This window comes from Pyrus communis, chromosome 13, assembly GCF_963583255.1.
Source record: "Pyrus communis chromosome 13, drPyrComm1.1, whole genome shotgun sequence".
Taxonomy (NCBI): Eukaryota; Viridiplantae; Streptophyta; class Magnoliopsida; order Rosales; family Rosaceae; genus Pyrus; species Pyrus communis.
The window spans coordinates 4,402,793-4,474,881 of record NC_084815.1 but is presented as its reverse complement, the minus strand read 5'-3'; the positions used below and the strand labels follow the sequence as shown (position 1 = coordinate 4,474,881).

Here is a 72,089-nt window from a genome sequence, read left to right as displayed (position 1 = left end):
TGTGATTGGCCTCCTAGTTGAAGGAAAAGTCTTGTGGGTCCTTGACGGTATGCTGTTGACCGGTGCTTAGTAGTTTCAGGATTGGTCAAGTATGGTACAAACTGTGCTCCTCTAAGTTCCTGAGTAAGGGAAGTTCCTCGGTTGGGGACTTGCAAGATCCAAGCCATTGAGTAATCACGAAACTTCCAAGTACCGAAGTATGGTGTCGCCTTCACTTGTCTTCTATGTCCTATAAGTAGATGTGGCATCTTCTCTTGGAAGTACTTTTCCTTTGTCCAGGAGTGGTATCTTTAGTTGGCGTTGACGCACAAGGTAATGTATCATTTTCATTTGAAGCTTACTTGTAGTTTCGGGTTTGGTCAAGTGCGATACAAACCATATAGTAGGAGTCCCCCAAGTCTCGAAGCGAGGAGATCTGCCGAAGGAGGTGACAAGCAAGGTAAGCAATCAGGGTTCCAAGCAATCAGTCTCAGATCGGTAAGTTGATCTTGGGTTCCGGCTGATTGTACTCATTCTCCCTGTCTCTCATTCAGCAACAAGGATAAAGAAAAGAAACAGGAAGAAGAGATGATATGAGGTATTCTTGTTTTTGGAGAAGACGGACGAATCGGCACGTGCTGTGTTGTACTTGACTTTCCACAGGTGTTTTCTTGAACTGGGCTGGAAGGTTTTCTGGTTTCTTCCAAAGGAGCGAGCTGACTCCAGAATTTGAGGGTCAAAACAAGTTCGTTAAACCTGGAATATGTTTGATCCTGATGATATGAGATACTTTTGCTGTTTGACAAAGTAGTAGATGTGGTATGGCGAAGCTTTGTTCTTCGACAATGGTGTTGGCAAATGGCTGTTGAGGCTTCTCGATCTCTTCAATTAGAGCAATGATGCCGAGCCTGGATTTTTTATTTTGTTGAAGTTTGCATGTTGAAACTTCGTGTGTGGACCCTGTAGATTGAAGTAGTGCTCCCTTAATTTCTTGAGTGAGGAAAACTTCTCGGTTTGGGACTTGAAAAATCCAAGGCAGTGAGTAGTCGCGAAATTTTTGAGTACCAAGGTGTAGTGGTATATGGTAGGAGTCTCCCAAGTCTCCGGTCGAGAGAGTTGAGGAGGGAGGTGTCTTGCTAGTTGGCAATTTTCCAAACAAAACTTCACCATTTTCCTTTCTAAGTGGTTGCCCAAAATTCCTCCTTCATATATAATTGGTATGAAAGTTGTTAGGCCCAAAGAAGGGGAGGCTTAGGCTCATTTCTTTCTGTCTTTTTTTTTTTTTTTTTTTGAATTTTTGAATTTTCGAATTTTTTATTTTTTTGATATTTTTTATTTTTTTTTAATGGGTGAAGCTTTTGTGTTGAAGCTTTTGTATTGAAGTTTTGTGGGTGAAGCTTTGGTGTTGAAGCTTTTGTGTTGAAGCTTGTAGGTGAAGCTTTTGTGTTGAGGCTTTGTAGGTGAAGTTTTTGTGTTGAAGCTTTGTAGGTGAAGCTTTTGTGTTGAAGCTTTTGTATTGAAGCTTTGTTGGGCACCATAACTTGATTTTGCTTCACACTATCTTGATCAAGAGTGTGTGAATCTTTTGAGAATTGTAGTTGCTCTCCATTAATGAAGCTTTGTAGGTGAAGCTTTTGTGTTGAAGCTTTGGTGTTGAAGGTTTGTAAGTGAAGCTTTGAGGTTGAAGCTTTGTTGGGCACCATGAATTGATTTTGTTTCACACTATCTTGATCAAGAGTGTGTGAGGCTTTTGACATTTGTTGTTGCCCTCCATTTGTTAAAGCTCTTGTGGTGAAGCTTTTGTGTTGATGTTTTGTATGTGAAGCTTTGAGGTTGAAGCTTTGTTGGGCACCATGAATTGATTTTGCTTCACACTATCTTGATCAAGAGTGTGTGAAGCTTTTGAAAATATGGGAGAGGCAACTTATACAAATTTTGCTTCCACACTGTTAAGCAAGAGATTGTTATGCAAGCCACACCTTGTAGTAGTCGAAGATTTGGATGAACCATATAAATTGAATTTGCTTCGAACAGTCTTGATCAAAAGTGTGTGAAGCTTTCTACGAGCTATAATGTTTACATTGTTACAAAGGAGAAATGTCTGAAGCAGATGTAAGAGGGCTGAAGAGCTTAATCTTTGTATACCATGCACTGAAGCTGTTGTTGGCTTGCAATAAGACTTTGTTGGTGACTATAACTCTTGTTAGGCATAAGTGCTCCCCTAGTTGAGTTGTAAAACTTGAGGGTTTTTGATTATTTATGAATGCTAGGAGTTCACATGTACAAGTTGTACCACTCGTCTTCTGGTTGGTGGAATGAATGGTAAGTTGCTTTCATCACTTGGTTAGTGGTACGAATGTGAATTCCTTTATCACCTTTCATCACATTTCACCACCTGGTTAGTGGCACAAAGATGAGTTCCTTCTTCACTTGGTTGGTGGCATGAGTGGCAAGTTGCCAAATGATGTTAGAGTACGGGTTGTACATTTCATCACCTGGTTGGTGGCACGAAGATGAGTTCCTTCTTCACTTGGTTGGTGGCATGAGTGGCAAGTTGCCAAATGATATTAGAGTACGGGTTTTACATTTCATCACCTGATTGGTGGCATGAATGAAAGTACGAGTTGTACATTTCATCACCTGTTTGGTGGCATGAAAATAAGTTCCTTCTTCACCTGGTTGGTGGCATGAGTGGCAAGTTGCCAAATGATATTATAGTACAGGTTGTACATTTCATCACTTGGTTGGTGGCATGAAGGAGAGTACAGGCTGTACATTTCATCACTTTGTTGGTGACATGAAAATGAGTTCTTTCTTCACATTTGATCACTTGGTTGGTGAGAATAAGGGCGAGGTGTCGAGGCACATTGTAGCAAGTGTCGAATGACACAAAGTATGTTGAACCCTTTCGAAGCACAATTGGCTTATGTATAGATGTGTTGGAATGTATGATGTTTATGTATGAATGTGTTGGAATGTATGATGTTCATGTTTATTGACATGAGTGATGCTTATGAATGTTTTGCTATGCATGAAGGGATCCATGCTTTCGATATGTGAACCATGTTGGTCGTAACACTTAGTATCACATACTTTGTGTCAAAGTACGCATGTTGAAGCTCTGTGTTAGAGTATAGAGGTAGGTCAGCGTAGACCAAGTGTTCTAGTGCTAGGAATGCAAAAGACTCAGAATAAGTTGTTTGAATTCTCTCTTCTTTAAATATTTGCCGAATGTCTTGTGTGACAAAAAATCTCAAGTGGTTGAGAGTCAAAACATTTGTAATGTGTATGCCTTCTTATAATAGCATTTCCTTCAGTACCCAGTCCTCCACTTTGAAAAAGTGAAGCTTGGCCTCATAGTCATAATAGTCAACAGTATGTTCACCCCTACTTGTCTTGATACGAACTTTTATCCCTCTTGTTGTCATAGGCTTGCTGAGAGTAAAAATTCTTCCTCTTACCAAGAGACAAATACGTTTGGTGACTTAGCGCGTAGCTAAATGAGGCAGGAGATGATGCAATAGGTGTCTGAATGGCCAAGATCTCCTCACTTGGTAGAATTTGACTTCCACTTCCTACTTGTTGATAGGGGTTAACCATATGGAGGTTCCCTTAGTATGTCCTTGCTTCGACGGAGACGTAGCTGTAAGCCTGTGTCATCACCCCAGAGTAAGTCATCCAAGTGTTGGCATTGATCATGTACTTGAAGAAACAATCACGTAGGCCTGCCGTGAAGGCTTTGAGGGCAGTCTCATCATCTGCCTCAGCGCAGCGAGAATACTCATGGCTGAAGTGGCCGGCATACTTTCGTAATGACTCATCCAGCTTCTGGCGAATAGTGTACAAGTCATCTGAGAAATGCAAGCGATCTGTCTGGAAGATATGTTGAGAGACAAACGGTTTCCTCAGTTCCTCAAATGAGTCTACTGTTTCAGGTGGAAGATGGCAATACCAATTCAGAGCTCCGCCAGAAAGGGTAGAGGGGAAGAGAAGACATCGTTCTTCGTCAGTGTGCATCCGGTATGCCATGGTGGACTCAAAGAGGTTAAAGTGTTCAATTGGGTCCTCCCTTCCAGTGTAGAGTTGTAAGCCAAGCTTTTACTTTGTCTTTGCTTAGAGGGGGGTGTCCAGGATCCTCCTTATAAGAGGGTCAGGCCTAGGTTGGTTCCAGTCAGGTATTTCGACCTTCAACTTGTTTACTTCCTCAAGGAGTTGTAGGACAAGGGGGTCCTGAGTAGAGTCAGGTACTACTGGATCCTTCTTCCGTAAGTCTCCATCTCCTCTTGGAAGTAGGAAAGCTTGGTCAAGGGCATGGGATTTTTCTTTGGACTCACCGTACTAACTTCTAGGGCGAGCCTGTCAAAACACCCCCGAGTCCTCTGTACCTTCATATTCCTCTATGACATGTCACTCATTCCCTAGATTGGCAATTGGCTTGGGGCATGGAAGAAGACCGAACCTTTCAGAAACCCTTGGATCATTGACCTTCGAGCTTATGTGGATGGGGTTCTCTCGACGTTGTCTCAGAAAGTCCCGACAGTCGCGATAAACGGCTTTTGATCCTTCTACTCCTTCTACAAGAAGGTAACTTCCTCCACTTCTCCTGCTTCGGGTCGAAGCAGCTGGGTCGAGAGAGGTCTCATGTTGATCAACACCTTGATGAGTAACTCGTTCCCCATTAGGGATATCTATGTTGAAGGCAGGTGATCCCTCGTGTTGGGGGGCACCTAGGTGATGGTTGACTTCCCCGGGGCGATGAGTTCGTGTGTTTGAGTATGCCTAGCTTCATGGAGCATTTCGAAGAGCTTCTCATACTGCTCCTAGAGGATCTCATTCTTTATCGCTATCTTCTTGTTCTGAGCCTCTAGCTCATTGACTTTAGCCTGAAGAGCAAACCTCTTTCGTTCCTTCTTTCGTTGCTTTGCACTAAGTGTGAGGGGGGTGTCGTTCTACGTGATGTGGCTCCCTTCACTCCCCATGTTGGAGAGGGGTGCTTGGTCGAAAGAAACTGTGCGAATGGTGGAAACCAGCTTGACAAAGCTGGAAAGAGTAGGAATAAGTTTGATTCCCACAGACGGTGCCACATGTTGATGCACAAAATCGGCGAAGACTTTGGTACAACAGAAAGTGTCAAGTTTGTGACCTTCACTAGGTTGCTCTGGTCATTAGTGTGGATAAGTATGAAAATGAATAGAGACAGGGAAGCAAATAATACAAGATGTACGTGGTTCACACAGATTAGCTACGTCCACGGAGTAGAGGAGTTCTCATTAGTTGTGAAGGGTTTACACAAATACATAGGTTCAAGCTCTCTTTTAGTGAGTTCTAGTGAATAGTTTAGTACCAATGACATTAGAGATTATTGTGGGAGAATGATCCCCCTTTTATAGAAGAGAGTTTCTAGCTTTGTTCTGACATTAACATGTGTCGTGTTGTGATTGGCCTCCTGGTTGGAGGAAAAGTCTTGTGGGTCCTTGACGGTATACTGTTGACCGGTGCTTAGTAGTTTCGGGATTGGTCAAGTATGGTACAAACAAATGATATTGTGGATGATGAAGAGAATGAAGGAGGTAATTATATATTGTTCTATGGTGAGCACGAAGGATTTTTGAGACTTCCTGGCAGGAAATGAGCTTCTTGACTTGGGTTTTGAGGGGTACCCTTTTACTTGGAGAAACAAACGTGATGATAGGTTGATTCAACAGTGACTTGATAGAGGTGTGGCGACCTCAGGATAGATGGACATATTTCTTCATGCAAAGATTAGTCATGTGGTGAGGATGGAGACAGGGAGATCCAATGTCCCTATTTTTATTCCCCCTATGTGCGAAAGCTCTTTCGACATATATTCGACAACAGAAGATGAATGGTCTGATTAGTGGGGTGTGGGTGGCGTCAAATGTTGTGCCAATCACTCATCTATTTTTTGCAGATGATTCAGTGGTGTTCTATAAAGCGGATGAGGCGGAGGCCGGAAATGTGATTCAAATTTTGGAGGATTATGGTATGGTTTCTGGTCAGATTATTAATTTCGAGAAAAGCTATATTTTCTTTAGGAAGTGTTGTCCGAAGAAGCAAAAAAAAGCGTATTGTTACAAAAATGAACATTCAAGGTCGTGATGGATTAGGCAAATAGTTGGGAATACAGGCACACTTTGGGCACCCGAAGAAGGCAGTGTTTGAAGTGGTGCGTCGAGGAATTGAAAATCGTATTGATGGTTGGGCGGAGCAATTTCTTTCTCCAACTGGGAATGAAATCTTGATTAAATCAGTTGCAATGGCGATGCCGAATCATGCTATGGCGTGCTTTAAATTGCCGACATGTACTTGTGAGGAAATGGAACGAGTTATTGCTCAATTTTGGTGAAGATGACAGTCTAAGAATAAAGGATGTCATTGGGTGGTGTGGGATAAGATGAAATTTGGCAAGAAGCTTGGCGGATTGGGTTTCCAAGATCTCATTGGATTTAATTTGTCAAAGTTGGCCAAAATTAGTTAGAAGGTGTTAAATAATCCAGAGTCTATGCTTGGTATGGTGCTTAGGAATAAATATTTTGCCAATTCTTCCTTCATGGAGGCAAACAAACAAAATAAATCGTTGTGGGGGGTGGAAAGGTGTTTTATTGGGGAGGCAAGTAATAAACCGAGGTCTTCGGTGGTGGGTGGGCAACGGTGAATCGATTAGGATGGCTAGTGATCCATGGCTTCCTAAGCCTCATTCGTTTAAACCGGCGATGCGGAATGGAACTACTAATTTAAAGGTACGTGATTTAATTACCTCCGATAGGCAGGGGTGGAAAACGAAGGCGATAGCAGCATTGGTGGAACTGGAGGATTTGGAGTTGATTCAAACTGTTCTAATTAGTAGAAGTGGGTGCAATGATAAAAGAATTTGGCACTACACAAAGAATGGGAAGTATTCAGTGAGGTCGAGTAAATCCTAAAATGTGTTATACTTGATAACAACAATCAACAAGTTAAGAGTTCGTCTGATAGTTATCAGAATTTAGTTTCATTTATAATTTTCAGAAAATTAAAAACAGAAAACTTGTTCGGTAATTATTATCAAAAAAAAAAACCTTAAATCTACCCATAGACGCTATTATAGGTGCAACAGGACAAATGTCCCCACTCATTTTCTTTATAGGAAAAACAAATATGTACTACATGTCTAGGTACCCCGTTAATAACCACTTATATGAAATAACATAATCTTGTTAAATTGACAATACCCCACCCAGGTTTAGTTAGAGGCAGCTGTATTTGATAATATAGTGAGTTGTCTTTAGTAGTTTAAATTATTGAGTGGTCAGACTTTTTATTCATGCTCTTTAAATTTATTTTTTGTTACTTTATTGTTTGAGGATGCCAACAAAACTTTTGGAAACTTTTGGAAATACCCAAATGTCCTCATACTATCGCTCTTCATGAATCAGTAATCATTCTTTGCTTGTCTTGTAATTTAACCTCATGGTCTAGGTGTTTGACTTGTAATATAACCCTTGAATTTAGTCCATACCGACTATCATATAGTTCTTGCTAGCATTTTGTAGGGGGCTTTGCTGAGCACATAATTTACAGCTAGCTATCGGTTTTCCATCACTCACATCAATTTTAGTCACCCATCCAACAGCTGTTGGTCCAAATTTCACACAAAATAGGTTTGTTTAACTTGCTTTTCAAGCATTATTATGTATGGTTTATGTGGTCCGATTTCGATTGATTTCACCATGTCCTTTGTTTAATTATTCAATCATTTATGGGTTCAATGCATATTTACACGATTTATGTGTTTTATTGATCACCATTATATTTTAAACCTCTCCATCAATCTTTATCCTTATATGTTTCACACGTTTGTTCTTAATGCCACAAAGTCGGGATAAAGTTTCGGTGCAACATTACATTACTATAAAATGTTATTAATATAATCGTCTTAATTATAACAAGTGTATTGATTCATTAGTACTATATATTATTAGTTTTATGAAATATCAATTATGTCCCTCGTTTATATTATTAAGTATGTATTAATAGCACCATATAGTGTGATGAATATCGACAACCAAAATTCCATAAAGTTTTTTTCACTCAGGCCTCAATGTGATGAGGGAGGTGCTTATTTTTTTCTACTCACAACAAAGTTAGGATTTTCGCGTAGTGGCTCCATCATTATCCCCAATATATCGACCAAGAAAATAAATCTTTATCCTCCAATAACTCATCAATGACAAAAAGGTGTTGATTGATAACATAAAAATAGAATTAGAGAACGAGAGAGCATGAATCTTCTAAAAAAGAAAGTAAATAAATAGAAAATGCTAGGAAAATTACATTTTTGTACTATATTGATGTACTATTTGATATAACAAATTATGTGTACATATTACGTTAATTAATGAATTAATATCATTAAATGTTGGTTGTATATATCTTTTTGACTAATTGGTTGTATATATCACTTGTCACATGTGACAATACATTAATGTGGTAAAAATATGCGGTCTTCCTAACATTATTCATAGAATGAGAGAGCAAGAATAGAGTTACCCAAAGTTTTTTTTTTTTTTTATAAACAAAATTACTATATTAAAGGGAAAGGGAACAATTCGAAATTATTACAAATATTTAAAAAAGTTATTAGTTTTGAATCCGGAACGCATAAGTAAAAACTAAATACTCTATACACTATGATATTGGACCACCAAAATCGTTATCTAAGTTCCAAAATAAACTAAGAATGTGGATAACATCAACACATCAAATTTACTATACGTAATCATAAATAATGATAAGATGATAAACAAAAGGATGACACACAAAACTTAATCGTGAAGAAAAACAAAATTCCTTTAAACATGTAGAAATTATGGGTGATATTGGTGTCTGGAATAATGGTCTTGTCAACGTCGTTCTATATTAAAATAAGTTCCTTCATCGCAATGGCATCTAATCAACAAATAATGATAAGACAAACCACAAGATAGGGTTTAGGATGACATTAAATTGACTAGTTGTAGTTGAACGATCATTATGGTTGACAAAGAATCTCTCACAGATAAAATTAAATACAATTAAGCTAACAAAAAATATACAAATTTGAAGTTTGCATCTTAACTTGGAATCGCTTGAATTTTCCATGCAACGAGATGAAGATGTAGATGGTATATTTTGTATCTTAACATGCAAGTTACGGCACATCTGTCTGGCATGCTTTTACACATAGGAGGCTATTCTCATTCGCGTCCAGTGAAACAACGACTTATCGTCTCCATCTTCAAGATCAGATGAAGATCCACCTCTCATCCAAAACACGCAAGTACCAAAATACAAAAGAGTATTATGAAGACTAGATCTTCATCGAATCGACCAGATATGCTAAGTGAAAATTTTGGGAGACGTTCTGAACTCCAAAACGATGATGAAAAGTTGCTTGAGACTATTGTTCTTGGTTTGAAAAACCTTCCACTTTGACTGGAGGAGTTCGACATGACCATTTAATCTAAGAAAAACTAATGAAAAAATTTAAAAACTTTTAAATTTTAACGATAAAAATAAAATAAATAATACCAAAATTGATTTCTTAATGTAAATATATAATTTTTTGTTAAAATAAACAATACTAAAAATTTTTCGTTAAAATTCTCTTTAGTCTAATTGGATGGTAATTTTGACATTCATCATTCTTTTCTTCTAGATTCATTGATCTTTGTGTTTGCCTACTTATAGATTTTCATTTGATTAATTCAATTTTGATCTGTTAAAAAATATAAATAAATAAATAAAGCAAATGCCTAAACTACATTTAACTGTTGTCTCCAATAACAAAACTCGAAGGACAGGCCAAGCCAAAGATCAGATCTTCCACAAACATGAAAGTATTTGTCCGCGTAGAGTCTATCATCATAGGATATCTCAAATCAGGGACTTCCATAAATATACCAGTTAACTGTCTGGCAAAGGAAATCTTTGGTTATTTATTTATCTCATGCAAAAGATCAATAATTTTTCAGTCCAATCAGAACACGAAAAGCATCTAGTATTCGAAAAAAGTTATAATTTTCGATAATTTTTCAGTCCATTCAGAACACGAAAAGAATCTAGTATTGGAGAAAAGTTATATTTTTCAAATGTCCGACCACTTGCATAATAGCATGTGATGTATCATATCGTGTGCTGAACACAATGAAAATTTTCTGGATGATAGTAAATAAACTAAATTTGTTAATAAAATTTAACCACATTTATTGACGCTTAACTAATAATTTAATCATCAACTTTCATAATATTTTATTTACAAATTTTAGCTACAAACTTAATCTCCCTTGCATTTCCCAAAATTTCTAGCAAAAGATCGATCGGCAACCAAACATTAAGAGCCATAAACGTAGCATATGTGGGAAAATGATCATAAAAAATAAGTAACTATGTTTGAATTCCCTCTCAAAACACAAAAACCCCAACAAAACCATTTTAAAGGGCAGTTCTAGCAAAAATCATTTCTAACTTCCTCATCAATAATAAAAATATATCATATCACCCTTTCCGTCCATGGTTTCTAAAACTTATAAGGAGAAACCACAGAGATAAAGATTGGGAAAAACAAACCTAAAAATAAATAAAATAATTAAGAGAACAAAAGAGAAAATAAAACCCACTCCAAGCCAAAATATATACAAATGGAATGGAGAGTGCAGGATACCAGATTCTATGTTGACATCTCATGCAGCTGCACCTTGATGCTGCTGCATGTGGACCTCAGCAGCAAATGGATTTAACCTTGGCTGCTTCTTCTGAACAGACTTTATGTGGTTGTTGGTGGTGGTGGTGGTGGTGGTGGTGGTGGAGGTGTTGGCTGAGGCAGTTGTGACCACGCGCTCACATGAGGGGCACATGGTGAGTGTGGTGGCAGGCAGCTGCATGTAGAAAGGCTGAGAGGTCTTCAAAGCTCTTAATTCTTGCAGTTCTTTTTGTAACCTCCTATTCTCTTCTGTCAGTGTCTCACAGCATCTCTTTAAGTACTCGCAATCTACTTCTGTCTGCTTCAGCTTGGTCCTGTATAATTATTTCATCATTTTTCCAAACAAAAATTAGTAGCTTAAAGAAGGCCAACTAATTTAAAACATAGGAACAAAATGTCAATAGTTCGTTATTTTTATTTTTCAAAGAAAAAACCAAAATATTCAGTGTCTGTATTTTTATTTGATTTATTTCATTTAGAAGTAAAAAAAAGAGAAGGATTTGCAGAACGAGAGATGTGCCAAATAGTGATTTATGAGATAATATATAAATTTCGGTTTATACTAATTTCATGGTGTGATCACAAGTGATTGTATGAAATGAAATAATTATATTAAAGAGAAAGAAATAAAACAGTAGTATACCTTGCTCTTCGATTCTGAAACCACACTTCCACTTGGCGAGGACGAAGATTCAACTGTTTAGCCAGAGCAAGTTTTTGCTTCTGCAAATATTAAAAAATAGAACAACAAACAATTAGTCAAAATTAAAACAGGCGAATTGTTTACTCTCTGAAGTTATAAACAAAAAACTTTTGAAGTATTCTTTCCCCCCCCCCTGACTTACAGGATTGAGAGTGCTGTGCTCTTTGAAGCTCTCCTCAAGAAAAGCCGATTGATCTTTAGAGAGCCTGAGTTTCTTTCGAGTCGACCCGTTCTCGTCATCACTCGCTCTGTCGGCATCAACCTCCAAATCTCTTTTACTCGATCTTCCTCCACTTCTTATTCCAAAATCCATCTGAAACGATGAAACTGTGCTGTTCGGAGATGATAGCGGCGCCGCCGTATCTTCTGCCTCCTCAGCCGAGGCCACCACTCCAGGCATCCGGTTCACATCGAACCCTATTCCCGGTCCATCTGATGAACCGGCCGGTTCAGACACAGCAACTGTAACAAAATCAACCCAATATGAGAATAATTTGGGTCGTGCTCGGATTCTAAGAAAATTAACCGGATGAAAAGAAAAATGAAAATTTTGCGAAGTGGTTTTTAATTGGAAAATACAAATTTTCCATTCACTTTCTTAAGTTTGGGTGCTTAATTAGGAAATCAACCCAATAAACAAAGAAGGAAATTCTACCAAGTCGGTTTTATCAGAGAGTGCTCAGTTTAGAGATTTTCCTTTTCAGTTTGTTGAGTTTCCCAGCAACCAAACACAAAATAACATTGGAAAATGATTTGTGAAAATGATTTTTCTTTTCATGCACGGTTTATTTATGGCCTAGATCGAGTAAATCAAACAAGAATCAATGGACAAAAATAAACAGATGCACGGACGAAAAAGAATGTAATCATTCCCAAAACATATAACAAAATAACAAAACCTAAGATCTCATGGTGAAGTTGGTCTTACGATTATCAGTAAGCCATGGGAAGCGAAGCTGAGAAGAAGCATGGCTACGAGGAACTGGAGCAGAAGGTAAGAGATTAAGCTGAAGAGGTGGATCTGATGAAACCCTACTTCTTCTTCTTCCTTCCTCTTGATCGTAAACTTCATGGGTGCTCTCTCTGCTACTCTCATCCGATCTTGCAGCACTCCCCAAGCCCATGCAAAACCCTAGATCCTTGTTGCTACCAATCTTTGGAGCTTTGTCAAGGAACAGAAACGGCTTTGAAGCATCCCCCAAGCTCAGAGCTAACTCCATTTTTTGCTGTTGAATAATTTTTGGTGGGAAGGGAAGCGATGAGAGGAGTTTAAAAAGAAGCCAAAGCGAACAAGTCTAAAATACTAGTAGTCTTCCTATCCAGAATCTTCTGTTTTTATTGTGTAAACACAAACACAGGGAGAGACTCTCTCTCTCTAAAACACTCTTTTTCTCCCTTTTTATTTGTTTTTTGGCTTGAGAAAAAGAGTAATTGACCGACAAATCCAGGTTGACAAACGCACGTGAATGTATTTAATTATACCAACGGTTCATGCACGAGACTAGAGAAAAGAGAGGAGTCGGACGGCTCGGACCAAAATAAAGCACACATTTTATCCTCGGTATAGTCAAATATTCGTTACGTGTACTATATGTATGAAATGTTCTTCCAATCCAAACTGCATTTTCTTGTTAGTCTGTGGGAATCACACTAAAAAATTGTTTTTGATGGTTGTTATCCTAATTCTGAAATAGTTCTCTCACGTTGCTCTTAACCAATTCAAATTGAAGATGAAATGATATATAAAGACTGTTTCGTAATACTGATAACTGTAAACGTGAGTTATTAAAATAAGTATGTAAATATATTGTAAATACTCGGAGTCCTTTATTAGGAAAGAGTTATTGTTGTGTCCTTTATTGTTTAGTATTTCCTTATAGAACAAAGATTGTATATGTATATTTCAAGGAAGTAATACAATGGAAAATTACCCTGTAAAATTCTATTTGATATTAGAGCCTAGGTTACCGTAACCCTAGAATATTTTTTCTTCCGTTGCTGTGCACGGTATCGTGGTATGTAGTTCCACAAAATCTGCAAAGTGGACGTTATGCAGCAGATGTGTTTCCTTATTTAAGTTGTATTTTTTCTCATTCAAGTAAATGAATTTCAGAGCTTCTTAACCATCTCTTTAGCAGCAAGCTTGCATTTACAGTTTCAAAAGTTTAATCAACATTTGGTATCAGAGCCCCCACTGGGCCTGTGTCGAGAGTTTCTTAATAGAAGCAGCAGCTTTTGTCCTTGCAGTAGCAAGCATTCATGGCGTCTGACAAACCAGCAGAAAACTTTGTTCAGCCAGCGATTCCACGCTTCGACGGTCACTACGATCATTGGAGCATGTTGATGGAGAATTTCCTAAGGTCCAAAGAATACTGGGATCTTGTGGAAACGGGTTATACTATACCCGAAGAAAGTACGCTTACGACTGCGCAACAACGTAAGCTTGAAGAACTGAAGTTGAAGGATTTGAAGGTAAAGAATTACCTATTCCAATCAATTGATCGTGCTATTTTGAAGACTATTCTCTAGAAGGATACTTCCAAGCACATTTGGGACTCCATGAAGAGAAAGTACCAAGGGTCAGCAAGAGTGAAGCGTGCACAGCTTCAGGCCCTGAGACGAGACTTTGAGACTCTCCAAATGAAGAATGGAGAGTCTGTCACCGAGTATTTTGCAAGGACCATGGGGATTGCAAACAAAATGTGAATCCATGGTGACAAGCTTGATGATGGCTCCATTGTAGAGAAGATCCTGAGATCTATGGCTCCAAAGTTCAACTACATCGTTTGCTCTATTGAAGAGTCAAATGACACTGCAGAGATGTCGATTGATGAGCTTCAAAGCTCATTGTTGGTCCATGAGCAACAGCTGAACCGTGGGATCACAGAACGTGTCAACTTAGAAGAACAAGCTCTGAAAGCTTCTACCTTTTTTGAATCCTTAAGCTCAAGAGGAAGAGGCCGAGGTTGAGGTAGAGGAAGAGGTTAAGGTGGTCGAGGCAACCGAGATGGAGACAGACAACACCAAAGTTCCAAGAGACATGATGATCACTATTTTTTTTTTTTTTGCAAATTTCCTTGGCAGAACGTCAAGTTGTGTGCGTGTGTGAGTAGGAGTATTAATGTTGTGCTAAAGTATTCATGTGGGTGTGCTGCTGTCTCGACATATTTCTACGTTACCGTGTGTGATTTGATCTTGCTATACCAGAACCGTGTGGACTGTTGCTTCAAGAGTTGTGCACCGTAAGATAGTATGGCGTCTTTGGAAGATAGTGCGACTTTGAAATTGGAGGGTAGTTCTCGTACATCAACCCATAATCCAGTATTGAATTCTGTTGTTATTCAGAATGATGCATCTGTTGTACCAAACACTGTGAAGCTGAATGGCTCAAATTATCCTCTTTGGTCCAAAGTTTTAGAAATGCACATCGCTGGACGTGGTAGGAAGGGCTTTATGACAGGGAGTACCAAGGAACCTGCTGAGGATATTGCTGAGTATGAGACGTGGGAGACAGGGAATGCAATCGTAAAAGGGTGGTTGATCAATTCCATGGAACCTACTATCATGGGATTTTTTATTCACCTACGTACTGCTAAAGTTTGGGAAGACGTGGCTCAGACCTATTATGATGGTTCGGATATTTCTCAAATTTATGAATTGAAGGTTAAATCTTTCAGACTTCGTCAAGAGGATCGGTTGGTTGGTGTGTATTACGATGACCTCAAGTTCGTTTGGTAAGAGTTAGATCAAAGGAGACCAATCAAAATAGAGTATGCTGTATATCTCAAGACCCTTCGAGAAGAGATTCAAATTGATCGTGTGTACATTTTTTTGGCAGGTTTGGATGATATCTTTGATAAAGTACGTTGTGATATTCTACGTACTCAACCTTTACCATCTGTTGAGGAAGTGTTTTCTGTTGTTCGGCGTGAAGCACAAAGACATGCCACCATGATGAGAGGGACTAACAACCAAGGAGGGCTGCCGCCCATGGCCATGGTCTCTCGGCCAGCTGCTGCCCCTCGTCTTAGTAATCCTTCTAATCAATCTTTAAATCCTCGTCCCTTTACCAAAGAAAATAAAGATGATTTGAAGTGTATTTTCTGTGGACAGACCCGTCATACAAAGGATACGTGTTTTGCCAAGCATGGGGTGTCTGATTGGTTTCCAGAATTGAAAAGAAGCTACGTGTAAATGAGTGTGGGAGTGGGGGGAAATAATGGAGGCCATGCCTCCCTAGCTACTACTTTACCGAGAGCTAAGGAGGCCGAAACTACCTCTAATGACCCAAGTCACACTTTGTTAACTCGTTCTACCCATGGTGATTCGTCCTCCACTACAGGTACTGCAGGGCATGTTCTTTTGGCCTCCGATACTGAGCATCATACAGGTTGGATTCTGGACTTTGGTGCAACGGATCATATGACATACGATAAGAATATGTTTCCATATATGACAACATCACACAGGGAATACATTGCGACTGCCAATGGTACATGTGCACCTATTATTAGTGATGGTACCGTGTATCTCACGGCCTCTCTCTCTTTACACCGATGTTTACTTATTCCATCTTTATCACATTATTTACTTTCCATTCCACAGATTACTGAACAATTGGATTGTGTTGATCTAATGTATTCGTATTTTTGTCTACTTCATGATATTCAGACCAAAGAGATAATTGGGTGTGGCACTTTACCAAAGGGGAATGGAATGGTGGGAACCGAAATTGCACATATCCCCAACCATTCCAGTGTTTACCAAACCATCAGGAATTAAAATAATTGTGGGACTCGCATAAAATCAGGAATTCAACTCCTGAAATAGCCGAAGTCCGATTCTCAAGTAAGAGGAGGTATTTGAATTCTGGGAAATGGTTTTCATCAAGAATCCAAATTTTATATTGGTAATACCCTCAAACTCCAAAGATGAGAATAGTGTCAATGTTTGCAGCCCTTGCGATGGTGATGGTTGGCCATAGGTGGTACCTTCAAGCCCTTGCTTAATAAGGCTCGCGTTCCTGACCAAGACCAAAGAACAGGGAAAATGGTGGTCTCGCGATCAGGGGTGGGTCAACAGCAGAGAAAGATGAGAAAGAGACGAGGATGAGAGAGATGCCTGCAGAATTATAAAAAGAGGTAGGTCACCAGAGAGATGAGGAAGACAGAGGAAGAGAGAAAGGTGACTGGAAAATTTTAGAAATGGATGGGTCGACATGGTAGCAGAAAGATGGGAGAGATAGGACATGAAGTGATTTTTTTTTTTTTTTTGGTGGGGGGGGGGTTGTTTTATGTTGGTAATTGGTAAGGAGTAATGAAAGAATAAAAATTTTACTATAAATAATTAGATATAAAATAAATTAGTTACAATAAGGGAATTTTAGTAACACATTAATTTTCATTCCGATTCATGTGAATTAGTAAATAGTTTATATAAATCAATATCATTCATACTCTAATTCCAGCTAATTTTAGTAAACATGTTTAACAGGAATTTGATTCTGATTCCACCTCAATCCAATTCCTCTTCAATTCAATTCATCTCAATCTGATTACGGATTAGTAAACAAGCCCTAAGAGAGAGGGGTTGTACTATGTGGATGATGTTGTTCCTGGCAAAGCTCATGCAGTCTAAGTGCTCCATGATAGTAATTTACAAGAAGTATGGTTATTGAATCGTCAATTAGGCCATGCATTCTTTAGCTATTTAAGGCGTATGTTGCGTAGTTTATTAGTGGAATAAATGAATTAGACTTACATTGTGAAGTATGTATTCTTGCTAAAAGCCATCGTGCTTCGTTTCCTCCTAGTATGAATAAAAGAACTTTTCCATTTGACCTTGTGCATTCCGATGTTTGGGGGCTTTCTCCAGTTATTACTTCTTCTAGAATTAGGTGGTTTGTTACTGATGATTGCACCCGTATGACATGGCTTTATGTGTTGAAAAATAAAAGTGATGTTGGTGCCATATTTCGGTCTTTTGCTCAAATGATTTAAACGCAATATTCTTTCGTTATTAAAGTTCTACATTCTAATAATGGAGGAGAGTACATTAATTTTGAGTTGTCGGGGTTTCTCCATGGTCAAGGAATTCTCCATGAAACCACATGTCCATATACCCTACAACAAAATGGGATTGCAGAGCGTAAAAATAGCCACATTTTGGAGACAGCTCGTGCCTTGCTCTATGGGGCTTCGGTTCCTCAACGTTTTTTGCCTGAAGCTGTTACCTATGTCGTGTATGTCATTAATCGTATGCCCTCTCGAGTTGTTGGATTTCAAACACCTTTTCAAGTCTTCACTCAACATGCTTCAGTGGTGTCAAGTAATACTCTCACTCCTCGAGTGTTTGGTTGTGTGGCTTATGTTCATATTCAGAAAATACATCGTAGTAAATTGGATCTATGTGCCCTCTGGTGTGTCTTTGTGGGCTTCTTGTCTCACCAAAAAGGGTATAAATGTTACCATCCTAAGACCCGGCATATGTGTGCAACCATGGATGTGACCTTTTCTGAAACGGAATATTTCTACACTACCGTACCTTCAACTTCAGATCACTAGGGGGAACACTGTTGGTAATCGAAGTTGGCTGGATCTAGGCGGATATGTGATTGTCGAACAGCGTGTAGAACTTAGAACTATTGATGTCATGGATGATACTGATGATGGAACTGTTTGTGCTGTGGCTGATGTTGATGATGTTCGACAGATTCTGACCGAACCCATAGGAGAGTCTCGGCCAGCTACTGCCGAGGAGAACACTGCTGTTGAACAGCCTTGTGCCGAACCCAGTACACCTATCCTTGCCGAGACTTGTACACCTTTTATCTCTAATTCTGAAAAGCCACCCAATACATCATCTCTAAATATCCCTGAGGTAAGTATCGTAAATGATTGTGTAATTAATCTGAGTAATAATGTGAGTACTTATAAATTGCCACCAAGAAAAAATCGAGATGTGCCTCCTGATAGGTTTTCTCCTGAAGGGAATGTGAAGTATCTGATAGCCAACTATGTATCATATAATAGGCTTGCACCAGAGCATCAGACGTTGGTGAGTAATATGAAGTCTATGCAGGTACCAACTCGAGTAGATGAAGCTCTAAAAGATCCAAAGTGGGCAAACGCAATGGATGAGGAAATGTTGGCATTGCATAAAAATAATACTTGGGAGGTGATGATGCTACCTGCAGGAAAGAAGATAGTGGAATGCTAGTGGGTATTACAGTTAAATGTAAAGTTGATGGAACAGTAGACAGACACAAAGCAAGGTTGGTGGCTAAAGGGTATACCCAAACATATGGGGTGGATTACTAGGAGACTTTCTCCCCTGTTACCAAGATGAATACGGTACATGTCCTTATCTCTTTAGCTATAAACATGGATTGGCCTTTAAAACAGTTTGATGTGAAGAATGCGTTTCTCCATGGGAATTTGGAGGAAGAAGTGTATATGGATAGTCCTCCCGGTATAGCAATGGTGGAAACACCGGAGTATGTCGGTTGCGTAAGTCACTCTATGGACTTAAGCAATCGCCTTGTGCATGGTTTGGTAGATTTACTCAAGTCATGAGAAAAAATGGATATTGTCAGAGTCATTCTGATCACACTTTATTTGTGAAACGTAGACAAAATAAAGTAACAGCCTTGATTATCTATGTAGATGACATGATTATAACAGAAGACGACGTTGACGAGATGTCCAAGTTGCAAGAAAATCTCGCGGTCGAATTCAAAATGAAAGACTTAAGGGATTGAAGTATTTTCTGGGAGTTGAAGTTGTTCGCTCGTCTAAAGGTATCTTCTTCAATGTAAGTATGTACTGGATTTATTAAAAGAAACTGGTATGTTGAGATGTAAGCCAGAAGAGACTCCTATTATCGAAAAGCACCATTTATGTTTGGATCCAAAATAAAAACCAGTTGATAAAGGTAGATATCAAAGACTTGTAGGGAGACTGATTTATTTGGCTCATACCCATCCTGATATTGCCTATGTTATGAGTGTTGTAAGTCAATTCATGCATTCACCAAGTACGGATCATATGGCTGTTGTTATGCATATCTTAGCATACTTGAAGTCAGCACCTGGAAAATGAGTCTTGTATGGAAAAAACAGGCATTGAGGATTGAAGGGTTTACTAATGCAGATTGGGCAGGTGATGTAACTGATAGAGAGTCTACTTTTGGGTATTTTACCTTCGTTGGAGGAAATTTGGTGACATGGCAAAGTAAAAAACAGAAGGTGGTGTCGCGGTATTCAGTTGAGGTCGAATATAGAGGTGTGGCTCAAGGAATTTGTGAAATCCTTTGGCTACGAAAACTTCTTTGGGAACTTGGGTTTAAGCCGAAGGATACCATGAAGTTGTTTTGTCAAGTCAGCAAGAGATACAGCTAAATAATCCAGTACAACATGACAAAACGAAGCATGTAGAGGTTGATCGTCATTTTATCAAAGAGAAACTTGAAAAGAAGATTGTATCAATACCTTTTGTGGATTTAGAAGAGCAACTTGTTGATGTTCTTACTCATGCAGTATGTAGTTGAAAGTTTAGTGACTCACTTATCAAGTTGAGCATGTGTGATATCTAGGCATCAACTTGAAGGGGAGTGTGAACGTGAGTTATTAAAATAAGTATGTAAATATATTGTAAATACTATAAGTCCTTTATTAGGAATGAGTTATTGTTGTGTCCTTTATTGGTTAGTGTTTCCTTATAGAACAAGGATTGTATATGTATATATTTCAAGGAAGTAATACAATGGAAAATTACCCTGTAAAATTCTATTATGTTTGGTTTTTTGTTTTGAATTTAGTAACATGACCTAATATGCAATGCATGTTTTGCACTTATATTGTTATTGTTACATTGTCAAATGATGAAATCAGGGGTTGTAGAATTCTCATTTTCGACCCGGTGAGAAATTCAATTCAAACATTAAACTCAGGTAGTATTGGAAAGATGAATACCACAACAAGTGTTGTTCTCTTAAGGTCCTCATTTTGAGGACCTATGAGGACTAAATGCATATTAGCCAAAAAATTATATTAGTTTAGATATAAAAGTTTAAAATATTTGACAACTTAATGAAGCAAAACAAAAAATGAGTTTTCTAATAATTCATGAATTTAAAGTTAGTTTTGCTTTATTAAGTTGTCAAATATTTTAAGTTTTTGAATCTAAACTAATATAATTTTGTGACTAATATGGATTTGGACCTCACAAATCCTCGAAACGATGACCATAGGAGAGCAAGAATAATACCTCTACACCAACATATGCCTAATTAGTACTATATGAAAATATGATTTTACACATGTTGAACAAGTAAAATGTTTTCTAATGTGCAAGAGTGGTCTCCAACAAAACCATTTGTAATATAAAACTGTAAATTTAGTGTGGGAGAAAGAAAAAAAAAAGTGTCAATCAAAGACTTAAAAATTGAAATCAGTTTGACTTTTCTGCTGAAAATAAGAGAAGCATGTTAACCAAGATTGATCTAATGCAGCAAAGAAGATGAATGCAACGGAAAATGTAGAAACGGAGAGAAAGAGAAAAATCTTAGAGAGAGAAGATATCTTGTTTGTATTGAAAATATTCACTGACTAACTAATTACATTTACATTGTAGTATTTATATGTAACTGAGGTAGCTTACAGACTAAGCTAACTGTTTTAGCAAACTCTCAACTGATTGCCTAATCTTATGACACATGTCAAGGTAGTAACCCTTAGATTAACTACTCCTTATATCCCTCCTCAAGCTCAGGGACAGTGAAACTGAGTATGAGATTGTCACAATGAGTCTTGAACAAAGGTACAAACAAACCTTTAGTTAATATATCAGCAAACTGCTCAATAAAGGAAACAAATTGAACCAACAACACCTGTTTTGCCACCCATTCCCTCACAAAATGAACATCAATTTCAATATGTTTTGTACGCTGATGCTAGATAGGATTACACGTAATAGCAATTGCTGAGAGATTATCACAATATAGGGTAGGTGTACCATAAATAGGAACATACAGAAACTGCAACAATTATTTAATCTGATCGATCTCAGCAGCTATTGTAGATAGTGATCGATATTCTGCTTCAGTGGAAGAACGAGAGACAGTGTTTTGTTTCTTAGATGACCATTATATAGGGTTTGAGCTGAGAAAAACAACCAGCCCGGTAATGGATCTCATATCATTAGGAGCTCCTGCCCACTCAACATCACTAAATGCTTGTAAATCCAATCCTTCTTTGGTATAATGAAGTCCACAACCTTTAGTAGCTTTAAGATATCACAGAATCCGTTTTACTGCCACAAAGTGAGCTTCCATAGGACATTGCATGAATTGACAGATCTGATGCACATGAAATGCAATATCAGGTCGAGTAAACGTGAGGTGCTGAAGTGCTCCTATAAGGCTTCTATATAATGCTGGATTATTGTAGGGTTTCCCATCATCATTCAACAATCAATTGTAAAGTAGACAATGAGTAGCACACGGTTTAGACATCTCTATTCCAGACTTAAGGAGCAAATCACTAACATATTTATCTTGAGAGAGAAATAAGCCATCATTCTGATGAACAACCTGAATACCAAGGAAGTAATGCAATGGCCCAACGTATTTGATATCGAACTCTTGAGTAAGAGCATGTATAACATCTGATATTGCTTGAGATACATTGCCCGTGATGATAATGTCATCCATATATAATAGGAGAATCACAATTGTACCAATCATAGCTTTAACAAATAAAGAAGAATCACTACAGGTAAATTGAAAGCCCAAAGATGGCAAAAAAACTAGTAAATCTGTCATTCCAGGCTCTTGGGGCTTGCTTGAGACAATAAAGAGACTTGTGTAACTTGCAAATGTAGTCATTGTGAGTAGGTCCAGAAAACTAGGAAGTTGAGCCATATAGACCTCTTCTTATAACACACCATGCAGAAAAAGCATTTTTCACATCAAATTGTCTAAGATTCCAATTAAAGTGAGCAGCCAAAGCAAATACTAACCTTATAGTGGTTGGCTTATCCACGAGACTAAATGTCTCGCCATAGTCTGTACTTTTTTCTTGATTGAAAGCCTACCAAGTTTTTATAATGAGGAAAATGAACAAAAGACCAGGTTCCCTGTTTTTTAAGAGCACTCAATTCATCTTGCATCGCAGCCAACCATACTGAAGATTTTAATGTTGATTTGTATGCTGCATGTTCAACCTTAGTAAGATCATCACCACCATGTTCATGAACAAAAGCTAGTAAAGCAACCTTTTGAGAAATGCCACTCTTGGACCGAGTTTGCATAAGGTGAAGATTCAATGGTGGTATAGACAAAATGACTTGAAGATGTTCTCCCTGAAATTCAAGAACCACAAAGAGTGAAAGGGAGGATTGATGTGCAGTGCCAGTAATGGATGAAGTTGCAATATAAGATATGGAACTTGAATCACTAAGAGTTGCAGAATTGTGATCATTCAAATCTCTAAGACTGACTTCAGTTGCCATAAGCACAGATTCAGGCTTAGTGTATGAGATAATGAGGGTGATAATGAAGTAGGTCCAGAGTTAAACTAAGGTGTAACTATAACATTGTTAAGATTTGAGGTTAACACAGGTAGGGATGTGGATACTATAGGCAGTGAAGTAGATATTTTAGAGCATTGAGAAACCAAAGTGGGATATGGAAATTCTATCTCATCAAATAGAACATGACGAGATATAAACACTCACCTTTTGTTAACTTTAAAACAAAGGTAACCCTTATATTTTGAAGCATACCCTAAGAAAATACACTTTGTAGTTAGAAGGTGCAGTTTGGTATGGTTATAACGTCTAAGCAAAGGATAACATGAACAACCAAACACTCTAAGGTGATGAATCTCAAGAATGGAGTTAAACAAAGCCTATAATGGTGATTTATTTTTCAATGTGAAAAAGGCATTCTATTGATGAGATAGACTGAAGCTTGACAAGTAAATGACCAAAATGAAGGTGGTAATACGGCAGTTTGTAATAAGGTAATAGATGTTTCTATAATGTGTCTATGTTTCCTTTCTGCAAGCCCGTTTTGTTCTGGGGTACCTGGACAAGACATGTGGTAATAATGTCTTTGTCCACCAGAAAATTGTGGAATGGTTTGCCTATAAATTCACCCCCACATCACTCTGAAACACCTTAACATAAGCATTGAATTGATTGACAATAAAGTGATAGAAAGAAACAAATGTAGTACCAACTTCACTTTTATTGCAAATTGGGAAAATCCAACAAAACATAGTACACTCATCAATGAAAGTGACAATAGTATTTGAAGCATTCAATAGAAATACAAGGAGTCGTGCCCCAAACATCACTATGTATTATCTCAAATGGTTTTACAGATTTGGATAGAGACATTGGAAATGGGAGTTTACTAAATTTTCCTTCTAGACATGTAGAACAAACAATGTAAAGAATAAGGGGTATGAGAGACATTTGATTTTCTAAGAATCTGAGATACTATATGATTAGAAGGATGACCTAGCATGTGCTGCCAAAGTCTTGATGTAACTTGTTGTCCAAGATATGTAACAACATAAGCCTTTTGTGCTGAAACTCGATGAGGTGGAGAGATGATTAGATATAACCCATTACTGCACTACCCTTTGTACAAAATCCGCTCTGTGGTTTTGTCCTGAATCCAGAAATAAAAGGCATCAAAAATCAACCAGCAATTATTATCCAAACATATTCGATAGACAGATAACAGATTCTGTGTCAACTTTGGAACATAAAGAACTCTTAATACTGCTCTAATGCTTAATGCATTAGTGGCCTAATCACCTGGTTTTCCTTAGAAATTTTCAAATTTCCAGTCTCAGATGTAATCTGGCAGGCCGTACACTTCCTGTAACTCTAACTCTAGCTATAAATCTTTCAACAATAAGAACAAGGGCAAATTTAATTCGAATAACAAGTTCAATACCTCAAAACCATTCTTCAATAATGGTAATCCTGGTTCTGGAATTCTTAGTTCTTCTTCACAATTTGGCAATCTTCCTGTAATCCTTTATCAAATCTGTGGGAAAACAAATCATTTGGCTGATACATATAGGTTCAGATCTTCTCAAGGGTATCAAATTTGTGGAAAGAACAATAACATGGCTGCTACTTGCAGATTCAGAAACATACCTCAGTCCAATGGTTGTCAAATATGTGGGAATTCAAATCACAGTGCTGAGTTCTGTTTTCATAATGGATCATCTCCTTCAATGACTGCAATGTATGTCAACAATACTTCTGGCAATCCAATGTCAACTCAACTACCTTCTGCACCACCTCAACAAGTTTGGATTACTGATACTAGTGCTACAAATCATATGACCACTGATCTAAACAATCTTTCTATGGCTACACGATATCCATCTCATGAATCTATCCACACAGCCAATGGTGAAGGTTTATCCATTTCTCACATTGACTCTTCAACTCTTCAAACTCCACTGCAATCATTTAAATTAAAATCTGTCTTAATCATGACTTCTTTAGCAAGTAATTGTGACCAAAGATCTTTCAGAGAAATAATATATTCACGCCCCCTTATCAAATACCTAATTGTATTATACTTAGATGGCAGTCCATTAAGTGTAAGGATCACAATATCATCATCTTCAAAATAGACACCAGAAGCAAACAAATAATTCCTAGTTTCTTTAATTCTTTGAAGATACACGTTAATTGAATCAGTACCTTTCTTGATAGTTTGCAACTCAGATTTCATCTGAAATATACTTGTCCGAGTAATAGTAGAAAATTGTTTTCTGAGTCGAGTTCACAGGTCTTGAGCACTTATACTTCCAATCACACAAGAAATGGCTGGTGGAGATAAGGTAGCTGTGATAAGCTGTATCAAAGCTCTATCATGCATCCGCCAAACCAAATATTCATCTGATTCCTTGCTAGCAAGAGTTTGATCAGATGGTTGCCTAGAAGAAACCTCGGAATCACCAGAATGTGGAGCAAGAAACCTAGATGGACATGGTGTAAAACCATCAACAAACCCTATAATTCCATGACCTTCCAATAAGAGCTTCATTTGGAAATGCCAAGTCAAGTAATTGGTGTTATCCAATTTCATGGTTATAGAGGTTGAAACCGATGAAATTAGGGAAGTAATATGAGAGTGCAATATCTGTAACTGAGTGGCGGTCACCATTGTTGAATTTCAAGAAAAAGATGTACAAAGAACAAAACACAAACAGGTTGTGACATCCCACATCGCCCAGGGGAGTGATCCTTATATGTATATTTCATCCCTACGTAGCACGATGCGTTTTAGGAGCTCACTGGCTTCTGGTTCCATGGGAACTTCGAAGTTAAGTGAGTAGCATGCAAGAGCACTCCCATAATGGGTGACCCACTGGGAAGTTCTTGTGTGAGTTCCCAGAAACAAAACCGTGAGGGCGTGGTCGGGGCCCAAAACGAACTATATCGTGCTACGGTGGTGGAGCGGGCCCGGAATGTGGTGAACCTCGGGCCAAGATTCGACAATTTGATATCAAAGCCTAACCCTAGTTGTGGTGTGCCGACGAGGACGTCGGGCCCCTAAAGGGAGTGGATTGTGACATCTCACATCGCCCATGGGAGTGATCTTTATATGTATATTCCCATCCCTACGTAGCACGAGGCCTTTTGGGAGCTCACTGGTTTCGAATTCCATGGGAACTCCGAAGCTAAGCGAGTAGCGCGCGAAAGCACTCCCATGATGGGTGACCCACTGAGAAGTTCTTGTGTAAGTTCCCAGAAACAAAACCGTGAGGGCGTGGTCGGGGCCCAAAGCGGACAATATCGTGCTACGGTGGTGAAGCAGGCCCGGGATGTGATGGACCATGAGCCGGGATGTGACACAGGTGGTGTGCACAACTAAAATCGAAGAAAGCATTCCCAGAATTAGGGATGAAGAATCCTAAATCAGAAAGAAAGAAATAGAAATCGAAGAACAAGAGTCCAACGCAAGGAGATTGTAATAGAGGAATCAAAGAATCCAAGATCGAAGAACTGTTAAGTCTTTACGCTTGTACCGATGAGAAAGCTGATGAAGCGTGAATGGCGATTGATACCATGTTAACCAAGATTGATCTGATGCAGCAAAAAAGATGAATGTAGCAGAAAATGTAGAAACAGAGAGAGAGAGAGAGAGAAAGAGCATAGAGAGAGAAGTTATCTTGTTTGCATTGAAAATATTCACTGACTAACTGCTCACATTTACATTGTAGTATTTATATGTAACTGAGGTAGCTTACAAAAGAAGCTAACTATTTTAACAAGCTCTCAATTGATTGCCTAATCTTATGACACATGTCAAGGTAATAACCCTTAGTTTGACTACTCCTTACAGAGCACATTGTACCATACATAATATTATTTGTATTTATCTATTGGTCAAGATATGTAACCTATTAGACCTTTTTACGGGAAGCAATTTCTATTTTTCAAAAAAAAAATATGAATTAGTTATGAGACTCATTTTATATCGAATTTCAACGATTTGAACTGTCTATTTTATAAGTTTCGATTCGTGAATCATACTTACAAAAATTCAATTCACTCTCAAACTATTTTCTGTTTAGTTATCACGATAAAATCTCGTTGTTTATTTTATAGAAAATGTTCGTCAATTTCTTTGAACTCAATTAGATGTCTCAAATATTTCCAATTTGGCTAATATTTTGCAAAGATGATCTATGAGGTGCAACTTAAAAAATAAACTGTTCAGATCATTAAAGTTTGATATAGTATAAACCCCACAACTAATCTCTATTTTTATTGAAAAAATGAGATTCTCTTCTTTTAAATGCATCCTGTAACCTCGATATATTTATTTGGTAGAAGGCTACAGAATGTTTTATCCAAAAAAATAAATTATTGGCAGAATCTGTGCCTTGTTTATTTATGTGATTATTGTCTCCCATAGACTAAATTATTGTTTCCTTACCAAACAAGGGCCACGATTATCATGACCTTAATCTATGAAAAGCAATCAATTAAACATAATATAATTCAAGAGGTGGGATGATGGGTAGAAATTTCTGACTATTGAGAAGCACAAGTCACAAAAATATGTTATTTCATGAATTATAATATCGATGAACAATAAAATAATTACATCGTCTTAGTTTTATTTTGAGAATATATTAATAAAAAGAATTAAATTCACGTATTATAATTTGGCGAAAACAGAGTAGATCGCAAAATTGATTCGTGATGGAGGCATGTAGAATTGATTTATTTACCGTTATCATGATCATTATCATGACGGTAATATGAGGGGAATGATGGTGTGTGTTCTTGCCAAACACAATAACACAGAATACACAATGATATATCCACAGAATACACAATGATATTTGTTAGGCATGCACTGTTGGGGTTTTGTTTGTATTTAAATGATAGCCAATTAAGCTTAAAGTGGATTTTGCAGTTTCCCAAGTTTTTTTCTTTATTTCCTTATCATCAGTGATGACGCAATTTGAAATGAAATGACTCTGTCGCTGGTGGCTTTGGACCGCTGACTCACCAACCGGGGGCTTCAAATGCAGCAGACCGATGCAACTTTACCTACTTTTGTAGACGTATCATCCACCCAATCCCTAATACTGGTACTGGTCTTCGGCAACCAAGCACGCTGGTTTGTTTGATGGGCGAACGGACATAGGATTATAGGACCAAAACATTGGGAATTTGGGATGGCATTGGTCAAATTGATCACAAATAGGGTTTCATTTGACTGCAAATATGTTCTTTTCTTTTTCTTCAAGCCTGTACCACACTAAAATTTAAATTGATCAATCACAATACAGGTAATTATTTTGCAAACGAAGGAACAACTCAACAAAATTTGTTGATAACAAGAGTTTTGTAATGAAATTTATTAGTTGTCATTAGATAGGAACATATCCTTTGAATTAAAAAATAAATAAATAAATAAATGCTAAAGAGACTCTTTTAAAAATAAGTTTTTTTATGAACTCTTCGTCACTTCATGTTTTTGACACAAGTCTCGTGTCAAAATTATAAAACATTATGTCAAAAATATAAAATGTTGAAGAGTCCCTAAAGGTTTACTTTGAGAGAGTCTTTTCAATATTTCTTAAGATAAAAATTCGGATTTGAGTGTAAACAATTCAACACACTACTCTAGTTTAACTTAATTAATCACTCTTTTTTAGTCAATTTGATTAATTGCCATGTATAATACAAGGGATTAGCACGTTAGACAAGCATATAAAGGAGACATAAGTGTAGATTTGACTATTATAAATGTGTTTTTGTGTAGGCAGACAAAGTGATCATATTTTACCATTCCAAGAGAAGTCCTTTTTCGTTAATTGCTTTTTCGTATAGTTTATGGGGGGCAAGCTGCTTTTGTGTCTTTTAAGCAGCTTGGCCTTGCCTTGGTGGTGTGGTCATATAGCTTTTTATAGCCATCAAAACATTGAAACTACCGTAAAAAAAGCCACGAAAAAGGGTATCCAATGGAGTGTACATTATATACTAGCTGCTCCTAGCCGATTAGGGTTTTTTTTTCTGCAAAAACAAACTCATAAAAAAAAAAAGCTTGGACAAACTAAATTTCACTCTTAAAAGTTTGACGTGATTTTCAAAATCGTTTTTGAAGCATCTATTTATGTCCTTGGTCAGATTTGAAGCAATTATGATTCGATCATAAAATTAATTGATAATATGAGAAGTAGTTTAACTAATTATAAGCATATGCAAAGTTTTTTCTCCTATCATTAAGAAATTTATTCTCAACAATTTTTTTTTTTTTAACAAACAAAATTAATTGTTTGATTCTTCATTAAATTAATGATGTAATTAACGTGAAATTCTTATTTGGTTTAACATATAAGTCACATTTGAAAAAAAACAAAAAAAAAAAAAAACTCATCAAATTTGATGGAGGATTCAAATAGGATGGTGCTATTCACACACATTTTTTTACCTCACACTCAATTTTTTATTATTAAATCGAATGAATTGAAAAAAATCAAACAAAAAAATTAACAAATAATGTGTGAAAAGTAAAAAACGTGTATGAATAACACCATCTTCAAATATTCAAAGAGATCAAATGTGTATATTAACGTAATTTTAAAACTTCAAGATTCAATGTGAAAAAAAATTAGAAACTCCAGCTTTATTGGCTGAGATTTCCTTTATTTGAAAATCATCTCAAAAAAAAAAAAAAAAAAAAAAAAAAAAAAAAAAAAAAAAAAAAAATCATCTCAAACGTAAAAGTGTTAATTGTTTTTTATTTTTATTTTTATTTTTTGGGGTTTGAGTTTTTATTTATTTATATATTTGAAATTTTGTGGTCCCACACGCGTGGGTTAGCTTTATAAACAAGTCGTAATTAAAATACAGATGGAGAGGATGAGGATGTGACCGGGCCAGATATGTCATGCTTTTGGGATCATTGCAATAATTGAAGTCATGCAGGCTTTAATGATAGGTTTGAGAGGGAGAGATATATGTGAATTATTGGGTGGGACCCCTCCTGCTGATAAACCGTGGCAAAAAGTAATGCATGACTCCATGGAAAAAGGCACACGAACAAATCTCTCTCTCTCTCTCTTCCCCTTCCTACATTCCCCCTAATCACCAATTTGACAATTTGACAATGATAAGGTTTAGACCCTTTCAGCGATTAGGTCAAGAATACCCACTGGTTCTCTGCCACGTGGCAGTATTTAGTTAGCAATCATATTAAACATGATACCTTTCGATGATGATTGTTGTTTTGGTTACTAAGTGGAGACTAATGAAAGATGATTGAGTTACGTCAGCCAATGGGCTAATTCCACATAAACATAATTTGTTTGTCATATATATATAAGTGGAATTTAAAACTTTTCACTTATTAATAAAAATAAATATAATTAAATTGTAATAATAATTAGTAAATAAGTATTGAACTTACAACTTAAAAAAATTATTAAAATATAATATATCGCTAGATCAATGACCAGTTGATCATAATTAATTAACAGTTTATTCTCCTTTTAAAAAAAAAGTAAATGTTAGAAGTAAGGTATAAACAAAGAGAGAAAGGAGAGATTAGGAGAAAAAATATAAGTATTTTTTCCTTCTTAGATCAGTGCCTATTTATAGGTTTAAGATTTAAGTATAAAAGTCCTAACTAATTACATATTACGTTTTGATGCAGAAGTGAACAACCACATAATAAATAATATTTACAAGTGTAGCAATTTTGAAAATTGCATTATTATATGTATCACGCTCGAAATTTAATTTTTGATTTACACAAGGTATTGTAGAGTTGGTATGAAAAATAATTGAGTTTACTAGATAATGGATCCGAGACAGTTGAAGTGAAATACATGAGAGAATAATCATCATATGTCCTAGAGATTAATAGTATTATGTTATAATTAACCACATTCTGTGGTTGAGCATAATTTGATGAACAAAATCAAACCATCTGCCGTAGTAAAACTATATAATAATATGACACATGATCACGACCATAATCAATGAGAAGAAAAATTGGTAAAAGGCTAAAAGCCATAATTGGATTTTCTAGAAGGACGTTTGTTGGACCTTTTACTTGTATTCGTCAAACAAATATGGATATTTTCCCAAGTAATATTGTTAGATGATTGGTCCTACTTAATTAAAATATCAAACCTAAGCAAATCATCTCGTGCCTAAGCTTAGATTATGCAATCTTTTATGGGTTAGTTTAGGAAAAGGTCACACAATATAAAGGGCGTAATTTAGGGGATGCCCCTCTATTTGTTCATCGTGATCTATTTTTTTATAAAACGATATTATCTACACTAAGAGAGTGTGGAGTGAATTAAGTCTTACAATAGGCTAGCAATAATATGGTTCAAAAATGCATTTGATAAGAATCGAACCTAAAACCTCTCATTTATGATTGAAGAGATATATCACTAGACCTTAGTATTAAGCGACTAGTCTCTTGTACATATCCTTAGTTGCTTAGTCAGATAAGGAGGTGAGGAAATTAAGATTTAGTCCAAACCCAAGAATCCGATATGGATTTGTGTTATCTGCACTTAGAATTCAAACCTTTGATTCAAGATAAAGAATCATAAAAAATATTGGGTGGAGACTAATAACAAATTGATATATAGTCAAAGTATGATTAGATTGTTTACTTCCCGGTCCCGCAAGGCGTGCAATTTTTCTAGTTTGGTTGTCTAAACTTGGGTTCTCACTTACCTAGTTACTGCATGGGATAGACATTGCCTTAATCCTATTTAAAAGGGAATGCGTAGTTCTTGGTAGTCAAGGAATGATGAGTTTGTGAATCCCTTTTGATCATGAGAAAGGTTTTTAATCCTTATGAAATGCTTTCTTGTTCGCAACCAGAATTGAAATAAAGTTCAGATTTCCATTACGGATTACTCATGTGTTTACTAATCATAGGAGAACTTAAAATACAGGTACAACCCACATAAATATTAGAAATCCAGCTCCTAATTTTGGAAGAATTTGAGTACTCATGGGTTGAGTTTTCGTGGAGAAACAACCCATCATAATTTCAATTTTTTCTATCATCATTATACCTTCAAACTATTTTTAATATTTCAAGTTTTCCCCTAATTTATGTAGTGTATAGTTCAGTAAACAATTTTGATGGGAATGAACTTCTGCTCAATCCAATTCTTCAACAATCGATTACGAAATAGCAATAATAATGTTACAAACTCTATCCCAATGTGGTCTAGTGATTGAAACCCTTTCGACCTATCATCTTTGCAAATGTTCAGCCAAAATCGAATCTTTAACCATATGATTAACTTTGTGATAATTTTGGTGATTAAATGAAACATTGGGTTCATCTATTGTTTTATAATAATTAAGTGTTGGAGCAAAAAATTTCGAATCCTCCCACAGTAATCTTGTAGCCTTGTTGAGAAGTTGGACACCAATCTTCACTAGCCATTAATGAGAAAAGAGGATAAATAAGAAAACGCTTTAACGCTCAAGTCAAATTTTGTTCAAGTTATATTATTATACAATTTCCCTCACCCCCCTTATGCTGGTGTAGTTATTGGCCTTTTATAGGCAATGAATTCCTTGAGCTCCAAGTCTCATTTCCTCAACTTTATTTCATGTTACATGATTGTGGGTGCACGTTGCTTAATGTAGGTTCACTCCAAAATTTATGATACATGGGAAATTACTTGAGCCTTATTTCTTCACCTAGATGGCCAAAAATTTCTAATATTATTTTTATCATGAAAACATTTTCAAATTTTGGGTTCTAAAAAGTAGGCGTTTTTTATTTTTAGATCACATCATCGATAAATTGATTCAATCCTATTTGTCTACCTTCTCTAATCATTGTGTTCAACTTGTTTGCGAATCACAATTATCACATGGGCAACTCTCTTGAACATTAACTTTCTTTTTATTTTTAATTATACTATTATTAGGGGAGGAGAATTCTAAAATATTACAATAATCTAGTGGAAGAGAGAGTTTCGAACCTAGAACGCATATGTAGAAATCCGACACCTTATTAATTAGGATATTAAACTAACCTTGAACATTAACTAAATTCATGTATCCTCTTGAAATTTTCTCTTAGGACTAAAGGATGACTTAGTTGGGTTGGGACTTCTTCAAGTTAAGCGAAGATCAAGAGTGATTTTTTTTCTTTTTTTATTTTTCTCCGCTCAGTACTACGGTATGGTGGTATTCCTCTTCACTTGTAAGTGAGAAGTTTTAGGTTCGAATCTCGTAGATGGTGAATTCGATATCAAATTAGGTTGCCCATTGTGGCTTAGCCGAACTTTCCCTCCTTTTAGTGTAAAATATATCATTAACCAAAACAAACATATATAATGAGGTGTCAGATAAATACATATTTTTCTATCTCTTGATAAAGGGATAAATGCGCACAAACGTATGATTCTCTCGTTACCAAGGAAGCCTTTAAGGTTAGAGATACCCATTTTTTTTTATAAGAAAATAGGAATTAGTTGTGGGGTCCACACTATATCGAACTTTAACGATCTGAACCATCTATTTTTCAAGTTGTACCTCATAGATTATCCTTGCAAAATATTAGCCAAATCGGAAATGTTTAAGATATCTAATTGGGTTCAAAAGAAATGAACGAATACTTTGTTATATAAGAAACAATGAAATTTGATTTTGATAATTAAATAGGCAAATAGTTTCGGATTGAATTGAATTTTTACAACGATGATGTATGAATCGAAACTTACAAAATAAACGATTCGAATCGTTGAAATTCGATTCTTATTTTTTTTTTTTCAAAAAATAGAGATCCTTTTACATAAAAGGCCAGCCTTATCAAAACTAAAGAACACGAGAGATAGATGGAGTCGGTAATTGGTACAAACGGACACCCAGGACATTCGTGTCAATACGTACGTAGCATTGCATGTATCATGTATGAGTAGATCTAAATGCAGATCGAGCATATGTCCAAGAAGTCACGTGACTACCGCGTGAGGTGGGATTAATGATGGGGGATTGGGTCAGAGTCAGTGGAATGACCTGAACTCTGAGAGAGAGAGAGAGAGAGAGAGAGAGAGAGTTTTAGGTCAATGATGGCGGTGGAGCGATGTTGTAGTGGGCCCACTCAGCGGGACACATTGCAGAGTCCAAAGGAGACAATGTATACAGCAACAATCATTTGTACGTCGGATCTAATTAGGGTTTCTCTTCCATATATTTTTCACTTCTTATTTTTATTTACTTTGGTGTTTTGAGTTATCACTGTTACTTTTAATTATCATCACCTCTTCACCAATCATTGTTTTTGTGTGGTCACTTCTACGTGTGTTTTAATAAATGCAGTAGCAAAAAATTATGCGAGTATAATTACACATAACAAATTTGTAATCGAATTGTTCTTCAAAAAAGAAAAAAAAAATTGCGATCGGACAACCACACATATATTCAGCCGTATTTATCTTTCACTTACTAAACGAGTAGAAGAATCTGACCCCGATAGAACAGAGGCAGATTCTTTGCCTTCTTACTTTTTGTGTCCTCCTATTTTGTGTGATTACGGTTAAATCACGTTAAAATTTTATATTACTATTCATTTTTGTCTTATTATTTTTATAAAAAAATAATATAAAATATTGATGCGGTTTAACCGTGACCATATAAATAGTTGAGCACGAAAAGTGGGAGGGCAGAGAGTCTGCTTTACGATAGAACGCCCTCCCCTATGCTATTAGTAGCTGATTGATTATATTATGTATACAACTATACATATAGATACAGTAGACAAGTATATATATTTTGCATCCGACTTGAATCATAAATGTTTGCCAAGAAATTCAGGCTATGAGGATAGCGGAATACAGGCTATAGATGTCGATGAGAGACAAAATCTAATGGAAGATACCGGTGTTATATAGTGGATCTTTATAGGACCTGCAAAGATTTTTTTTAGGTCGCATTGAAAAAGGCAGAGAAGCTATACAAGTAGCTTGAGCCTTCGACTTCGGGGCTCCCGTTAAAAAAATGGATCTGGATTATCTGCTCTTTTTATTTCATATTTTTTCTATTAATTTCTATTTCTATAAATCATGATTAAGGTATGTCAATATTTTATATTTTTATTATTTTTTATTTTTTATTTTATAAAAAAAATTAATATAAAATATTGACATGATTTAACCGTAATCATAGAAATAGAAGAAAATGAGAAAAGTATAGAATGAGAAGGGCAGACAATTCAGATCCTAAAAAAATGGCACCAAACCCAATGAAACTATTGGTGGTGGTAAGATTAAAGAAGTTCCAACCGCGTAGATTTGCCGGTGATAAATTACGCTGCTTAATACAGTTTCGTCATCTACCCATTCATACTCTTAACCTCTTTATAACGATTTAGGGTTTTTCTTTTTAATCAAACGATTTTTAGGGTTATTTTGCCAAGGTGGGAGGGAGAGGGAGAGGGAGAGAGGGGGGGGGAGAGGGGGGGGGGGGGTGTGTGAATTTTTTGTAATGATGACTTATCTTTAGGGTTTGGCAGGCCTGTGAATTGATTTGTGTGGAGAGTCACATACTTCGTGCCTTTTGATGCAAGTCATCAGTCCCACGTCCCCTTCTCCTGCAGCCTCATCTAAGGCTTGGGTCCCCATCTCTAGTACTCCCCTTCTTTCAAATTTACTGAAAGAACAAAACTAACTATTTCCCAGTTTATTTTTTATTTAATATATTAGAGAATATTTTCGGGGGATTCAAATCTGGAGGTACATAATTTACAGCTCATTTCGTATACTTTTTACCGCTAGATTTTCAGCAGATTTTTATACTTGAAGTTGAGTGTATCTTCAAAATTACGTAGCATGTTGAGTTTTACGAGTGTTTTTGTCGTTAAAGTTTTACAACTGTTAAATTTTTTTTCAGTAATTAATTTTTGTATTACTCAATACAATGCACCGTTGAGGTCTTAAACTTCTAATAAGTTTCTTTTAATAAAATTTGGCTCATGTATGAACAAAACAAGGGTGCAATAAAAAAATTCATTCTAAAAAATTTGTAAGTCAAATTTTCCGAAAAGAATGGATAAAAATTTATGCAAATAGATTCTTAAATTTCTAATTTCAGATTTAAACTTTTCCAAAATGTTTCAAACTTATTTTGATCAAAAACTTCAAACGTAATCCAATTTTTTTTATAATTACTTAGTAACATTATGTATTTTGTAATCAGATTTTGCATTTCGTCATGTTCAGGGTCAGTATTGGATACATTTTACTCGTAGTTTTTAATTTTATATTAATCATATACTTAGATATAAAATAAAATAAAGAACAACAAAATAATTTCAAAAAGTTAAAATATAAAAAAAACTTGTAAAACAAATCAATTTCGATTTATGTTTTGAAATTCCGATCCAAAATAATTCGACAATTTAGAATTTCAAATTTCAATTCACTTCGAAAATTTTAGAATGAAATCGAAAATTCGATTTGTCCAAAAACCACCACACCACCTAATAGGAAGTTTTATGCGTTCACGTTGATTGGTTTGTATTGATAGAGAGTTATGATGGTGAACAACTAATTAATCGAATATGTTTTCGTCAACCAATTCTTATTAATTAAAATGGTAATGGAATCACAATAACGATGTTAATACAACATTAACACTGCATCATTAGTTATGTAATAATTTCTATTTCGTTATCATTGAACGTTCACAATGAAAAAATTCTAGAGATTAGTTGTCATCGAGTTGAAACTCTACAATTCCTCAAGCATATGATTCAACACTATTCTTTTTTGGAAGAAATTAGGTTCTCATGCATCATTTTTCTATTTCATTGATTGAAACTTTATTTCTTTGTAATTTTTTATGAAGGTTATAATGAATGTCATTATTTCAATATACAACATAATTACATTAAATTTCTAAAATATTCATATAGTGTTGGAAAAATTATATATGGTATATGTAACATCCCACATCACCTATGTGAGTGGATCCAGCAAGCCTTATATGTATATTCCCATCTCTACATAGCACGAGCCCTTTTGGGAGCTCACTGGCTTCGGGTTCCGTAGGAACTCTGAAGTTAAGCGAGTTCGAGCGAGAACAATCCCAGGATGGGTGACCCACTAGGAAGTTCTCGTGTGAGTTCCCAGAACCAAAACTATGAGAGCATGGTCGAGGCCCAAAGCGAACAATATCGTGCTATGGCGGAGTTGAGCCCGGGTTATGATGGGGGCCCAGGCGGGGATGTGACAATTTGGTATTAGAGCCTAACCCTGGCCGCATGTGTGCCGATGAGGACGTCAGGCCCCTAAGGGGGGTGGATTGTAACATCCCACATCACCCAGAAGAGTGGATCCTGTAAGCCTTATATGTATATTCTCATCTTTACCTAGCACGAGGTATTTTGGGAGCTCACTGGCTTCGGGTTCCGTAGGAACTCCGAAGTTAAGCGAGTTTGCGCGAGAGCAATCCCAGGATGGGTGATCTACTGCGAAGTTATCGTGTGAGGTCTCAGAAACAAAACCGTGAGGGCGTGGTTGGGGCCAAAGCGGACAATATCGTGCTATAGTGGAGTTGATCCCGAAATGTGGTGGGGGCCCAGGTCGGGATGTGACAATATATTTATATTTTATGGCTAAACTTTGTATACCATATAGTTATATTTTTTGTTTGTATCCACTTTTAATTTGCAACCCTTTTTTAATTTGTACTATTTTCTTTTTAATTTTAATTTGTACCCATGTATTAATTTCCTTTTGTGCCCATATTTTTAAAAATTTCATTTGTACTCATAATTTTTTAATCTTTTATTTGTACCCTAATTTATTTATAATGTACTCATCCTTCTTTATTAATGTACCACTTTGTTACAAGTAAAATGTACATTTTTTTTTTTTTTTGGTGTAAAAATTTATATGTAAAATGTACCAATTTTTTAACACTATGGATACATTATTTTTCCATTTATTATTTCATATTGTTACATGGTTTTTATCCGTTTATTCAATCAAAATGTTTGAATTTTTTTATTGTAGTCGTTTCTAATAGTATTATAATGAGGAATTTTAAATTTATAGGATTATAAATCTCATAAAATATCAAACAATTAATGTCAAAACTATAAAATTATAAATATAAATAGTAACATAATGAGGTGTACAAAATCAAGGGACTTTGATCAAACTTTCAATACCATTAAGATTTTAGTTAAAAAGTGTTAAGGATTAAGGACTACATCCAAAATATTCTTTCTTTTTACTAGTAGGTGATAATTTTAGATCAACTCACATGAATGATGATAACGTATTATATTTATGTCGGTACTCCGTTAGTAGCTGACTCACAGCCGAAGTTCCATTTTATGTTCCGTTTTTCTTACAATGACCTTATACACCTCACAATAGAATCATAATTAAGTACCGTACCGAAATCATTACACATTTATATTGTAGGTTGATATCTCCTTCTGCAATACGGACACAATACCACTAACCAAAAAGCTGGTTGGTCCTATATTACTAATTGGAATTACTAATAAAAAGAATTCACATCTTGAATGTGAGACTTACACTGTACTAGGTTATAATGACAAAATCTGCCGGACTGTGTAAAATAAGAGGAGTATAGCAACATTTGCATTTGAACTTTTTTACTTCTTCAAACGATACGTGTTATTATTTTTTCACAAAAAAAAAAATTTGGCTAAAAATTAATGATACAAAATAGAAGATTAATTTCAAAGACATAAAGTTCTTGTTTTTATGTAACAAATGCCACATGTTATTTGAAGAAGTGGAAAATTCTAAATGCAGAAGTTAGCGTGAGAGATTTTTCAATGTGTCGGAAACACGATCTGATACATCAAATGTCATGATACAATTGGTTGGATATTTGAAAAAAAAAAATTTCGACTGCTCGTATTGTGATAGTTGATGCACCTTACCATACTTCCGACACACTAAAAGATTTCTCAGTTAGTGCAAATGTTGCTTGCATTTCTTGTAAAATATACATAATGATCTTATTAATATAATACATAATTGTGTAACATGAGTGAAGTAATTATGAGCGCATTGTTGTTCATATCATTTACATAATTGCACACTCCCTAATCGTAGCCGATAAAGAGCACTTGATCACAACAAATAATTATCATAATCCAAAAATATTAGAGAGCAAAAGAGAAGACACTGAGGCATGCAACCCTGGAAATAGAAGGATCTTAATTTGTTCCCCTTTAGACATCATCATTAGGCATTTCTCATGCTTTTCTTGCATTATCTTAATCATCAACATTATCATCACCATCATGCGTTCCATGTCCCTTCTCGACCTGGGATGCTGTATTATGTTGGGAGAAAATGGAACATAAGCCCCCAAAAAATTGCTTTCAACTGACCTGAATGATAATAAACATTATGAAACACTTTCATTTTTTCCCCTACAATAAAGATTGTTGTGTAAAAATAAAAGAGCAATTGGGTTGCATATTTTTCCCTCTACTAATTTTTTAGAATTGGATCCATTGCCTGTTAAGAACTTTCAGACAAACTAAAAACGAATTTAACAAATTTGATAGAGAAAATATAAAAGTGTTCAGATTTTTGTTAAAGTGTTGAAGACGTGCTATGCGGAAGTGTTAGACATAAATTTCTTTTAGGAAGCATTAATTTAAATTTTTGTTAAAAATCTGGCCATGCTTCTAACAAAAAATTGCTTATAGTAAAAGCTCTTATGAGTATTAAGTGTTTTTCTCTTAAAACATGTTAAAATGGGAAGACTCACAGATGTATTTGAGCCTCCTCCTGAGCATTATCGTGTATTTTACTAGCGCTAGAAATTGAACTCAATGGGTCGTGTGAAAGCGTTGGCATAAAAAGTTTCAATGAAACAGTAAACAATTCATCCACACCCCACTTTGCTTGTAAAATTAGCATGACACAATTATTTTGGCTTTGGTTGCTAAATGCTAAACTTTAGGTTTTAACAACCTCCATAAAAGATGGTCTTACCATATATAGCTAGACAAAATGGAAGCACAATGCACTTCACTCCATTTTTCTTTTCTTTTAAAAGATAAAAAAATACCGTAACTAGGTTAAAGGACAATTGCAACTATTGTGTGGTGGCCTAACTCATATATAAAAGGATGAACCAATAAATAACAATATGCATTTTACCTTATGAAAAGTTGATTTATTTTTTTAGTACTTAAAATGTATAGTTATCTCCACTTTGCATTTAAAGTAATTACTATTGTAACTCAATAATACTAATCATTAAGGTTTATTTGAACCCATCCATCTCATTTTAACGTAGATAATATTGTTTATTTAAAAAAAATTTTAAAAAAAAAGAAAAATAATGATGAAACTTTTTTTGGTAACAAAAAAATTTAGAAAGAGATTGACGACTCTCATGACTAGCGCCAGAGCAATACCAAATAAGATGAACTTTATTTCTCCTATATCTCTTAGTTTTTCAAAAGTTAATGATAACTTATATTATTCGACTGTAAAAAATAAATTGATATGCCTGGGTAAGGACAAGCTAGGATTGTTGACCATGGGACAACGCCACAAGAGGGAGAGGATGGCTTAAAACACACTCTCCGTGTGTTCAATCATGGCCCTTGCCTTCTCCAATCATCTTGCTCCCATTCTCTTTTCTCACACTTTCCAGGCTTCATATGTCCAACATCATATCCCAAACAGTATCGTCGTCGTCATCATCAAACCAAGCAAGTAGCAACAATACCTGTGTCAATGGGACCTGCAGTCCCACATACGTTATTAATCTGCAGAGTGACAGAGTCAGATTTGGAGAATCCAATAGATTGATTGGTTTATCTTTAGTGTCAATAATCATTTAACGGGAACAAATCAATAGACTGTGATTACAAAAACAAGAAGGAAAAAAAACCCCCATACCTTAGTAAAGAAATGTAAACTCGTAAATCTAACGGATACTCATGTTTCCATTAATATGCGAATTCTAAATTCAGATAAACTACGGTTTTGAAACTAAACTGTGAGTAATTTAAGACTCATAGACTAGACAAATACAAAGTGTTGTGCTAGCATGGGTCTTAAAAATTTAGAAAAGGCTTTTTATTCAAAATGGTTCATGTTCCTGAGATTTGCATAACACATCACTTTGGTCTCTGAGATTGAAAATCAATAGAAATAGTTTCTGAGATTGTTCACCATCCATTATTTTGGTCATTCCGTTAAAAACCCCGTTAAGTGTCGCAGATCTTTTGGCCGAAAATTTGGGCAATTTTCAAAGCTTCGTAACTTAATCGTTTCTTAACCAAATTCGACCCATAATATATCAAAATGAAGATAGGAAAATGTAGAATAAGATTATATCATTTGGAAGCCCAATGGTTGCCGATGATGGCCGGAAAATAGCCTAAAGGTGATTGGTCTACGGGAAAACTAGAAAACTCGCCGAAAACTGGGTAAACTTTAAACGTTCATAACTTCTTCAATACTCAACGAAATTGAGTGATTCAAAAACGAAAATCATATTTCTCGACGAGATGAAGCGAATGGTACCTTTCTTGATGGCTAAATGTCTGTGGTTTGGCCAGAAAAAGCTCGAAAATGGATGTCTTAGTCTCAAGTTAGCCACTTTCGAGCTGTTTTCCAACCAAACCATGATGAATTAGCCATCGAGAAAGATACCATTCTCTTCATCTCGTTGAGAAGTATGGTTTTCGTTTTTGAATCACTTGATTTTGTTGAGTATTGAAGAAGTTATGAACGTTTAAATTTTACCCGGTTTCTAGCGAGTTTTCCAGTTTTCTGCGGACCAGTCACTTTCAGGCTATTTTTCGATCATCTCTGGCAACTATTAGGCTTCCAATTAGATATAATCTTGTTCTACACTTTCCTATCTTTATATCAAAATATAGGGGTGTGCTATCCATACACGTCAGATGATCTTGTTCAATTCATCCGATCTGACGGCTGAAAACTAAGGAGGGTGTATTCAATTGGGATTTTGAGGGATTTTAATTCTTTTAATGAATCTATGGGTATTCAATCAGGTTTTTAAGTGATTCTCTGAAATTTAAGGTGTATTCAATTTAGAATTTTAAGATAGTTTATTAAAATCCTTAGAAAATTCAATTAGGATTTCAAAGAAGTTTATAACATGATAGGTGTATTCAATTTGAAATTGATTTTAAGGAATTTGAGAAAGTTGAAGAATTAGAGGGAATTTGAGAGATTTCGTAGTGTATTTTAAGCATCTACAAATCTCATCTCTCCCCATGAGATTTCGAGAGAATTGAATCAAAATTTTATATGCAATCTCTACAAATCAATTAAACTCTATAAAAATCTTTGAATTTATAAATCCATTAAAGTCTCTCAAATTCTCAATTGAATACATCCCCTAAAAAGTGTGGGAGAAGTAAAAAATGATGTGTGGATATTACACCCCTTGATATATTATGGGTCGAATTTGGTTAAGAAACTTTTGAGTTACGAAGCTTTGAAAATTGTTCAAACTTCTAGCCAAGAGTTCCGGGACACTTGACGGAATTTTTAACGGAATGACTAAAATAATGGATGGTGGACAATCTCAGAGATCCAAGTAATGTGTTATGCAAATCTCAAGGACCATTTTGGTTAAAAAGCCTTCAGAAATTATGAGAAGTGAAGATCGATTGGATTTTGTTTTTGCTCTGCAGGATTTTCGGACTGTCCTACAATTCAGTGCTGCTATTACTTGTGGTTATCCGTGTCTGCGTGTCCCAGTATACGATAAACATGGTCTATCATGGCATCAAAAGTCAAGATTGCGATGCCATAGACATAAGGTAGTTGAAGCCAGAACCACTATATCGGCATGGCTCGCCATGAGTTACGGGTAAAGACGGAGTTCCAACCAAGGGATGGGTGATTAGAAAGCGTGTGATTCTACACTTTCTTCTATGGCATATCAAACAGAACCTCGCTGATTAATTTTCTGCATAATTTGTAAAATTATAACGAGCAATGCTTACCTCCAAGGAATGCGTAGTACGTACAACAATTAGATTAAAGCCATAATTAACCTAGATATACAAGGCCTCGTTTCGTGTCTAGTTATAAATTGGATTAGATAACTCATTAAATTTCATGTCTACATTCCATTTTGGTAGGATTTTAGAATAAGTTTCCATATATCTTCAAATTGGACAAGATTCGGATGTTGGCATTCATTTCTGGCATTGATCCGGTACAATATTACTAGGCACCAAACAAGTCCTAATGCCGATGGATTTTGGAACTATCATATAAATGTTAGGCAATCTGAGTGGCTAAATTAGATGGAGCTAGTGTTTGGTTAAGATCGTTTGGAAGTACTTTAAAACGACTGAAAGTACTCTTGATGAAAGTGACTTTGGGTTTCAAATGTTTTTTTTTTTCAAGATTTCACTTACATTTTTACTAAAAATCAGTTTCAAAATCATTTGGCCCATGTAACGCTTTGGATTTGAAATCTCCTGCGGCAAGTATGCAACGATTTGGAGTTTGGACCAAATAATCGAATTGGACATAACAAAGACTTGGGTTCAGCTTTTCCAAAAACTGTCCAAGTGTCTGGGCTTGGTTTAAGAATTTTAGCCCAAATTTATTTGGTGGAACAAAATTGTGGATCGAAATGGGAGCCAGGCAAGTGCACTTGTGACCTCCCATATAAAAATGATGCACACTTGCTCTATGAAAACAATGCCCATAGGGTCAAGATTTGCACTGAATATAGGGTGCTAGGATTTGAGAAAGTGGAAAAGGAACAAAGGAGAAGAGCAAAGAAGAGAGGGAGGAGGTCCAGATTAACCTGAAATTGAAGTGAAAACTGTTTTTTAGTTCTAATTTACAAGTCATTCTATTTACCGTCTTTGTGAAATGAAGCAGTTCGGTCGATTCGTCGGTGAAATTCGTATGTTCGTCCATTCACGAGTCGTTTGTGATGTCTGCGAAATGAAAAGAAGCAGAAATATACAACTTTGGCTAGATTTGGAGTTTTTCTGGTTAAGCATAGAAGCAGATACGAAAGGTTGACAAGAAAATGAGTAGCATGTACTTTTCACCGGTCGAGGGATTTGTCTACCATGTTTATGCAGAATCAACCTGTTACAAGGTTAACAATTTCTTCTATTTACTCATGATCGTGGCTGAAAAAGCTATATATATATATATACACACACACACACCCCAACTATATATGTGTTGAATCGAACTGACGGGGTTAGCAAGCAAGGGCAGTTTATATGCCTAGATACCCAAAAAGGGAAAGTACAAGGCATGCAGGTTTTCCACAGAATCAAAGGATAAATAGAAGCGAGTTTAAATATTATAGGGTTTATGCCAAATGAACGCTAGCATAAGAAGTTCATGAGTTTATTTACAATGGAACTGCGAAACCGGCCTACTAGTAGTACTAGTGTACAATGATTTGCCATACAAATTGAAAGCCTAAGATCCTTCGGTTAAGGGAGGATCATTATATGAAAATCTAAAACAAATAAATCAAGCAGATAGCTGCGGAAGTTCCATAATCACACCTCATCAAAGTCAAAGGACAAAGGTTACGGCTAAAGGTGAATACTTCCTAGAGTCTGAACAGGGAAAGGCATTTAAGAGGGGGAAAGGGTAATAAAATAAAAGTCAAAGAGCACATACAAGATAACGTTTGCTGAACCGAAGAAGATGCTTTCAGTTCAGCCTTCTTCCGGCGGCACGAGAATCTCCACTGTCCATGTCCGAAACGCTTGACAAATCACTTCTTCTTCTGGAAGATGAAGTTGAAAGGGAAACCATGAAATCGATTTCCACAGCAGTGTCCAGTTGGCTTTCTGAATTTATAACAGCAGTAATACGTGAGAAAGAATCTCTATCATCAACTGGTGCAGGCTGCTGTGGGCTGAAGAAGACGCTTTCAGTTCAGTCTTCTTCTTCTGTGGGCACGAGAATCTCCACTGTCCATGTCCGAAACTCTTGACGAATCATTTCTTCTTCTGGAAGATGAAGTTGAAAGGGAAACCATGGAATCAATTTCTACAGCTGTGTCCAGTTGGCTCTCTGAATTTATAACAGCTGCAATACTTGAGAAAGAATCTCTATCATCAACTGGTGCAGGCTGCTGTTGTTCTTGATTTCTATTACGGTTACGATAATATGCCTCAAATATCCTTTCAGCAGAATTCAATGCAGACGAGAGAGAAGATAGTGTTGCTCTGTGCGATTGTGTCCTTCTAAGTAGCAAGGACTGAAGTTGGCGGTTTTCCCTTGTTTCAACGCCAGTCACGTTGCTTTGCGTTAAATCCACAACATCATCTGCAAGTAACACTGGATTTTGCTCTCTGCGCAGTCCTCGAGATGTCAGAATCCTATTTAACAAATTAGTTCTTTCTGCTGTTTCCTGGGTATTCTCAAGCTCTGATGGATGAATAACATCCTGAGTCAAATCAAATCTATTACCAAGACGGCGAATCATCTCCTCTACTGGAAAAGTCAATGCACTCCTCTGAATGGTTTGTCTCAAACTTTCAACCCGACGTGCATGAGGCCTAAGAGGGATCTTAAGATTTGAGTCGTCATCTTGCTCACGCACATTGTTTCCACGACCATAGATTGGGGTGACATTCTTCATTGTGACCTCTCCCTTACAGACAGGGCATTCCTTTGCATCTTGCACATGCAACCAACGGTAAATGCATGGCCAACAAAACAAATGACCACAACAAGTCACAACAGGGTCCCTAGCCAAGTCCAAACAAATATTACAATCGAAAAAGCTCCCATCACTGCCACCGCCCTTTTCAACATCATCCTTATTCTCAGAATTCTCATTTTCCAAAATCCCATTGTTATTATCACATGTCTTGGGTGCGTCACTTGTTCTTTCTTCTGCTGTAAGACTACCCTCACCGGGTTGTAATGTACTTGAATTACCAGAGTTGACCATCAATTCATTCAACTCCATGGAAATATTCCGCCTTTCAGGTAGCGGCCATCTCCTCTGCCGGGCCCTCCTCATAGCTTCCGCAATTCTGCGGATAGGCGCTTCAGTCCAAGCATCCAAATTTACAGGTTCATTTGACATCGAGCCAGCATCGGGACCAGGACCCAGATTCAGGTCAAGGTTCATTGCATCAGACGTCTCCTCACCCATCAAAACCAAAAGGCTTATTATATCACAAATTTAAGGAACCCAGATCAGAAACCCTAGCTTCACCACAAAACTGATGAAACCCAAATCACAGAACCACAAAAATCACCCAAATTGAACAACATTTGGCGCACAGTTCAAAAAACCCTAACAGTAATAAAAAAAATCATGAACAAATCCGTATGAAAACCCACAAAATTGAAGAAACCGAGATGGGAAAGAACCCTAAATCAGCAAGTCAAGCTAAAATTAGGCCATCAAATTGGCGACTTGGAGACATTTTTCCATGGTATAAGTCTCTAGATGGAAATCTAGGGTTTCAAAAGCCGAGAAAACAAAAAACTAAAGAAAATTAAACACCTGGGTCATGGTGAAACGGTGTCGTTGATGATCAGCTAGAGCTGGAGTGAGCTCGAGAGCGAGTTGGAGACCGCCTGAGCTGAGTCTGCCCCGAGTCGACTGGTCATGAAGGGCCCTCTTGCTCTAATCAGCGATCTAGTCTACAGAGAAGGATTAGACGGGCAATGAATTTAGGACGGGGCACTGGGGCAGGAGAGAGAGAGAGAGAGAGAGAGAGAGAGGAGAGACAATCCTTTGCGTTGGCGTTTACGAGTGAAGGCTTTGTTTGGGAGGTGATGAACGGCTGTGATGGAATTTGCGGACCAGCTTGTACTGCAAATCAAGTGGCTCAAATTGAGTTTCCGCTAGGCGGTACTTGTAGAAGTAGAAAGTGACTTCCTAATGGAACTTTTATGTTGTTTCAACTGATCTTGGGACAGCTTAACATGTACTGGATTATGTGTTTGGACCGAAATCAAGCAATGGGCCTATTTAAGGCCCAAAACAGTAGATTTTGGACTAAAGGCTTAATGGGTATATATTTCTCGACAAAATAAACAATGCCTAGCCCAATTTTTAAAAGCACTTTATGACATGGCATTGTGGGCGACAAAAAACCGCTTTCACATAGAAGGAAAGATGTTCAATCATCATTACAGAAGAAAAAGTACTTTTCAGTGGCAAGTTGTAGTTCTGAGAGGATAAAAGCTTGAGTTACCAAGTGGAAACTCATCCTATGACAACAATCACATCAGCAACTTAGATCAGGGGAAAGAACTAAGGGGGAAAGGCTTACTCCATAAGTAAGAGGCTGTTCTATAAAGGCATCGTTAATGAAGAAGAAAAAAACACTCAACTCAACGTACGAAAATACTTCAAAGCTCTGCATGCCTACTTTCACAAATTCCTTTTGTATTTTAAGCATCCATTTCCCTTTATATCTCTCCTACATTACTTGCAAGGGAGGAGCCGAATTTTTTTTTTTTTTTGGGTGGACTAATTGACATAAAATCATATGTTTATTTTTTCTAATATAAAATTATACAGTAATCAATATAAAAGAACAACAATAGAATATAAACAATTCTTCAAATCATAAACCTAACTGACAACTTCAAGGACCATATAAATAATTAAAGGAAAACTAATGAAAAGGGCTTGAAAACTTTGAGTTTTAATCAAAAGGACAAAAATGTGTTGTAAGTGAATAGTACCAGGAGTGACTTTTTAGAGTAAAAATGTCATTTTTGTTAAAAGTGAACAATATCGGGAGTGTTTCGTTAAAACTCCCAATAATTAATCTACTTAATAAATCAAGAATAAGTAAATAAAGTGATTAAGAGCATACTAAAGGTTACATTCATTGGAAAATCACAACGAAAGTAGTAGAATTGTGGAGATAGGGATTTAATTGTGGACTAAACGAAAATTCTTTTTCTTTTCTTGAGTAAGAAGTACAGAGGCTAAATCAGATAGGGTAAATGGTCTTTTTCTTTAGCATAAAAGGTATTATTTACTACCTATCCTCTACTAAATATACATGAAATAATAACCTGTATTGGAATTGAGTGGCCTATATAGGCTACATGCACTAATATAAGCTATTAAAGCATGAGTTTAAAAAAGGATAGAGCTATTCACACACCCTTATTATTTTTTTGTCATTGATCTTCATCAATTTATTCTATCTGAAGACCGAAAATTGAGTGGGATGTGTGAGAAATAAAAATGGGTGTATGTATAGCACTACACTTACAAAAAACCTCCTTGTGCTACAACCCACCTTAGCCTTGTGGGTGGCTCCGCTTGTGAGTACTTGTAGTATTGATTCCTTGTATTGAAATCTCTTTTACAAACACTTTTATATTTGCTAGCACTTGCCCTATAGTGGACAGCTTTGCCCAATTGTGGCTAAAACTTGCCCGAATAGGTTTAATTTTTACCCAATTACTTGCATTAGTTGTTAATTTGCAATTTGTTATATTTTTATACAATTTACTATGTATTTTTTCATTAATGTTCAACAAATCTTTACAACTTCTTACATTCAACCCTTTACTTATATTTTGTTTTACTTACTATTTCTACATTCATAATGAACATTGCAAATTGACTTAGATCACTTCTGATTAGTTTGTGGTCTTCTCTTGGCATTAATATATGACACGCCCTGATCTCGGTGTCAGAAGGACAACAGGATGGCCACGTGCTGGCCAATACTCGAAGGTGACGCAAGCCATTTTATAAATGCATATATCGAGAACATGTGAAACATGCATATAATTTTCATGCGTAACAACGCAATACAATAATCAAGTACAAACCTTAATTAAATATAATAATCAATTGCCAACAATGTAAAAGTGATACTGCATGGCATGTTCAGAGCATACTACTAATTTGAAATACAAGCGGAAGGAATATTAGAAAGTGCGATTACAAGAGGAATGAGTCCTACACTGAGAAGACTCGAGAATACCAATGTGGGAGTGCCTTGACGCCGGGATTGTACGCCTCGATTCTAAATCCTGAGGGGGCGCAAAACAAAACAAAACATAAGTGGACCAAGTTTATATATATGTAATACTAAAACAGTTATTCTTCAACATACTAACCCCTAGTTTAGAAAACTCATATAGCATAATAAGTAATAGGTTTTCCGAAAACTCTAGCATACCATAAAACCTTCATAAAATATATATCATATATAATGTGCTTAGTAGTGGTATATATATGCTGTAGATAAACTGAAATCTTGAAATTTGCTAATGCATAATACTATAGATAATATTTCTCTTAATAGTATTATAATTACTTTGTTCAGGAGATCTGGAAGAAATTGACTGTTTGAGAATACCTCTGTAACCAATTTCAGAGGCATCAGTTTCAACAATTTTGTAGGAATTAGGAGTTGGAATACCAAGACATGGCAAAGTCTTAACATGTGATTTGATTTGTTTGACAATGGAAGTATGAGTATTGGACCAAGGTGAAGGATTTTCTTTTAGATGATCAAATAAGGGTTTGCATTGTTGCCTAAGATGAGGACAAAATTCTGCAACATAATTTAAAGAGCCTAGAAATCTCTGTAATTGGGTTTTGTCAGTGATTTCATTTGGGATCTTATCTGCAAATTGAATTACTCTATCTATTGGTTGAATGGTTGACTAGTGGATATTGTATCTTAAAAACCTAATTTTGGTCTAGAATAACTTAATTTTGGTTGCTAAGACAACTAATCCATTTGACTTAATTATCCTAGCAAACATATTTAAGTGTTTCCAATGCTCATTTATTGATTTGGAATAAATGAGAACATCGTTAATATAAATAATTGAGAAATGATTGTATTGATTAAATATTTCTTTCATGATATTCTGAAATTTACTAGGTGCATTCTGAAGATCGAATGACATTACATTCCATTCATAATGGCCGAAAAGAGTGACAAATGCAGTTTTGTATTGTCATCCTCATGAATTTGAATATGCCAAAATCCAGACTTTATGTCGAATTTTGAGAAGATTACAGCTTGACTAAGTTTCTTAATTAATTCTCTTTTTCTAGGAATTGGATATCGTATCCATTCTAAGATTTCATCAATAGGTTTGTAATTAATGACTAACCTAGGCGTTCCTCTTTCTAATTCAGGACAAGACCATGGTGATTTGCTTTTCCTAATGATTCCTTTATTGAGAAGTTCTTGGATTTCTGTTTTGCAGAATTCCATAACTTCTTGACTCATTTGAATTGGTCTACCTTTTGTTGGAATTTTCTTTTCATCAAATTCCTTATTGTAAGGAAGTTTAACAATGTGTTGTTTTATGTACTAGAAAGCATTGGGAATGTCAGAACAAATTTCATTAATAAGTTTATTTTGAAAGTTGTCAATGGTTTGTAACAAAGATTTGTTTGTTAATTGTTCTTCGATTCTTTTGTAATTAATTTCTTCTTTTGAGAAATTAATTTGTTGTGATTTTTGGTGACTAGATTGATGGTTTTCGAGATACTATCTTTTTGTAATTGTCTTAATTTTTTTGAGATCTGTTTCCGTGCAGAACTTAAATGTGATTTTTTGTCCTAGCATTTTTGTGTTATGCGATTGTGGTGTACTTTGAAAGGATATAAAAGAGCTATGAAATGGAGACCTAAAATGACTGGGTCTGAAATGTTTTTAATCAAAACAAATGGGGTATATATATATATATCTTCATTCGCCTGAAGGCTCTTCATCTTCCGCCCGTAGACATATATAAATCTTCATTCTTCATTCGTCCGAAGGCCCTACATCACCCGACCGAAGCCATTTATAAGTATCATTCGCCCGTTGGCCTTCATTTGCCCATAGGTCTCTACATCACCCGACCGAAGCCATATATAAATCTTTATTCTTTATTCACCCAAAGGCACTACATCACCCGACCGAAGCCATTTATAAGTATCACTTGCCCGTAGGCCTTTATTCGCTCGTAGGCCCTTACATCACCCCACCAAAGCCATATAATGATATCATTCGCTCGTAGGCCCTACATCACCTGACCGAAGCCATTTAATGATATCATTTGCTCGTAGGCATATATAAGCATAGAAAATCATAAACATAATATTTCCAACATCATATCTCATCGGAGCTCAATAACTCAAACATCATATCATGAATCTTTCAAGAATGTAAATATGATACAGCATGATATTTCATAAAGTGTAAATCAAATTTACTCATAAACATTTCATAAAACGTAGCCATAAAATCATGCTTTTCATGTATGCATTTCTAATAATAAAATCATGCATTTTGGAAGGGGTCCATTCACCTTACTCCGTTGTTGAAGAGCCGTGCAAACTAGAGAAGGCGGAAATGCCACTAACAAACGAACCTAAGCACATAAAGGGACCAATAAATAAAACTATACTATAACGATTGAATTTGGGGAAACAAATGTTGTAAATAGATTCAAGACATCGAAAAACCTAAGGGGGAACCTCGGGTACCCCTACGCACTACCACATTCGCCACCGCACGCTGAGTTGGGTCGCTAGAAAGTTAGCTGGAAAAGCCCACGGTGGAGCACAATACCTTTAGTGGAGGCGCGTGTGCTCCACACGCTGGGATGGGTCGGATTCGGGTTAGATCTTAGGTTGGATATGGGTTTTGGGTTTACTGGGTTAGGCCTCTTTTTGGGTTTGGGTTTGGGCTTAGGTTAGTGGGCTAAAGGTTTGGGTTTGGGCCGAGTTACTCAATTAGGTTTTAGATCCGGTTTAAGGGTACCGGGTTTGGTCGACCTGGTTTCAGGCCGTGGGTCGATCGGTTTCTAGCCAAATCTTCAAACACTTATAACTTCCTCAATACTCAACCAAATCAAGTGATTCAAAATCGAAAATCATAGTTCTCAACAAGATGAAGAGAATGGTACCTTGCATGATAGCTAATTCACTGTGGTTCGGCCAGAAAACGCCTCGAAAGTGGCGGTGCTCACTGGAAAAATTGGGGAAGCTTTCCCGTGAGATTCCTATATCCAAACATCACCAAAACTTCTCAAAACCACTTCCAAACATACACCAAGACACGATCTACAACTTTTGGATGAGGTTCGAGGCTTATCCTTTCCGAAGGATGTGGAAATTCATCAGAAAACTCATTGAACAATGGATGTACTGTGCAACGAGTTTGGAAAGGTTTGGAGGCTTCTCCTTCAATTCTGAGTTCACCAGGGTGATGGTGGGGATATTGTTGTCGTTGTTGTGTTGTTTGTTTGTGTGAAAAACCCTCGAAGATGGTGGTTTGAGAGAGAGTTGAGAGTTTAGAGAAGGAGATAAATGAGAAAGTTGTGAGAGAGAAAGATAGTGTGTTTCAGAAAAGGAAAGAGGTCATAGGGAGGGAAAGGGGAGGAAACATATGGGTCATAGTGGCTCACAAAACAAGGTCACTAAGGATGAAACACGAAAATATTTGAAAACGTTTGAAGTTTCGAACGCAGAATCTTCGGTACAAAACTAATTTCAAATTCATTCGTGCATACGCGTTTGTGGCAATGAGTATAATAAGAATAAATTGATAAAATTTGAAATACGCATTTCGACAAGACAGTCAAGGAAAGTAAACTCAATGGTAAATTGGTAATTTCATAAGTCCGACAATATGAAAATACAACAAATTCGGATTTGAGTGGTCTTCCTGAACAGTCTGTCTGCTCTAGAAATGATATGAAGTGTTGTAGGGTAAACACGAACCCAAAGTTAACTAGAATGCCTTCTAGTACCAGGAGGTGAAACTGGGGTTACGGTTGAAATCGATGTTAATCGAGACGTCAGTCTAACGAAGTCTAGAATGAAGAATTATGCCAAGCGGTCAAAAGTAGAGTCCTTACGGACTGGTAGATAATATGCTGAGTGAGTTGATCAAAAAATACCAAAACGTCATCATAGTCTCCACATGTACAAGGTGGTTTGTATAGGAAATCTATGGTGACATTCACCTATTTCCATTCGTATCCCCAGTGCGTCCTTAACAACCTAAAAAGGACAACCATGGAAATTTCTTCCTACCTCCACCATGAATAGAAAGAAATTGAGATAAGCCTGATGACTTCCATCTCTCCGCTTCTACTTACTAGTAAGTCAAACATTTTCTCACATAATTAGCGATATCCCATTCATACAATACCAATAATAAAATGGACGAAAACAGTGATACAATTTAGTATTGTCAGCATGCATGGTATACGTTGAAATGTGAACCTCAACAAGGATATTCCTTTTTCACAGCTTCAATACCTTTAGGCAAAAATAATTTGTTTCATATCAACAAAGTTCCAACTCCTCGAATTTTCAAATCCTATTTCATGCCATCCGACACTTGCTCTTTCAAACTCGCACATTACTGAACAACTCTTGGGCTTTCTACCTGAAATCTACCGATAAGTTTCAATCACCTCTTCTATCTCAAGCTCAACACCTTCTAGGTGAAAACACACTACAACTTCTTTGGTAAAAAAGGATGCAACACTTATTGTTGTAGAGAAAAGTCACCAGATTTTACAGCACGGGAAATTGTTACCAGCTCTAGGTCATGAATAAGATAATTCTTTTCGTGAGGTTTGAGATATCCGAGAGCATAAACGATGACCTTCCCATGCTACATCAGAAAACAACCCTAAATGTGACAAGGATGCAAAACAAGAAACTAAAACTCACCACCAACGTCAAGAAAAATAGGGATGGAAGCACGAGTAAAACGACGTTCCAAACTCTTAAAAGTTTCGTTCCCAACTTTCATTCCATATAAATTTCTACAAAGAAAGGGTGTCATTAGGTTTTCAAGTAAGACGGTAACCATTGGCTCAAGGTCGTAGATATGATGGTTCACTTCATACAGTTCTAACCATCAAGAGGCACACGTGTTACTCAGTCATGCTGCATCAGCGTCTAGCCAAACATTTAATAAAACATCACCGTAGAATTCAAAATTTATTGACGTCATCAAAAGGTGTAAGAACAATGATTAGGTGAGACAATACTTTAGTTGTTAGAAACTTTGTTCACCCTCATCATCTCAAACAAAATTGACTAGTTTCATAGCGAAAAAGGAAATAGGCACACGCGTTACTCGGTCATGCTGCATCAGCGTCTAGCCAAACATTTAATAAAACATCACCGTCTAGCCAAACATTTAATAAAACATCACCGTAGAATTCAAAATTTATTGACGTCAACAAAAGGTGTAAGAACAATGATTAGGTGAGACAATACTTTAGTTGTTAGAAACTTTGTTCACCCTCATCATCTCAAACAAAATTGACTAGTTTCATAGCGAAAAAGGAAATAGGCACACGCGTTACTTGGTCATGCTGCATCAGCGTCTAGCCAAACATTTAATAAAACATCACCGTAGAATTCAAAATTTATTGACGTCATCAAAAGGTGTAAGAACAATGATTAGATGAAACAATACTTCAGTTGTCAGAAACTTTGTTCACCCTCATTATCTCAAACAAAATTGACTAGTTTCATAGCAAAAAAGGAAATAGGGCTATGCATAAAGAATCATTAAGAACTGCTGATAGAAATTGACAAAACCAAGGATATTTTTGTATTTCACAACACCCTATGAGGATTTTCAATTTCCAACGGTCATAACCATTTTAGAAATTGATAAGAATAGCGTTTGCTACAAAAGAGTCTCCCAAGAAAAGTATCTAATTTAAACAAAATCAGCGTTTGAAGAATTTGGTGTAAAGCTGTTTGTCGATGTTTAGTGAACTTGACCTTATTGTTGGAGTAAGCAAGAAGGTTATCGGTAAGACAATCACCGAGAAATCTTTTGAGGGTCCACAATAATTCCTTTAGTGGAAACAATAAGTCCGAAAACATGATATGACTTTGCCACCATTCCTAGGGAACGCACGTTGCAGAGAAACATCCACGTTTCGAATCTTCAGATGGTCTTAACCAGACTTCCTTTTACTGAGATTTTTTATTTCACGTCACCAAATGTAAAGCTAACTCTGCTGGCCATTCCTAGGGAACGCATGTTGCAGAGTATTAATCTATTGTTAAAAGTCGTCCATCATTCCATTTCGTCACTAATGAGGCATAATCCCTACACGAATTCTTGTATTTCAAATAGAAGGTGACAATTCAAACAGAAAAAGTTTTGCACAACTACGCCGAAACGAACCAAATCCAGAAGCCGTGACATCCAAATGATATCAAAGTTGACAACTACTAGAGTAAAAGAAGATCCTAAGTATGCTCTAACTTAACTAAACTCTTATACCAATCCCATACCTGTTTACTTGAGGTAGTAAATTTTGGGGACGAAATTCTCTTAAGGGGCTAGATTGTGAAACCCTGTCCCTAATTTGTTGTATTTTCATAATGTCGAACTTATGAAATTACCAATTTACCTTGAGTTGACTTTGGTTGATCGTCTCACCGAAATGCATAATTCAAATTTTATTAATTTATTCTTATCATACTCATCGCCATGAACACGTAGGAGTGAATAGATTTAGTTTAAGGGTATCAGGTTGGGTTGACTCGGTTTGTGGCCGTGAGTCGGCCGGTTTATGGGCAAACCTTCAAATGCTCATAACTTCCTCAATATTTAACCAAATCAAGTGATTCAAAAATGAAAATCATAGTTCCTCAACGAGATGAAGAGAATGGTACCTTGCAAGATGGCTAACTCACCATGGTTTGGCTGGAAAATGCCTAGAAAGTGGCGGTGATCGTCAGAAAATCGGGGAAGCTTTCCCTATGAGATTCCTACGTCCAAACATCACCAGAACTTCTCAAAACCATTTTTAAACATACACCAAGACACGATCTACAACTTTTGGACGAGGTTCAAGGCTTACCTTCACTGAATGACGTGGAAACTCATCAGAAAACTCGTTGAACAGTGGATGTACTGTGCAGCAAGTTTGGAAGGGTTTGGAGGCTTCTCATTTGATTCTGAGTCCACCAGGGTGATGGTGGGGATTTTGTTGTCGTTGTTGTGTTGTTTGTTTGTGTGAAAAGCTCTCGGAGATGGTGGTTTGAGAGAAAGCCGAGAGTGTAGAGAGGGAGAGAGATGAGAGAGTTGTGAGAGAGAAAGATAGTGTATTTCAGAAAAGGAAAGAGGATGGAAACAATCATTGAAAAGAAGCTTAGTTTACTTATGGCGCAAGCAAACAAACTTGACAAATACTTAAGAAACAATCAATCTATTGGTCTTGGCCAACAATAATGCCTGAAAACAATAAAATCATTATAAGAGCATGTATTCCATTTAGGTTCCATTAAGTTAGTTCGGAACTCTCTTTCATCTAGATTTTATTGAGTTCATTCAGAATCCGGTTCCCTAGTAGATTCTGTTGAGTAGTCTAGAACCTTATCTTCGATGGATTCTGTTGAGTTGGTCAAGAATTCCATCTTCCTACTCGGTCCATTGAATTGGTTAAGAATCATGCTTCGTCTGGATTTTGTTGAGTTAGTCTGGAATCCGTCTTCTTACTTCGTTCTATTAAGTTGGTTAAGAACCGTGCTTAGTATAGATTCCGTTGAGTTGGTTTAGAATCATTCTTCTTATTAGGTTTTGTTGAGTTGGTCTAGAATCCCTTTTCTTACTCGATTTCACTGAGTTGGTCTGGAACCGTGCTTCGTCTGGATTTTGTTGACTTGGTCCAGAATCCCTTTTCCTATTTAGTTTCAGTTTCGTTGAGTTGGTCCAAAACAGTTCTTTGTTTAGATTTCGTTAAGTTGGTCTGAAATTCCTCTTTTTACTTGTTTTCATTGAGTTAATCTCAAATTGTCCTTTGTCTAGATCCCGTTGAGTTTGTTTGGAATTCTTCTTATTTCTGGATTACATTAAGTTGGTCCGGAACCATCATTCGTATGGATTTCGTTGATTTGATTCGGAATCCCTCCTGTTACTCTGTTTCATTGAGTTGGTCCAGAACAATGCTTCATTTGGATTACGTTGAGTTGGTCCATAATCCTTCTTCTCACTCGATTTTGTTAAGTTGGTCTAGAACTGTGCTTTGTTTGAATTTCGTTGAGTTGGTCTGAAATTCCTCTTCTTGCTTGGTTTCTTGAGTTGATCGAGAACTGCTCTTTGTCTGGATTACGTTGAGTTTGTCTAGAACCATCCTTCATTTGGATTTCGTTAGTTGGTTGGGAATCCCACTTCTTATTTGATTACATTGGACTTCGTTGAATTAGTCCAAAATCTCACTTCTTTTTCGGTTCTTTTGAGTTAGTCTCGAACTCTAGATCATTGTGCATATGAGTTGCTCATGTTTACACTTGTGTTTATAACTTAGGGATTACAATGCTATTGCTCGGATTTCAGGTAGGTAAATACAGCAAACCTTACGGAGGTTAGCTTTATTAAAATTAGTATGGTAACTTTTGATCTTGTTGGCAGATTGACATAGTTAAACGTTAATATTATGCATCTTTGATTCATGGAATTGATTATTTATTGTTATTGTGGAATTGTTTTTGGAAAACACTGTTACACATGTGAAAGGCAAAATGACAATCCTAGTTGTTATATGGTTTGTTAAGTAGTTTGGAATCTAGTGAAGGGAAATTTTATTTACAGTCATGTAACCTCTTTTTACACCCAACTTAGTCTTTTCACCCATACCACTTTTAATTAAACCATCAATATCTCTTTAAACCCAAATTTACTGTCAAAACTACCCTCACAAACCTAATTCAATTTATAAATTTATCTCTACACCCATTTAGAAAATACAAATCCAAAATTTGCAAATAGAAGTCCATTTCAAGTTAAGACTACGAAAAAGTGGACAAATTCATAATCTACGCAATATGATCATCCTTGCAATCATATTATGATAGGGTTACCAATCAATAATATTTCAACTTTTGCTTCACTAAAACTAAATTATGAAACAATAAAAACGGTGCACTGGGTTTTTTTTGGAGAGAACTCATCAAAATTGAAATCAAACCACCTACTGAAGTATGGCCATTTTCTCCATGGATATGACATAGGGCTAATTCAAGTTATTTTGTATTTGTATGGGATACAATAGATTTACTTGATTTTAGTAATGTTTGGAAGAGTGATATTTGATTTAATGTGTGTTCATATCTTTCCACAGGGTTTAATCAATAATCATTTTTCACAGCTTCAGACCTTGAAGACTACTGCAGCTCTCGAATGCCCTGTAGAGTTGATCAGCACTTACTTGCATGAGGTTGACACAATCTTATCCAATTGACAGGGAAATATACCATTCAATCCATACCAGAAGCAGAAGATGTTTCAGTGATTGCCAGTTTCATGGCTTGAATGAATTTTGTCTCACCCTTGGTACTATATATGCAATGACTTAGAACATCTCCAATGGACATGTCAAAAGATAAATGTCAAATGCTAATTTGATGGCTGACGTGGCAATGCCAGATTCTCTCTTTTTCCAACCGATGTGTTTTTTTGTTATAAATGATATCTGTAGAACTCATTTTTAAAAATAAATCGATTAAATTAAAATTTCAAGATCTATAATTGGTGCATTAATGAGACCCACACAATAAAATAAATAAAAAATTATTTGACATCACATTTGCTCATATGTCAAATTTAACATATGAAAATTCATATGTCAATCCACATAGGATTGACATATCGGTTGGAGCTTACTCCTACCTTCAAATTTGATTACATGACATTCCACTTAGGATTTGACACCTCATTTGGAGATGGTCTTAATCAAACGAAAAAACCATGCACTAGAAGGCCAGATGAAACCATTACATGGATTATTTGGATGAAACAAGGGGTGATGGTATGGTTTAATTATAGAGTGTGGGTTTATTGATAAGTTTTAGTTTTATATTTAATTTATTTTGTACTTGATGGTAATTATGCAATAGAGTAAAAAAGACAATTTAAATTAAAGTTTAAGTTGAGTGTAGAAAAAAGTTATATGGGTTCAAATAAAATTTCTCTCTAGTGAATCATACTTATAGAGTTCCAATGAGTGATTCTAGAACTCTATTGGCGCGTTTAAGGGGAGTGGGACAAGAGGAATCGGAATTGCACTCCTCCCCGGTTATTCAAGTGTTTACCAACACTTGAGGGAATGAAATGCATGTGGGACCCATCTAATATGGGGAATCAGACTCCTAATATACCCGAAACCAATCTCCCGAACAATAGATGGGATTTGAATTCCGTGAGAAAGCCTCTATCCGGAATCCCTTTTTAATACCCAAAATACCCTTATCTTGTCTCCTTTCCACCTTTTTCTCTGCTTCTCTGTCTTTGTGGACAGTGACCAATATCAAGGGAGAAGAAAAATCAGAAGGGAAGAAGAAGAAGATGGAGAAAACAGATGGAGAAGCTGAAAATAATTGGGGAATGGGGTGTGGTGCGGTCTTCACGAGAAAGAAAAAACAATTGGCGGATGGGGTGCAGTTTGGGCTTCAGGGGAAAGAAAAATAATTTAGGAATGAGGATCCGGAGAAAAAATATCTGATAAACCATACAAATTCTTTTTAAAGCTTTTTCATAGTCTTCTAAAAAAAAAATTATCAAAAATAAAAAAACTATATACTTGGAATATGGGCAATTTAGTAATTATATTAGTTTTCATTCTGATTCATGTAATTAAGTAAACAACTTATATAAATAAATATGATTCCTACTCCGATTTCAAGAAATTTTAGTAAACAGTTTTAACGGGAATTTGATTCTGATTCCACCCCATTTCAATTCCCCCTCAATTCAATTCCTCTCATTTTGATTACGGATTAGTAAACGAGCCCTATGTTTTTATGCTAGAAGTATTATGAGAAATGTTGGTGTTTATAAAAGGAAAAGTCTAACACATAGGTTATATGCAATCATGAAATAAACACAAAAGTTTTTACGTTATTGTACAGCTGGGTTTTTTTTTTTTTGGTCATGTCTCGAAGCGAAGCATGATAGAATAGGTACTTTCAAACATCACATGTTGATTTTGGACGTAACTCGAAATCGGGACGTAATACTATATGCTCACTAGAATAGGAATAGAAACAAATAGGATTACCAAAATCCATTAATCTTATGCATTATTTTATATGCCAGTTAACAATTTAACAATAATGTTAGAAATTTAGAAATCATGTTAGAGCATTGCATTCTTGATTCCGTCTTTCTTGAGGAATTAAAAATCCACCTCTCACAAAGAATTCAAGTCCTCCAAAATGAGGAGCTGAATTCTTTTTTTATTTTTTTTAATTTTTTTTAGCCCCACTTTTGTTTCGATTCGTACATGGTAAGTAAACATAAGAACACTGATCGAAATCTAACTCCAATTTTGATTTTGATTACAAATATTTAAATACGCCACAAGAGTAATGGGATCATATACTCGAATGGTGGACATTTACATTGCCATGCACATTTGTATAAAACTTAGTATTCATAGTGTACACGATTCACTCCAATTAAATTTTGGGAACTTTAACGAAAAATTTACTGTTCATTTTAACGAAAAACCATATTTTTACATTAAAAAGTCAATTATGGTATTATTCACTTTGTCCTTTATTTTGTTCTTATCGTTAAAATTCAAAATTTTCAAGCTATTTTTATTAGTTTTCCTTTAAATTTTATGTGAATGATTGTGCTTGACATTTCCAATCGACAAACAAACATAAATTAACATTAACTTTTTTGCCAGCAGTTAAGTAATAAAAATCTCCTCCCGCAGTGTAATCGATGCATGTTTGCCAAATGAGAGGTTGGAGAGCCACTTTCACTGCCAGATGATGCTTAATAATTCTCCACAATTAGAGCGACCTAGGGTGTATGGTGGGTTCATTCCTACAAATTCCAGAGCTAGGGATACATTTTGCACACGAAGTAATTAATCCTCCGGAGTCACTCAAACAAGAGCAACGCATGCATGCAATTAATCAAAATTCTAGGGTTTGGAAAAATAAAGATTCTTCATCTTAACCAGGACCAACTGGTTTTTTTGGTATTATACACATGGGTTGGTGAGAGTAGTCAGTACTTTACAACTAACATATTGGATGAGATTAATTGATCAAATTTGTCAATCATATAATATAATATATATGCATGTAGAATTATAAGAATAGTGTAACTGTATTAATGTCACAAGGTACATATATATAAGTTTATGATTTGACGCGCAAGTAATTCACAGTCCCACGTGGATTACAAAATCTAGTCCTATAGAATTCTAATTGGATTCTTCTACGCTAACATTCCTCTGCAAACTTGTCAGCCTTGAAAAATCGAGTTTTGGATCGAAGTAGTAGAAAGCAAGGCTTCAGAAGGCCCTTGATGAGAATATTCGCTGGTTGAACAACCATGGATCTAACATGGACATAGTGGTCATGTTATTGGGTCGTATATTGGGCTATGTAGGTTTTAGAGGCTTCCTATTCAACAATTAATGCCTGGTTTGGTATTGAGGTGATTCTGAAAAAAACTGGTATAAAAAAAAGTTGGGAGCTGTTTTTGTGTTTGGTAAACATTCAGCTTCAGCTTTTTTTTTCTTCACAGTTTTGGATGAAAAAAAACCAAAAACAAGAAGCTGCAAAACTCAGCTTTGAAAAACTAACTTTTTTCACATCTGTTTTACATAAAAGTTTATCAAACACTATAATACTGTTTTTTTTTTTTTTTTTCAAAGCACTTTTACAAAAATATTTACCAAACACTCTGCTGCTTTATTTCACCTCTACTTATTCTCACAGCACAACAGAAGCAACTTTTTTTCAAAGCACAGCAATACCAAACCAGCCTAAGTGAAAGCAGCTCACCTAAGAGCCTTTCCACTCCATGCAATTACCCTATCAATTGGGTAATTTCAATCCCCCAAAACCAACACAATCATCTCCAGCCCACAACACATCAGCTGCGGCCGTCGGATCACGACCCCGTGTACGGACCCATCGCCGGCGATCGCAAAGTTGCCGACGGAAGAAAACTCGTTTTTCGTCGGGGGAGGAGGAGGAGGAGGAGGAGGAAGAACGAATTCGCAGGTGGTTGGTGACGCGGCTCTGCCTAAGTCGAAGGCTATGAACTTGCTACATGTCGTGGTGGAAGGGCGTGGTGCACTCTGTTTGCGGGATTGCTAACGTACAGTTTCAATCAAGTATTTGAATAAGCAAACCTGTACAAACTAGTACATAATGAACGGGTTTAGAGGAAGGAAGAAGTTTCGAGAGAGTGGGCGGTTGAGAGAGTGGGCGGTTGAGAGAGAGAGGTAGAGGTTTAGATTTTTTTTTTCAATAATAAGAATAACTAATTTAACAAATTTATCGTTTGATAAAAAAAATTTATTAATTTTTTAAAATATTATTTTAATACTGATTGTTCGGGCAATTTATTTTATAAGATGAAGATGTAATTACTTTTCACTAAGACAAGAATTGCCTTTGCCCAATTGACAATTGATGGAACAATTATAGACTTAGTGCGGTGAACTTTCTCTATGGTCCTCATTTAGAGGAGTGCGGTGAACTTTCTCTAAGGTCCTCATTTAAAGGACCTGTGAGTTCTTCTTTCTAACGAACCCTTATATTGATTTAAGGGTAGATTGATCTAAGGCTTACATTATCCTTGTTATACCTGAACAAAATATATATAGCAAATGAAATAAACTAACCAAAAATTAAAAAAAAGGAATCACTTCTACCAAGAATGCAAATCGTCTCATCTTCTTCCCATGCCCTCTCTCCCCTGCATCCCTTCCTCTCTCTTTGTGAGATTTTATTTTTCTTTTTGCATATGAAAAAGGGGATAGGACATGATTCGGATTTCTCGTAGTCCTCTGAAAATTTGATTTCTCCTTCAAGATTTGTAATCAAATTGTGCCCAATGGCTTTGTAATCATAAGAAGGAGAGAATGATGCACATCAACACAATCATCCTTTTGCCTATTTGAATTAGATCAAAGAGGCACAACAAACGTGGTGGTGGTCACTCTTTGATGTGAACTCAGCTATGTTAATACTTATCGGAAAAACATCAGGTGCAAATGTATGGCAAAATATGATTGTCTCCAAGAAATTTAGGGTTATCGATAACGCTTGCAAGGCCGCTCGTTTGGACTCGTCGGCAATGGCTAATCATCCAGTTTGGTTTAGAACCCAAATAATTATCTTTTTGTTTCCTCCTAATGTGATTAAAGGCTGGTTTGGTATTGCTATTCTTTGAAAAAAAAATTGCTTCTGATGTACTGTGAGAATAAGCAGTTGTAAAAAAAAATAGCAGAGTGTTTGGTTAACTTTTTTGTAAAAGTGCTTTTGAAAAAAAAGAAGGCAGTATTATAGTGTTTGATAAACTTTTATATAAAACAAATATGAAAAAAAGCCGGTTTTTCAAAGCTGAGTTTTGTAGCTTTGTGTTTTTGGTTTTTTTTCACCTGAAACTGTGAAAAAAAAGCTGAAGCTGAATGTTTCCCAAATATAAAAAAGCTCCCAACTTTTTTTTATAGCCATTTTGTTTTTTTTTTTTTTTTTTTTCAGAATCATTTGAGTACCAAACTAGAGCTAATGTATGTGATTTGGGCTCAAATCCCAATATTGATCTTGGAAGCCTAGTAGGTTGCTATCCTCCTAGAACCAGTACACATCACTACACCAAAGATACTCGACATATACGCAAGACAAGGAGCCACCATCCACATATAAAACAGGGAACACAACTTTGCACATGAGCAAAGAACTTGCGGATGCATTGTTCTTTAGCCTTGGAAACACCACCCCTAGAAAAGTTTCAACTTCTCCATACACATGAAAATTAAAGCAACTTGCACGGCATAAGTATACTGCTATCACGATATTGAAATACAATATCATGTAAAAATAAAATTATACGTGACGTTGTAAAATTCATAAGAGACGTCTTAACTATGGTATACTAGTATCACGTAATTCATTCTTCATAGAAATATGAAAATCACTATCTTCCTTGAGTCTTTTCTGTTTGGAAAATTTTATTCAGACTCAACATTTCTCTTTCTAAACCCAACTCATAATTTTTATTTTGAAATCCCTTTTTACCCCGTATACTAAATGCGTTTAGAAAAAAAAGAAAAAGCAAAATAACAATCCAATAATGAAAATACTGCTGATTACCCCATCCCACCCCTCCATGAAAACAACCCCCCTCTCGAACCTCCGACCGCCAAACCCCTTTATATTCCTATTGAACGGTTTAAACTCATTAAGTTTCAACCTCATATTCGTTGATCACAAAATAGTTGAATTTTTGTGAAAAATGAAGAATGAAAGAACTAGAGTTCTACACACATACTCATTGAACTAGTTTTTAGTGGTTGAGATTAAACAAATTGGCTTAATTATATGATATCTTATACTTTGTACTGCCACAATTTGCACCAAGTAGGAATACGTAGTGGATAGTGGTGGGGAGAGTTGGGAAAAATAGTTTCTTTTTTTCCCTAATTTTTTTTTTCATTGGAAACAAAGGAAAAGAAAAATCAAAGAAAGGCATCTGATCTGAGTCGTTGTTACATGGACTCTCAAAGGGTAGGCGGGACCCACCAGTGCCTTCTTAAAAGTATAAACGATAAAACTACCCACTCCCATCATTTTGTATTCTCTTCGTCCTCCCCCTTCCACCCTGGCAATAATCGTCCGTACCCTGTCCCCCTCCCTTCCTCTCGATTACCGGCTACCCGCCCAGCTGGTTCCCACACGTGTGCAGCCCCTCCTCCCCCTCCACCTCCTCCCATTTGACCATCCCACACGTGCCACCCCTCTCCCTCCTCCTCTTCTCTTTGGTGCAACAAATAAAAGTTTGATACTTTCTCTCTCCTGGTGTAGTTTTTGACATGGGTTTTGGGTTTTCTTGCACCTCTCTCTCTCTCTCTCTCTAACTTTCTCCATCTAGAACTACATCTTTTCTTTGTGCGTTTGTGTGATTGAAAGCATCAGAATCTGGCCTGCGAAAACCCAAGTAATAATATCTTCTTATCCGAAAAAAATACCGATGAGGATTCGGAAACGACAGGTACCCTTCCCTCTGTCCTCTCTCTCTCCGGTGCCTTTATCAGATCCCCTCCTCCACGACCTCAACTACTCACCACCACCCGTGGTGCAACTCCACCCCCACCACCGCCATGATCCTCCAAATCCCTCCCACCCAGTTGAGAAAACTGTCCATGTGGGCCACCCCCCTCCTCAGCCCTTCGATCAGCGAGTCTTTCCGATCGGACGAGCAGGCAAGGGTTCTGATGGTTCTGGGGAGAATAAGAACAAAGAGAACAAGCAAGATTGTGGTTTGGTTAGTGAAATTTAATGCTCACAAATTTACAACCCTTTTGTAGTTTTTTTTTACTTAATTTTGTTACACATGGTGATGTTGGTGCACTTTTATTTGTGTTGATTAATTTCATGGTTCTTTCATTTGCACCCACCATTGGGGTTTCAATACAAGGCCATATATATATGTGTGTATATATAATATCTGGTGTAATTTTTGAAGGAGATATCGATATTGAAAGGGGAAGAAGATGAGAGAGAATCCATAAAGGGAGGAGATCAGAAGGGAAATGATGATGATGATATCAGGTAATTAAGATAGATGAGAAAATAAATTAATAATTAAGTAAAGTAAATTCTTCAATATTTCATGTGAAAGGAGACTTGATTTACTTACACAGCTCATTAAAAGGAAAAATAAAAAAGGATGAAAAGGAAAGGAAAATATTTATAGTGTAAGTGGAAATACTGTTTTTATATCGGCTTTGGCTAGCCACCATACCTTCCCATCTAATCTAATCCTTTAGCTAGCTGCTCCTTTTTATTTATTTTGTTTTATTTTTATTTTATTTCCTTCCTCCTTATATTTGGCTTTAACAAATGTACCCATGCGGTGCACGTTAGCATGGGTTAATATAATATGGTCCCCAATACTATAAACTCAAACTACATATATGTTGCACTTCTTATTTTCTGGGTTATTTGGGTTATTTTTTCTTTTTTCACCTGGACTAAAATTTGACCTACGTATTCATCTGTGTGGTTGTTGATCCATCGATCTTCTGGGTGTGGTTGTTTTTTAAGGGAGGAAAGCATATTGGTTGCTGAAACGTTAATGGGGTTTGCTTCGGGATCATCTAGTTCTTCTCACCCAGGTGAAATATTCATACTATTTCCATATATAAATACACACACACAAATTATTCATGAAAATTGTCTTTACCATTTCTTGCTTGCATTGTATTAATTATTGGTATGGTCATGTTGTGACTGTTTTTGGTTTGCACTCATATATGTATATGTATAGCTGCTGGGAGTTGGTTTAAAGGAGAGAAAGCGTTTCCATTGAAGAAGCGAAGAGGAAGCTTCGAGAGAGGAGCCAATAATATCGGACAGACGATAATGGATGATCAGAAAGACAAAAAATCAATGAAAACGAAGACGAACAAGAAAAGGGAACCTCGACAGCAGCAAAATGACGATGTTCAACAGAAGCAAGACGATCATGTGATTGATGGCAATAGAGTCACTACTAGTGCTAGTGCAACAAGAAAGAGGGCAAGGGGAGGTGCACTCATGGAGGGGTCGCGGTGCAGTAGAGTTAACGGAAGAGGATGGAGGTGTTGCCAACAAACGCTTGTTGGTTACTCTCTTTGTGAGCATCACTTGGGGAAGGGTAGGTTAAGGAGCATGAATAGTGTCCGAAGCCGGTCGACGGCTGCGGCAACTGCTACTACCACTACTAGTAGTACTAGAATTGCTTCTACTGAGACTGAATTCAAGCAACTATCAGCGTCTAGAATATTATCCGTGGAGTCATCACCGCCGCAGAAAGAAGACACGAAAGCTGTTTTGCTGCTGGACGATGGTGATATTGGTGAAGGTAAAGGAAATGAAGGTGAAGATGAAGAGATCAAGAAGCCGTTGCTGGTTACTAAGAAGCGGATGAAGCTTGGGATCGTTAAAGCCCGATCCATGAGCAGCTTGCTAGGCCAAACGAATAGTCGTGCAATGGCTGATGAGGATGATGATAATAACAAGTAGGTCAAAAGCATATGTAGGCAAATCAATGGGGGATTTTATTCGGTGTAAGTTGGGAGAGAGAGAGTAGTTGAGGTTAATTTAGAAGTGTGAGCTTGGTGCAACTAGTTTCAACTTGCAATATGTGTGAGATTCTTATATATAAACAGATGCTGGATAAAGTGTTGGATTTATCATTATCGTCCTCATCTTTTTTTATCTTTTTGTTTTAGTGCTTTTGTTTCGTGAGTGATGGGTTTTTATATTAAACTAGTAGATGCGATCGGGTCTATTTAATTTTAAACATTGGCAGAAATTCTATACTTAAACTAGAAATTTATATAGAATTTGGGTACTACCTCAGGAGAGGAGAGACCTAAATTCAGTTGTTACTGTGTATCTTTTGACCAAAGTGAAGCGTTGTCTTTGTTGGTTTTATCAGTTGTGATGATATTTAATCAGACGGTATATAACACACCAACTTTTTAAGCAATAATTCTACGTGGTATTAAATGGAGGTCTAGCTTTATTAGAAAGTGTGTCAGCAAGTATATTAATTTCGTACGTTTGAATACAATATTCTCTTTTAATTAACTAGAGATTTCAAAATCAAATTTCATTCCTTAAGTAATTAATAACATAATTTCTGCAAATAATGAGTACTATATACAACGCTTATTTCACAAGTTAACATGAATGACTACATATGAAGAATTCATTATAAGAGCAGGAAGTTGCATACACATGTTTGTTTATATCTCAAATGAATTCAAGGACATATTCAAAGTGTCAGTAAGAATGATTTTGTGGATTACGAACAGTTGGGTCAAGCGTTAAGCTTTGATTAGGTAATGCAAAACTAAAAGAAACAATTACCATGTAGTTTAGTTAGTATATATATTTAACAAGAAACCCTAACTTCAAGGCACCGAATCCTAGCCTGTTGAGTCCTTAATTTGTGCTAAATTTTCTTGTAATTGATCGTGTATTAATTGTGTCCAAGTTGTGATGAAATACTGAACCAGATCTACTTAATTAAACCCCCACAAATATTTCAAGACATAAAGATCACACATCAGTTTGTGCATTGATTTTGTTTTTTCCTTCTTTGTTGCCTGGTAGTATTTTCACAAGCTGGTTAGGGTATTCTTACACTTGTTCCTAGCATGCAAGAAACAATTATTGCTCACCAAGAAAGAACAAAAAAAAAAAAAACAATTGTTGAAGACGTTGCTTCTGACATTGATCATCGCCCTTAGATTCATAAGGTTGACTAATATAATCATTATTAAGTATTATAATTAAACTTAGTTAACGTTAACAGAAAGATTGCCTCCCATCACATTTTAGGTTGGGATTAGTACTAGGAAAGGGTTAGGACCATTTCATCCAATTTAAGCAAACTTTTCATAATTTTTGACGCTTTGTGGTAATTAAGTTGGAATAACTTGCATTTTTCCTTGGAGATGAGCTCATTTCTTCACTTGCAAAGGCTTTATGCTAATTAATTGTACGTATTTGTGCAAGGTTTCTTTTCTTGGTCAATACTTGGAGTACGCCTTCAATAGTTCGGACTACTGGGTAACCCGGCTTTATATCAATTTGATTGATAATTAAGTAAAAAAAATATTTACTCAATCTAATCTTCACCGTTCATTTTTGTATTCCTGTGTAGTCAGAATTTTTCGACGAAAAATTACAATATTTGTGCAGAGTTGTGAAGTTTGAGTAGTCAGGTCGAGCATATGTTTCACTAGCTCCTTAGATAACCAATCAACATCAATACAGAAAAGGGGTCCCCAAAGTGTTGTAGAAAAGTTTGGTAGCACACATTATGTAGGAGTGAAAGCCCTATGATTCCGTGGTGGTGCTGTTTTAAACTACTTTTTTGTGGACACACACACACATATATATAATTTTTTCTTTTGTACACAATTTTATGGACACATATACGAAGATATTAAAGGTACAAGTTATCCCACTTTAATTTTGTCAATTTCCTTGCTACGTGACTTTGTGTTTGCTTAACATTCGAAAAGAAAATAAGTAGTAGAAAAGAAGGATGACTAGTACTTCACAGATCTCTATGTTTCTTATTGTAGAAGTTATATATATATTTATTGTGACATGAATTACAACATATTAAATGCATGATTGTATAAAGCTCTTGTAGATTGTATTTAGGATTCCGATATAATCCAAAAGATCTTATTGCTTTAGGTTTGTATTACTTGCAAGGTTGTTTACCTTAAAAACTACCAAGCTTACGTGGCACGTAGGCCGAGTAATTAATAAGCTAGCTACGTCCTTCGGTTATGTGTGGGGCGTGCCAACTCGACGGTCGAGCTCGGCCGATGAGTAAAATATGTGGATTGGCATTGAGCGCGTTCCTGACTTCTTGATCTTGCGACTGTGGCCAAGGAAGGAACACGTCTCGGCCTTCGGGTTCTAGGGCCTGAAGACAAGGTTGCCAGTCTTGCGAAGTTCACGGATTGTCGGCGCCAGGTTCTGTCACGGTGATTATATTTGTAAGAGTATAAGTACACCGAACTGGCACCAAACTATATAGACAAAAGTACTCAAAAGAGATGTATGTCTTGATGGTGAATGTGGTTCAACCGTCAGAATGTCTAACTCTAAAACTTACTTATGAATATCCAATCATAAAACAACTCGGCGTTCAATGCACCGAGCCCAGTAATTTGCAACACCTCACTTCGCAAAGAAGGTTGATAAGATAATCTCTACCAACAAGGTCTCGAAAATCCTTGTCGACTGAGACTTGGATAGGTAACGAGTTGGCCGAAAAGCAGTGTTATTTATCCAAACTGAAGGTGCTCCTTGATCGGCTGAGTCTACGGCTCCAGTGTTGTTTATCCAAACTGAAGATGTGTTGGCGGGCTGGAAAAAGAAAATAAAAGTCTCAAGGTTGTTGAGAGGTTTCGCATAGAGCGAGAGTTTGCGCAGGGCAGTTTTGTGTGTTGATTTGGAAAGCCTTGAATGATGCACTCCCATATATATATATATATATATATATATATATAGTAACGAACCTACTCCTGGCCGAACCAGAGATGTATTCAGACTAAAACTCCTAAATCTAATCTGATTAGGATTTGGCCAATCCTAGTTTCAATAGGTCTTTGAACTAAGCTTTATAATGAATCAGATTCATTCTTGAATTCTCAATGCCTTGAACTTTGAAACCTCCTTGTTGTACCAGGACTTGACTTCTTCGCTCTAATCCAAATCAATCATCCTTGCGATAGGACTTGGGCGACCTGATTGGGCTTCTTATGACAACTGGATGGCTCATAGTATTTCTGAAAGAGTATTGGACCGAACACAAACCTAAGCTCAGCCTAACAATATAATTTTGGGCCTAAACATTACCCCCTCGCTTCTGAGGTCTTCAGCCTAGAACTCCCTAGCCGAGTTTTGACCTTGAATAAGTGAAATCAAACCCTTAAGGTACCTTTGAAAGACAACAAAAAGTCTCGAATATTCCATCCACGAGGCACATTTATGAAACATGTTTGTACAATCTCAGTTTTGTCAGACACCCTGCCATGTGGCATCTCCTTAGTATGTTTGTTCTTTCTTAATACTGAAGTGTCCCCTCAAAACCAAACTCTCTACCACACACCATCATTATAACCTTGATGAGTGAATTTTTGTCTTTTTGAGACGTGCGGATACCCAAATGTCTCTTCACAATTAAGCTCGCCGTCACATGCCATCGTGTAGTCTGGATTTGCAGGTTTTTCGATCCCTTCACCTAGATTATTTGAACATTCATCATAATTACTAAATCCCCCGGTTGATTTCATCCCTCATTTTAAACATTAAACCGATGATCTTCCCAAAACGCCAATAAATACTCACCTCTTTTCATTCAACCCTTTTACGCTTTCAGAACCCTCAAATCCCTTTGCCATTTTCTCTCGCATCTCTTTGCCATTCTCTTTCGAAACCTAGAAAACTAGCCTTAAATTCCTAGAAAACCTTCATTTTCTCTAATGGCTATTAACGTTTTCATTACCAAGTTAGTCGAGAAGTGTAGCAAATGTCAAAACATTGCAGACCGAAAAACAATCAAAACCATCCAATTTGAGGATGAGCCAAACACCTTTCACCAAACCCTAGGCCCATTGTTCAAGGACTACGTTCTAGAAACAATCACCGACATGCTTAAGGAGCACTACCTAAAACCTTTACTTCAAGGTACGACTGGTCGAAATGGCATGACTACCCACTTCTATAACCGTGCCAATCAGGTCATGAAAGATGGCATAGCACGTTGGTATGTGGCACTGGCATTTTTGAGGTTAAACGGCATGACTACCCACTCATAGGCTCCAAGTGCCCCCGGGCAACCAAAGGCAGTTTTGTGGACATCATTTTCGGCGATAAAGATCTGGTTTTAACCAGCATGGCAGTCCATGAACGACAACATTTCATGATTAGCTGCAGCATCAATTAATAAATTTGAAATCAGCATTGGATATTCATCTTTGGGAGTTGCCAAATTCAGGTTACGAAAATTGATGCAAATACGTAAAACGCTGCTTTTCTTTAACAGTGGTATGATATTCACCAACCATTCGACGTATCAAGCGGTCCTAATAAACCTAGGTTTTAAAAGTCGAACTAGTTCATCTTTTATGTCGAGTTATACTTCGGTCGAGAATCACCAAGGGGCTTGGCGAAAAGGCTTACAGGCAGCTTTGATGTGTAATTCATGTTAGACGAAAGTTCGATCTAGACCAGGCATCTCATGGTAGCTCTAAGCAAAAAAATCTTTAAATTCGTTTAGTAACTTACAAAGGTCGGTTTTCATGGGTTGGGGTAACAAAACACTAATAAATAATGGCCGAGGGTCATCGACCATTCCAACATTTATTTCCTTTAGTGGGTCTTTGACTTAGGGCCGACTGTTTTCGAGCTCGACCGGGGCAGCTTGGACTTTGTCCAAGGAAATGACTGGACCATTATCTCTTTTAGCGAGAAACTCCACAAGGTTTATGCCTGAATTCGGTTATTTGGAAATAGTATACGAGTGGGCCAACAGTCGTTCCATGGTAGATGAAACCGCTGCCCGTCGCTTGGTCTA

General features: G+C 36.5%; 3 protein-coding genes across 5 annotated transcripts; 1 reads left to right on the top strand and 2 right to left on the bottom strand.

The window, feature by feature from the left end:
* Positions 1-10,043: 10,043 nt before the first annotated feature.
* Positions 10,044-12,811, bottom strand: LOC137711924 (homeobox-leucine zipper protein HAT14-like). The gene is made up of 4 exons (XM_068451077.1): positions 12,352-12,811; positions 11,566-11,885; positions 11,364-11,443; positions 10,044-11,034 (listed from the first exon to the last, which is right to left on the bottom strand). Exons 1-4 carry the CDS (start codon positions 12,641-12,643, stop codon positions 10,701-10,703), a joined length of 1,026 nt encoding a protein of 341 aa, XP_068307178.1. The 5' UTR covers positions 12,644-12,811; the 3' UTR covers positions 10,044-10,700.
* A 31,472-nt stretch (positions 12,812-44,283) lies between these two features.
* On the bottom strand, positions 44,284-46,715 carry LOC137712737 (uncharacterized). 3 transcript variants are annotated; one of them, XM_068451882.1, is made up of 2 exons: positions 46,484-46,715; positions 44,284-46,270 (listed from the first exon to the last, which is right to left on the bottom strand). In XM_068451882.1, exon 2 carries the CDS (start codon positions 46,124-46,126, stop codon positions 44,891-44,893), a length of 1,236 nt encoding a protein of 411 aa, XP_068307983.1. In that variant the 5' UTR covers positions 46,127-46,270; positions 46,484-46,715; the 3' UTR covers positions 44,284-44,890. The 3 variants fall into 3 exon arrangements, with proteins under 3 accessions (XP_068307983.1, XP_068307984.1, XP_068307985.1); XM_068451883.1 differs by having other exon boundaries at positions 44,284-46,139; XM_068451884.1 differs by having other exon boundaries at positions 44,284-46,114.
* Positions 46,716-64,771: 18,056 nt separating this feature from the next.
* On the top strand, positions 64,772-67,153 carry LOC137713894 (uncharacterized). Its single transcript, XM_068453246.1, has 4 exons — positions 64,772-65,258; positions 65,460-65,545; positions 66,041-66,111; positions 66,264-67,153. The coding sequence occupies exons 1-4, from the start codon at positions 64,965-64,967 to the stop codon at positions 66,998-67,000; spliced, it is 1,188 nt and encodes a 395-aa protein (XP_068309347.1). The 5' UTR covers positions 64,772-64,964; the 3' UTR covers positions 67,001-67,153.
* The last annotated feature ends 4,936 nt before the right edge of the window (positions 67,154-72,089 follow it).

What these genes read in the sequence shown, in the direction of transcription:
- LOC137713894 (XM_068453246.1), top strand. Translation starts at nt 64,965, where the DNA reads ATGAGGATTCGGAAACGACAGGTACCCTTCCCTCTGTCCTCTCTCTCT. An exon ending in AATGATGATGATGATATCAG is followed by an intron (nt 65,546 to 66,040) that starts GTAATTAAGATA and finishes TTGTTTTTTAAG; the next exon opens with GGAGGAAAGCATATTGGTTG. An exon ending in ATCTAGTTCTTCTCACCCAG is followed by an intron (nt 66,112 to 66,263) that starts GTGAAATATTCA and finishes GTATATGTATAG; the next exon opens with CTGCTGGGAGTTGGTTTAAA.
- LOC137712737 (XM_068451882.1), bottom strand. Translation starts at nt 46,126, where the DNA reads ATGGGTGAGGAGACGTCTGATGCAATGAACCTTGACCTGAATCTGGGT.
- LOC137711924 (XM_068451077.1), bottom strand. Translation starts at nt 12,643, where the DNA reads ATGGAGTTAGCTCTGAGCTTGGGGGATGCTTCAAAGCCGTTTCTGTTC. An exon ending in CCCATGGCTTACTGATAATC is followed by an intron (nt 11,886 to 12,351) that starts GTAAGACCAACT and finishes ATTTTGTTACAG; the next exon opens with TTGCTGTGTCTGAACCGGCC. An exon ending in TTTCAGAATCGAAGAGCAAG is followed by an intron (nt 11,035 to 11,363) that starts GTATACTACTGT and finishes ATAATTATACAG; the next exon opens with GACCAAGCTGAAGCAGACAG.